Source organism: Sphaerodactylus townsendi, linkage group LG03, assembly GCF_021028975.2.
Source record: "Sphaerodactylus townsendi isolate TG3544 linkage group LG03, MPM_Stown_v2.3, whole genome shotgun sequence".
Lineage (NCBI taxonomy): Eukaryota > Metazoa > Chordata > Lepidosauria > Squamata > Sphaerodactylidae > Sphaerodactylus > Sphaerodactylus townsendi.
In genome coordinates, this window is record NC_059427.1 from 39,658,057 (window position 1) to 39,730,145 (window position 72,089).

Below are 72,089 nucleotides of genomic sequence, written 5' to 3' on the forward strand. Positions count from 1 at the left end.
GAGAGAGAATAAAGTTTAACAATTTTTATCTAGGGATAATAGGGATACACAAGCACACAATAAAAACAGCAGAACACAAACAGGATATATACAGTTGTGAGAAGATAGATCTGGAATAGATAAGGAATAAATGGTGAGGGGCAATAAAAGTTATACTTGCCTGATCTTGGAGCATAATGGTCCAATAACAGACCTGAGTGACCTGTGTTCTGGAAGAAACAGTGCTGTGGAACAGTATCACAGACAGAGAGTTGTCCAGAGATACTGAACATTGTCTATTGGGAGAGTCAGCTTCTTACAAGGAAAAATATAGGCTTATGCAGAGTGATCATGAATCTCCCTAGACAAAGGAATTTCCTGCCCTTCTTGGGAAACACAAGAGACAAACATCAACCTCAATGGCTGGGTTGTTGGTCTAATGGGTTGCGACATTAGCCTGATGTCTCCAGGTTCGGGAGTGTCTCCAAGGAGGAAGTTAACTGAAGAAATCACAGCATTACAGAAATTACAGAAATTAAAACAATGACAGTGCAAAGTAAGGTGGACATTCAAGGTATTAGTCAGAGGAAGAAACATAAGTTAGTACAAAACTGGGCAGGTAAGGACATTAATACATTTATTGTCTTCATTAGGATGTATGGTCCAAATCTGGAGATGAAATCTCTCTCCAGGACAAGGTCTTTTGTATAGATGTAATCCTGTCAGGAAGGCTCTGAGAGAACATTATGCAAGTTGCTTTGGAGGGAGACACACACTGAGGCAATGCCCAAAGCAGTCTCTGCTATTTTAGCGCTGCACTGCTAGGCACCCCAAGGGTTACCTAGGGTGGTAGAGTTGACACTGTATGGAAAAGCCCTTCGGGGGTAGGGCAGTTTATCAAATCGAATAAATAAATAAATAAATAAATAAATAAATAAATAATAAAAATGGTCCCTTGGTCCACCATAGGCCAGGCAGTTCCGAGGCTCACCACACAGGATGGTTCTGTTGCTAGATATAAACCAGCCCCTGTAGGCACAGTTCAGTTATCACAAATACCTATCTAGAGCTCTTCATTTTGCCAGCCGAAAACTTAATGTTCGCATCTAGGGGGAGCTAATATTACAAAATTAGTATCTGTTAAGTAAATAGTCAAATACACAATATAGGCATACTTCCCAAAATGATCAGTAAAATCAAAGATAGCAAGATTTAGATTTATTTTAGACTGTTTTTCAAGAGAAAGATACCTGATTACCATCATATTTGTGTCCTAGCCTTAACTATTCATGTATACTGAATACTGATAATTATATTTCTTATAAGACTTACCTCTTTGTTCAGGTTGTGGGGGCAAACACTTCAGAGTTCAGATCATAGAAATTCATAGAAAGCAGTTATGGTAGCATAATGTACAGTGGAGCAACATGTTCTCATTCCAGAACAATGAAAGTGGTGGGAAATGTAGTTTACCTTAAGCTGAATAACAAGTGACTAACTGGCTTCAAAGCTATACTGCTTTGTTAAAATTGCTGCTAAAGAGGAATTTCACAGACACACCACAATCAAGTGAGTCATTATCATCCATAATTTAGGTAACATATCTTTTTTTACGTCCTCTTGTGCTTTTGACTCTTACATTTCTGATTCATAGAACAGCTCTACAAAGTAGATTATACTCTGCAAGAGGAAAAAAAAGTATGGTTTTCTCAAGGCCACCCAGCGAAGATCAACCTGAAGTTGGATTTCTGACTTTCCAGGCCAGTGGAAAATGAAGATGTAACACAAGGCTTGAGGGTGAGTATTTAAAACTGTTGTTGGATGCGCCTCTGGGAGTTTGCATTTTTTCTCTCAACTAAACACTCATCAACCCTGTCTACTAACCAACTTTGTCCCCATAATTTATTCCCTCAATTGAATTTTTTTTGCGGGGGGAGCAGAGTAACATGTGAAGACACGCTACACACAGGATTTTTTTTGGGGGGGGGGCTCTGCTGGACACTATATACCAGAAGTTAATGTAGCTTATTCATTTGTTCATGACACTGTATCATAAAGGAACCCTTCAAGTTGCAGGAGGAGACAAAGACAATTGCTAGACCCTGAGATCTGGCACATACACAGTGTTCTGTTGAGCATACTGAGGTTTGCATTAGATATCTGAAGACTGTCCCATTCTATAATTTCAGAACATATCCTTTATTTTAATGAATGAATTCACTTTGTTGACATAAGAAAAAATATTTTCCACCTTCTATTTACCAGTGTGCAGCTGGGGGCTCTAAAAACGCACAAGTGCATCTTTTGTTGCCAGCAAGCTGTTTCTTCTCTACATCTTATTGTCCAAGCAGGCATGCAATTAATCCTATTATGGACTAATGGATTTACATTGGATTACATTAAAATGTTTAGTAAATGGAAGGACTTAAAACAGTGCCTTTCTTTTGGCACAAGTGTACTCTTCACTGCCATTTTCTACTTCCCTCCTTTGTGAATACAAATTACTTCTTTTGTGAAAAAATGCATCTATTTGTCTTAGTTGGCCCACCTTCCTTTTTGGAGGAAGAGAACAAAGAAAACATGGAAAGTCTAAAACTTCATCACCGTTCAGTTGGGATTTTATTTATTGATGCATTTATTTTTAACCTACCCTGCTCCCAAAGCAATTAACAGTATTAAAAAAAGAGATTTAAATGCAATATTTTAAAGGCATCAGCTACTAAAAGAATGAAAATAGTCACCAATTCATCCTTAGCTAAATTGACTTGCCAGAATGAAATGGCTTTATATCGTTTGCAGGAAGACTCTTGGGCTGGGCCTTTGTTGGACCAATGGAGGAAAGGAAGTCCAGAGTGAGTTTCAGGACTCTGACAGTGCCTATCTGCAAGACACCATTGTGTGAGTATGATACAAGAAGCCATTATCAGATTCTGATGACAATGGACTGCTGAGATGGGATACTGGGTATAAATAAACTGGGAATAAATAGACACGTATAAATAAGTTGCTGCCCTAAGCCTCAAGGAAAGCTGGAGCTAGCTGCAGAGGTATGCTAGGGGTGGGACCACCCCAGAGTATGACTGGGATGGGAGACAGCCTAGGCAGCAGGCCCAGAGACTGGGGGGAATGGGAAGGACCCACCACTGGCTGGGAAAAACCAGGAGCATTGGCCTAGGAAGCAGAAGTTGGGCACTTAAGCTTCCTGAGGTCTCCTTCAGGAGAAGGAAGGAGCAGTCATGGGGGCATGGCTTAAGGGTGATTGGCAGAAAGGTGGGGCTGGTGAGGGGAAATGACAAACGTCATTGGGCCTGGAAGGCTGGGGGTAGGGAAGGGCATGCTGACAGGGGACTGGAGGTGCTGAGACAGGGCTAAGGCTCCACTGAAAGGGAGAAGCCTCAGTGAAAGGGAGAAGCCCACACCTGAGGCCAAAGGAAAGACCCAACAACTGCCCCTGGGGGTGAGCTGTCAGGGGGCGACATCAGGAGGTTGGAACAATTCATCCAAACCACGTTAGAAGGCTAGAGTTGATAGATTAGGAAAATGTGTGGCATCAAGTATATATATATATATAGTAGGAACTATGAGAAAAATGTAAAAAAGATTTTGGTAAAATTAATGAAGTTACTGACACATATTTTGCCTTTCATGAAGTAACATTGCTTTTTGATTTTTGAAAGCCCAAGTGTAAAAGTGATGATGAGAATGAGAATGTAGGATGCCCTATTGGGGCAATAGGAGTGATTATTCTGTGGTATACATTTTTTAAAAAGAAAAGAAAAAAGAAAAGAGCATTTACATTTTCATATACACATCATGATAAGGTTATTTAAATATTAAATGAAGCTAACCTGTATCAGAATATCACCTCATTTAGGTGAATGTCAAACAAACCTAATAGTCTATTGTGAACTGTGCCGTTATAGAAACAGGAACCAAATGAAATCATTATTATTCCTGTCATAAATCTAATATGCTGGTTAGCGACCCAGATTTTGAGAGCAAAGGGGGCATTTAATACCTGGCAAGAGCTCTCAGCTGTATGGGGGGAAATGGTAAGAGAACATTTAATCTATCTGGGGGGGGGGTGACAGCTCTCTCTCTTTTTCTCACTCTCATGTTCCTTTCTTGTCTAACATACAGAAAACCAAGTAAAGAAGTAATTTTAAAATGGGCAGGGTCTCTGTGTATGAGTGCTTACAAGCTTTGACAGTGAATTTGTGCACGTGTGCTAATTTGTGTGAGTTCTTGCCATGAATGCTGTGGAAAAGCCGCGTATTTCACAGTTAATGCCAGCAAAGAGACACGGAATGCTTAGCGGATAAAAGACTTGTAGTCCCAGCTGGGAAAAGAGTTCCATTATCTCCCAGCTGCATAGACATTCTGCACGGTTTGGGTTTGCCTGGATGTGCAACGTGGCTTGCTGAGAGCATGTAACTGTTCGGCAGATAGCTGTAAAGATCCTGAGACGTTTGGGCTGTTACAGTTTGTAAGTACAAAATTGGTCTGTCTGTTGCAGTGTGAATAACACTGGGGCAATAGCTGCATTTCTTTTTGTATCTCCCCCCATCCTGGTAGCGATTTGGATTAGCATAAGGCAGACACAGAAAAATGGAACTTTGCTATCCCTCAATGGATGCTTTATCTTTAAAAATTGCCAGAACTCGTTGTTTGCAAAGGAATATGTGTATGCATTGAATTTGGGATCACATGAGATCAAAATATTGCAAGAAACTGTGCTGTTAACCAGACATTAATACAAGCATATTTCTGAATACTTTACAGCAACATTTTCTAAAATGTGTGGTGCAATTAATGGGTAATACAGAGGCTGACTGTGCTAATTTTAGCCCTTTACATGGTTTGATGCTGCTGGTTAAAAAGGGAAAGGGACTCATCACTGCTTTCAAATGTTTCCTTCTTTGCAAAACAACAACTCTTGCCAGCTTATTTCAATGGTTGTGAGAGAGGAGTTTCTCTCGTAAGAGAATAAAGAACAGATTACCTGTTTGAAAAAAACAACTAGAGAAATGTTGCAATGGTGTTTTGCACTTGAGTGTTTTACCTGCAGATCATTCTATTTGTGTTTCAATCCTTTTGTTTCTATGACATCTAGCCAACTGCAAAGACTGTTGTATGATATGAAAGTTTGAAAGCATATAGTGCAAGAAACTTGCTCTGAAGCAGGATGATACTAAAAGTTGCATGTGTTCTATGATCAAATAACATAATACGAGTAATGGGTTGTTTTTTAAGGTCTTGCACTGCTTCAGACATTTGTTGCCATCTATGAAGAAGTACGCCTGCTGACAGTGGCTTACAACACAAATTAAAAATTTAAAAAATTGAAATATTGAAAACATTTCAACAAGCCACTAAAACACAAGAGGCTATTAAAGCAATCTAGGGCACAGCAGCATAATATACACACTGGGCACCCTACATGATGGAAATAGAATGATCCAAAGGCCAGAAAAAACCATAATTCTTTTTAAAAGGGGTTTTTAAAGTTAAAACCATAGGTAAAAAGGAGAGTTTTAGCCTGGGGCCTAAAGGAAAGGTAGGCTCCAGGGGAGCCTGACTGGAAAGGTAGACTCCAGGTGAGGAGAGGGCATTCTAAATACAAGTCCTGCCTTACAAACTTATTAGAGTTCTTTGAGGGTGTAAACAGGCACGAGGATAAGGGGGAACCAGTGGACATTGTCTACTTGGATTTCCAAAAGGCTTTTGACAAAGTTCCTCACCAGAGACTAATTGAGAAAACTCAGCAATCAAGGAATAAGAGGGGAAGTCCTCCTATGGATTAAAAACTAGTTGAGAAACAGGAAGCAAAGGGTGGGAAGTTCTCACAATGGAGAGATGTGGGGAGTGGTGTCCCCCAAGGATCCATTTTGGGACCAGTGCTCTTTAACCAATTCATAAATGACCTGAAGTAGGGGTGGGTAGCGTGTTGGCCAAGTTTGCAGATGATACCAAATTATGTAGGATATGGAAAATGTAATGATATGGAAAAATGTAGTAGTGATATGTAGTGATATGGAAAAATGTATTTCTTGAGTGTGAAGGTCACAGTTGCTTATAACTATGGAAAATGAGACAGAGAGAAAAGAGGAACTAAAGGAAGAAAAGAACAGGGAACTAGGCCTGTGGTAGCCAGACACACAAGATATTGACGCATGTTTGTGTCACATATAGAATTAGCTGATTTCCTAATTAAAGTATTCTATGCTCGCTTAGCTAATACCTGCATGTGGAAAGCCCCTAATGTATCAAGGGGATATGTGTTAAAAGCTGATTGGTCAGATTGTGAACCTCGTGTCCACTTGAGGGGTGGGCAAGAAGGCAGAGCAGGGACCTTAAAATTGAGCTGTGCTGTGCCACAGACTTTAGAGAGCTGCACCCACCAAGGTGCCCTCTCTCCAGGTCTGCAGTCATGACTACAATAAACTGCTTACTGCTGACCGCCTTGTTCGTGAGTATTTTTGGGCAGAACCACAGTGAGAATCACAACGAGCTCCAAGCGGATCTTTATAAATTATGTGAGTGGGCTAAGAAATGGCAAATGCATTTCAATGTAGCAAAATGTAAAGTGATGCACATAGGGGCAAAAAATCCAAACTTCACATACACGCTACAGGGGTCAGTGTTATCAGTCACAGACCAGGAAAGGGATTTGTCAAGTATATCTTGCTTATATAGATGCAGCTTGAGTAAACAAAGCTGAGATTAAACCAATTAGAGTTTCAGCATGGCAACATTTGTAATGAGAAGTTATTTATTTATTTATTTCCCACTCTGCCCCTAAAGGGGGCGGCTTACAATGGCACAAAGCCTAAAATCACACATACATTTGTAAAAACTAACAATAAATTAAAACAAATCATAAAAACATTTAAAACAATCCAACGTAAAAACCCAAATGGCAAGACATATTATTTTTCCCATGGGAGGCTCAGGGAAGATATCATAATTGGGAAACACCTGGCTGGCTTGATAAAAGCTTGGTGGAACAATTCCATTTTATAGGTCCTGTGGAATTAGGTCAGGCTCTGCAGGGACCTGATGATACTTGGCATCATATTCCACCAGGCTAGGGCCAGGGATAGCCAGATATCCCTCGGGCCTGGGACCACCAGTAGATTCCCCTCCATTGAGCGGAGAGGTCTCTGAGGGTGATACTAGGAGATGTGGTCCTGCAAGTATGTGGGTCCAAGGCCAATTATGGCCTTACAGGTTAACACCAGAACTTTGAAGATGATCCTGTACTCAATGGGTAGCCAGTGTAGATACTCCAGGACCAGTATTATATGGTCTCTGCTGGCTGTTCCTGTAAGCAGTCTCATGGCTACATTTTAATTTCTGGATCAGTGACAAAGGTAGGTCAGCATAGAGTGAGTTGCAATAATCTAGCCTGGAGGTGACTGTTGCATGGACGACTGCAGCAAGGTCAGACTGGGAGAGGTTGGGGGCCAACTGCCTAACCTGGTGAAGGTGGACAAATGCAGTCTGAGCTGTTCTTGTTACCTGATCCTCCAACGAAAGGGTAGACTCCAAGGTCATGCCAAGACTCTTCATTGGTGAAGCCAGATGTAGGGCCTCACCATCCAATACTGGAAGTTCGCTGCCTCCTCCCCCAACCCAGCCACAGGATCTCCATCTTTGCTGGATTAAGTTTCAGTCTGCTTGTTTTCAAACAGTCAGCCAAAGCTTCTAAACAGTGCTGGAGAGCATCAGGAATGGAGTCCAGCTGATCCTCCATTGTAAGGGTGACTTGGTGTCATCAGCGTATTGAGGGCACTGTAAACCATTGCTATGTACCAACTGGGCCAAGGGTTGCATGAAGATGTTAAATAGCATCGGGGAAAGGATGGTTCCCTGCAGCACTCCACATCTGCTGCTTGGATACTTGCTTGGATACACCCCTCGGTCATTACCTGCAGTCCCCAGCCCTGGAGGAAAGAGGTCATCCAGCACAAAACTGTCCCTCTAACTCCAGTGTCGGCCAGGTGGTGCACCCTTAGTTCATGGTCTACTACGTCAAATGCTGCAGTAAAATACAATAAATCCAGAGCAGTCCCACCTTGATCCAATTGAAGCTTGAGTTCATCCACAATGGCAAGTAGCACAGTCTTTGTCCCATGACCAGGATGGAAACTGGACTGGTAGGGATCCAACACCTATGCATAATTCAGGAAAATCTGTAGCTGCTCCACCTTATATATTACTTTTACATTTTTTCTTCCTTTTTTGTGCCAGTTGTGCATATGTTGATCAGATAGATTGTTCTTTTAATTGTGAGGACCACAGAATTCTAAGAAACAAGTTCTATAAGGGGCTGTCCCAACACTGACTCATAACTTAATAAGGTTGACATTGTTCATAATAATAAGTTACCTGTGGGTCTGTCTTTCAGAAATCTTTAAAAATTTTGCATGGTTCAGAATATGGTGCCAGTTCTACAAATCAGCATACCATTGTTTTCATACTGTTGATTTTTCGAATTGTAAGCTACTTCAAGCAGAAAACTTTTCAATGTGTAAAATTCCTTTTTCCTCCCCTATTCCATGCTTTTCTGTATTATCACTATGAATCTCCTTGTGGGGGGGGGGGACCAAAACATTACAGTTGCACCAGTTAGAGAAAAAGGCAGGTGTTTAATACTGAAAAATATCTGTTCATTTCCCCAATTTGGGGACAACCAGATAGAATGTGCATTAGGTCAACTCACATGCAGAATCTTGACATCTAAAGATTTTTAAATGTAGATTGGCTAATGATTTGAACATGTGTTGAATTATTTATAGCATTGCAATGAACATTTTCATTCATTATAACTTTATGACTGAAATAATCTTCTGTGGGGAAACTGATCATGTGAATCCACCTGATCTGTATATGTGCGTTATTTAGTTTCATAAAAAGTAGAATATAAGAGAAAATTCAAAGTGACTGAGAGATACAGGCAATTTGCAAATTATAGGAAGCTGTATCCAAATATATATGGAGGGAAGAAAAATATGAAACTCAGTTCCTTATAAGCAAAGAAGGCAAGTTACACTTAATGAATACATGGTCTAATTTTGTAATGAATATGCTGAATGAGGTATGGGTCTATGAATAATGCCAGTGAGAAGTGGAACTACTCAAGGGGTAAGATATTAAATAGGCTGGAATTATTTGTTCAGACAGAATTCAGAGGGAACAGTAGCATACGGGCAAAGAAGAGATAATTTAACTGAACACATCAGAGAATGGGGTTTCACTGTTTTATTAATCAGGGGATTACAAACCATAGGCTAGGGAGAAAAAAAGGGGTTTTATTAACAATGCTAATACCCATTTAGTTTATTCAAATATGATTGGGAAAAGCTATGAGGTTTAATACTGAAAATCTGGATTTATAATGAAATGAAATAGTTGGCAATCAATGAAAACAATTTACAACAGACTGTACCCCTTCTGGTGCAGATGAAGAATCAGGAAGAATGCTATTGAATGTTTCGCTATGTTAAAACCTCTCTGCAAATACAAAACCAGCCCGGCAAACAAAGAGAGGAGTAGAATCTTTTCTCCTTGTTGCTCTCTGTTTTAATTCAAAAATAACACTCAGAACTGGAATTCAACATTTGTAGACTGAACTGTTCTACTTAACTGACACCTATTCTCATTCAAGTGTGAACTATGCACAAGATATGACAGTTGAACCATGCAACTACTACTACTACTACTACTACTACTACTTCTTCTTCTTCTTCTTCTTCTTCTTCTTCTTCTTCTTCTTCTTCTTCTTCTTCTTCTTCTTCTTCTTCTTCTTCTTCTTCTTCTTCTTCTTCTTCTTCTTCTTCTTCTTCTTCTTCTTTTTCTTCTTCTTCTTCTTCTTCCTGGTCTGTGACGGATGGAACTTACCCCTGTAGCGTGTATGTGAAGTTTGGGCATATCTAAATGTACATCCCTAGTACAAATGGCTGCTAGTTGTTAAGTTAGATTGGCAAGTTCCTTGAGATATCCAAGGGGTAGATGAGACTTTAAAACCAGCCTCTCCTGTCTGAACATGCTGCTTTAAAATTTTATGTTGTTGTTACATCCCCTGGCTTGCTTTAATGGTTTATTTCAATTGCTTGTTTATTGATAATTAATTAGTGTAATTGCAAGCCAGTTCAAGCAGGACTCTGGAGGAGTCGTCTGAAATCTCCTAAATAATAAGCAAACAAATTGGGTATTCTCTTATTTGGATTTATAGGGTCAAATATTTTCCTCCTCTAACACTGCAATAACTGTGTTTTTCCTACTTAGAAGTAATCAATTCATGTTTCACATTTTGATGACCTACAAACAATTATTATTATTATTATTATTATTATTATTATTATTATTATTATTATTATTATTATTATTATTATTATTATTATTATTATTATTATACACATAACAACACAGCACAAGTGTCTGGAATTCATCTCTGAATATCGAGTCCTTCCCAAGGACCTAGGATATTAGAGGTATTTGCGTAGAATGTGTGCAGTTCCTAGAAGTGCTGCTTTCTGCAGCATGTGGACTGATGTTCTGTCCAAGTTTAGGCTTTCCAGATGTTTTTCAAGATTTCTTGGGATTCCTCCTAGAGCACCGACTACTAGTGGGATTACTGTTGTTCTTTTCTGCCACAATCGTTCAACTTCAATTTGTAGGTCCTTGTATTTTGTGATCTTTTCCAGCTCTTTGTCCTCTACTCCTGTTAGCTGTCAACTGGCACAGCAACATCTATGATCCAAACATGTTTTTTTTCTCTATCACTGTGTAATGTCTGGGGTAAGCAGTTGTGTGCCAGGTGTCTGTCTGTTTGTAATTCTAAAGTCCCAGAGTATTTTTTGCTTCTTCATTTCTCTGTGGTCTCTCTCTCTGGCATTGTGCATCGCACTCAGGTCTTCTGCTACAGGGCAGGCCGTACTGTGACTTTGCAAAGGTTCCAGTGCACCATTGCTGGGCTAGCTTCCATTGTGACATTCAAGATAGTCAGTTTTGGGCATATTATTTTCTTACAACAGCAGATGATGTGCTCCACGGTTTTCATCACCCTCTTTGCAGAGACGGCACTTTGGGTCATTGTAGGACTTTTCGACTTAGTGTCTTTATTGCATTTGTCCCACGTGTGCTTGCTCCTGGGCAGCAAAAAATCAGGCCTCCTCAGTTTCCTTCTTTAGAGTTCCCCCCTTCTGAGCTTCACTCCCATGTTTTCTTGTTGTCAACCTTCCCTTCAATGTTCTTAAAGTAATTCTGCTCCATGGAGTGGCTTGTTTAGCCACTGCTCCTTTCGTGTTTTAAACTGTTGGACTCTATAACTCTTTTGATTCTTTGGCTTTCTCAGCATCTCAGCCTTTGTGGATCCTTCCTTTCAATGCTGGCTCTTGACTTTCTTTGGATGTATTTTTCAGGCCTCTTTTCTCTTCCTCTACTGGATTGCTTGATGTGGAGCAGTCCCTCTTCCTCCTTCTGACCTTGCTAGGTAGAGTCTGGTCTACATCACTTCTTTGGATGCAGTGCTCCGGGATTGGATGGTCATAATTTTCGCTTTGTTTTTCTGGGTCCAAGATATCCAATTCGAAACTTGTGTCCAGTTAATTATGCCAGCAGTGTATGCGTACTACAGGCACCGCCTCCTAAGTATTAATTGGTTCTTTTATTGTATTTCCTCCATTTAACTCTTTGATTTCAAAATTTTTCTTACCCTTCTAAGATATTCCCTTCCTAATTAGCCTTTGACTTCTGTGCATGCCTTGATGTTCCCTCTCTGCTTGCAGTATCCCCAAAGTATTTGTAGCTTCTCATTCACTGGTAAGCTCTTTATTTCTATGTCATTTGGCATATTCACACCTTCGCATGTTGCAAGTTTCACTCCTTTACTGAGTTCCAAAGTTGCACACTTGTCAAGTCCAAAATCCATTGCAATGTCAGTGCTAAAGACTCTCACTGTGTTCAGTAGTGACTCAATCTCTGCTTTTGATTTTCCATAGAGCTTTAGGACATCCATGTATAGAAGGTGTGAAATTTTTGGTGAGTTTCTTGCTGTCTGATATCCTTGACCTGTTTTCTTCAGAATTGTAGAGAGCGGAATCATAGCAATGATGAAGAGTAGTGGGGACAGGGAGTCTCCTTGGAATATTCCCCTTCGGATGTTGATTTCCCCTATTCCTGCTCCCATTATTATTATTATTATTATTATTATTATTATTATTATTATTATTATTATTATTATTATTATTATTATTATTATTATTATTATTATTATTATTATTATTATTATTATTATTATTATTATTATTATTATACTTTTATACCACCCACCCCCGGAGGGCTCTGGGCAGTGTACAACATTTCAATATAGCATAAATAAGCAAAATGAGCCCTCTCAATAAATTAAATACAATATAAGATAAAATAAAATAAGGGCTCTAAGCATTGAATTAAAACCATTTAAAATACAATATACAAAATGAAGTAAAATATACATGTAAAAATATAGCATCCAGTCATCTAAAAAACCCCTCTTAAGAGGGAACGGAAGGCCCAAGATGGAAAAGGGCCACAGATGATAAAAAGGGAGAAAGGGGCACCATCAGCGGCTGGCATCTCCAAAGGCCCAGAGGAACAGCTCGGTCTTAAAGGCCCTGCGGAACTCTCCAAGATCCCGCAGGGCCTGGACAGTTGGAGGAAGAGCGTTCCACCAGGCAGGGGCCAGCTGCATCATTGAGGGGCTGGGGACTACCGGAAGATTGGCCTCTGCCGAACGCAGAGGCCGAACTGGGACATGTGGGGTCAGACAGTCCCGAAGGTACGAGGGTCCCAGGCCGCGTAAGGCCTTAAAGGTTAGAACCAACACCTTGAAGATGATTCGGAACTCAACTGGGAGCCAATGCAGATGACGCAACACTGGCAAAATGTGATCTCTAGCGGCACCACCAGTGAGCAGCCGAGCCACCGCATTTTGGACCAGTTTCAACTTCCGAATCAGACGCAAGGGCAGGCCGTGTAGAGCGAGTTATAATAGTTTAACCTGGAGGTGACCATTGCATGGATCACAGTGGCTAGGTCCGCTTGGGAGAGGTAGGGGGCCAGCCGCCAGGCCTGACGCAGATGGAAAAACGCAGCCCGAGTTACATGGGCCACCTGGGTCTCCATTGAAAGAGACGAATCCAGGTGGACCCCCAGGCTACGAGCGGAGGAGGCCGGTGCCAATTTGGCCCCCTCCCGAGTGGCTGGAAATCCCCAGACTCCCCTTCGCGGCCCAGCCAGAGGATCTCCGTCTTCGATGGATTCTGCTTCAACCTGCTCTGCTGCAACCAACCAGCGACCGCCTCCAAACATTGCTGTAGAACTGCAGGGACAGTGACCGTTCCCCCCTCCATCAGCAGAATGAGCTGAGTGTCATCAGCATATTGATAGCAGATCAGCCCAAATCTCTGTACTGAGCAAGGGGTCGCATATAGATATTAAATAACAGCGGGGATAGCAGTGACCCCTGGGGTACACCACAATAAAGCAGGCACTTCCGGGAGGCTTGGTCCCCATACCACACTTGCTGATTCCGGTTCCAGAGAAATGAGACAATCCACTGAAGGACAGTGCCCCATATCCCGGAAGCGGTTCTGTTGGGTTTGCACAGTCAGAGTGGCCCTGATTTCTTCTGGGCATTTGTCAATTACATTTGGTTCTGTTGGGCATGCAAAAGTGCACCCAACTTTAAGTTTCAACTGCAGAGCATCTCTAGTTTGTTTTTGGCTCTGTGGCCCTGGTTTCTGCTGGGCATTTGTCCATTACATTTGGTTCTGCTGAGCATGCAAAAGTGCACCCAACTGCAAAGCATCTCTAGTTTGTTTTTGGCTCTGTTTGGCTTGGCACATTGGCTTGTAGCTCTAATGAGATTACTGGGATTTACAATGTTCCTGTTGGGCTAGTTGTCTGAAGCCTGATTTCCTTGGGCTAGTCATAGTTCTCTCAGAACTCTCTCAGCCTCACCTACCTTACAAGATATTTATTTTAGGGAGAGGAACAGGCGTTTGTAAGTTGCTTTGAGACTACTTAAAAGTTGAGAAACACAGGGTATAAAAGCCAACCCTCCTCCTCCTCCTCCTTTTTCTTCTTCCCTGGTATCTGTCACCATTCCAATCTGCAACTTGGATGGATGGCATTCCTATTTTGGGCAGGAAAAAAATTACTACTGTTGTTTTTTAAGTGACTACAGTCTATATAAAGGGCAGACTAAGGAAGATGGTCAGAAGCACCGCTAGTTTTATTCATTTTTCATGGCAGCAACTTGTTAGGAAAGATGGAAAACAGCAAAGCTGAAAGAAACAGAAACTCATTCTACCAACCAAGAGAAGTTGTCATTATCCTCAAAGGATGCAGTAAAAACCAAGAGTTTATTAAAGCCCGCCAAGTAATTTTTGGTGGACTGCCAGTCTACTCTTCTATTGAGTTTCATTCACATTGTTCCATGTAAAAATAAAGATTAAAGGCAAACTCCCCCTTTCAGTTATTAATATGTGTTGAGTTCACAGATGCCCTCTCCTTTTTCTGTCCAACATGTCTCCACTGAAAGTCACTTTCTTATTTTTATTTTCTCAAGGAGACAATGATCTAAAAGCACCTGGCAATTAGATATGTCATTTTTAATGTGCCATTGATTTTTGTGAACTTATCTGTCAATGGGGAAAAACAGTTTGCAAGCATTTCAGTGCAGTTATTGTATTTCAAGGTTAGAGGCACTGACTAGTCTGAGTTCACAGATGTGTGTTCCCATTGTCTTGCCACATCCACAGTTGGCTCGCATGTGTACAGCAGCTACAATAAATCAAATGCTACATTTAATACTGACTCTGGTCACAATAGTTCTCATTTTAAAAATTAAGAATTGCTTTGCTGAATTACACAAATGATCCATCTTCACAATGGCCAGGATGTTATTTTAGGCAGTTATAGTTTCAGGGGGGAAAGTGGGGGAGGAGGTTCAGAGCAGCTTGCAGTTTGAGCTGTGCGGCACTAAATATTCCCCCAAAAGTATGTTCTAGTTTAATTTTGATTTTTTAAAACCAACAAATATCAATTAGTTGACCAAGATTTTTTTTAAAAAATTAATGCTTTAAAAGAACTATATAAATTACAATTCTGATATTTTGTGTGCTCCCTTTCACTTGTTTACTTACTTACTTCCTTATTAGCAATAAAAGCTAATTGCTGGGGGGGGATGCAATGGGCTCTAGCAAGCATTTCCCCTCCCCTCCACAATGGTCTCAGCAAGCTGGGTCAAGCACCAAAGATCAGGAGTGCTAAGGAATGGAATGTAGGGAGGTGAACTTGCAGCCAGTGAGTGGGCAGGACACACGTCTTGAGTCCAGCCCACACATTGGCTGTGGGTTCATCATCGTGATGTTCCATCCCTTAGCAAATTATTATTCAGATTTAATTATAAAAGTATTTATACTCTGCCTTTCTAAAGCCGTATTCAAGGTGGCTTACAAAATACAGTATAGCACAACATCATATTATTATAGTAATAATAATTTTTCTCAAGATTAATACTGTACAGGCATCAGGATTTATGTCCAATCCTCTCTGCTCCACAGAGGTTGAGCTTCACCTTTTGTATGGTCAGAGTGCTGCAGATTTATCATCTTGCAGTCTTCGTAGTAATACTGTCCATGTAATTGTTGCAAATAAATAATACCATTCCTGTGCTGGCAATGACAGAGTGAGCCCAAGAGAGAGCACATTATTTAATAATATTTGAGCAAGTTCATGGCAGAGTCAAATCAAGGACTTCTCAGTTCATCATAGTTTATTTTCTTTGCACTCTTGGAGGGGCAGATTCATAACTTTAGGGCTCTTTTGAATCTGCAGCTAGATATTTACTTATTTATTAGTTTCTTTTATACCTCAGCTTTTCCCTCAATAGAAAATCAAAGTGACTTACGTTGTTCTTCTCTCCTCTATTTTATCCTCACAACAGCCCCTTAACATACGTTAGGCTGAGAATGTATGATTGGACCAAAATCACCCAAAAAACATCCTTGGAAGTGTGGCAATTAGGATATAGATCCTCCATTTGGAGTCCCAAGTCTCACACATAGGGAGCAGTATCTTTAACCAATGTTGAATGATTTGCCAACTGCACCCCTTCCTGTTGTAGTAAGATCTGGACAGAGTTTCCTGTGACCTGATTACATGCAGACAAAAGTGTAGCTGGGCCAGAGTGTGCCCGGTGCACACTCTGTGTTTTCTGCTGTGCCCCTCCACCCCCTTCCTTATCTTAGTTCAGCTTGGAAAAGTGGCCTGTTCCCTTCAGGCTGAAAATTGTCTGGTGGGAACTACACTCCCATGAGACCCTGGGTCTCTCAAGGTCTCCTGGGAAGTGTAGTTCCCACCAGGCAGTTTTCAGCCTGAAAAGAACAGACCGCTTCTCCAGCCTGCATTGTTTCACTAAGGTAAGTGGGGGGGGGGTGCCACTGGGGGGGGCGAGAGTGATTTTCCACCCCCTCAGGCACACGGTCAGTGCAATGCACATACCCCCTCCCCCGGCAGCTCCGCCTCTGATTCAGATTGGATTACTGGAACCCATTCAATGTGGAACTGCCTTTATAAACTGTTTTTAACAACAGGTATAAAATACCTAAAAGATGACACTTTAAAATCTCAGTTGGGACTGGCAGTAAATAAAAAATAGATCGGTCAAATGCAGTTCTAAATAATATTATCTTTGGTGTCTTCTGAGGGGAGCAGGCACACTGGCCCTGGGAGGTTGTTCCATTGACTTGGAACCAGTCAAGTTTTTGCATACAGGGCTAGCATGTACAAAGAGAATAATGGAGTGAATGCACTGGTCCTGCCTCCAGCTTGTAACCAAGCATTCTGATCCCACCGCCAGAATATTCACCCAATAGCAACAGGGGAAGGTGCCATTGCTGTGCCACTTCAATGCCTCCAGAGGGCTTTCAAGCAGTGTGGGGAGGCAGTAAAAATGAAAAAACCCAGCCACTTTGAAAGTCTTCCATAGACCTCAATGGACCCTTTTGAGTGATGTAAGTCTGAGGTCCCTAAGTCAGCATTCCTGGCTCAAAAGCCTGGGTGGGAGCTGACATTAGTCAGGAACACTAGTCTGCCCTCAGCTGCACTGATGGTCAAGTTTAGGCCAGTGCAGCTCTTCAGGAGTGTTAGCATGGCCTTCATCTCCTGCCTTATGAAATATTGGATTTTCATATTATTTCTTACACAGTGTGCTATAAGATGCCAGTTTCCATGTTTGTATGGGTGGATAGCAGAGTGTACAAGCTGAAAGCAAGCCTAAGGCAAAACGGTCTGTTTGCAAAGATTAGATCTATGAGTTACTCCAGTGATACAATCTGGAAGCCTCATGACAAGGACATGCATCTTGATTATCCCACCTTGCCAGAGCACTCCGTTAACATAATGGAATCTGTAGAACTCCTGGATACCACACCTTGCCACATCTGTAGAACTCCTGGATACCACACCTTGCCATGGTTGCAGCTATGCAAATAGTACAGGAACATCCTGCCCTGAGATTGTAGTATCTCTTTGTATTTTCTCCCTAACAAAACGATCCCTTCTTGATAACAAACGCCTCAGCCAAATTTGAATACTCTGGGCAGAGACTTTAGGAAGTACCTCTGCATAAACCATTCAAGGTTTCACTGATGTAATCAAGGGCCAATTGGCCCCATTGTCCCGGGAAGTAGAAACCATAGATAGAGCTGCTAATTAGCTCAAACCAGCAAGTCCAGCAAGGAAACCCCAAGCAGTTGCATAGAAACAAAACCTAAGTTTGAATTTCCCACCTTACCTGTGCAAGGGGGGTATAAAAATACTGCACCCCCGAGTCTCAGTGCTCAATACTAGCCTGAACCTCTCTTGGTCATGTGGGTTTGAGACATGATATCATCCTTCACATTGGATCCCTATGCTGGCATAGGAATCCTTGCCTTCTTCAAGAACTTCTCTGCAGAATAAGTCCCCTGCTCCCCCCTACTCTATCATCCAAACCTATCCCTCTCCTCCCTTTTTATATCACTTAGGAACTGTGTGTATGCTTCTCCATATCTTACTTTGTGATTGTTTGCAACCAAAATTTATATAAAAGTATTTTAAACTACAATTTGGTCTCTTGTACATTCTCTGTAGAACGTTTCAAAAGCCAATTCTGGTATAGCTGTTTAAAGGATCCCACCTAGCCTAGTTATTTTCCCCATTGCTACTTTAAAAATATATTCATAGCTGTTAAACGAGGTAACAGGAGGTAGGCATTTATGGTTTAGATGCCAGTCAGCTGTGTGGCACCTGTCCACCTCCCAGTTTGGCCCCTCTCCTGTGGACAAATATGCTGCCATGGACCCCATGCAGTCCATATGCCCATTTTCCCTACCCCATAAGATTGGGATGGTAAACCTTTTTGCTTACAGTCTTCTTTGTGCACTGTGGAGTTGGTCCTTCATCATGAGTTGTGTTCCTCTTGCACTGGGCACTTTTTGCCTCCTTGAATGGCATGGCTCTTGCACAAGCAGAAATGCCAAGCACCAAATGAACCACTCTCAACAGTGAAGGACTACAGCAGACAAATTTTACATTTGGGAAGAAGATGCTGCATCCAACCTGCAGGGGGTTTGATTATTTAAACTTTATTTTGGGAAACTTTTTGTCATCTTCTTATTAGCTGGGTGACTGTGTTGTTCTCACAGTACTTCACAGCCATTTTTAACTCGTCCAATGTAAAAATTGATATCCATTTCATTACTTCCTATTATTTTCTAGGTATAAATGTTGATATTTAGGCTTTTTTCTCATTCATTGTTTATATGGTGGTTATTCTTTTGTTTATCTTGTAATTTAGTGAATGGTTTTGTTATGCACACATCCTTCACTGTGATACTTATGTTGTTTCAAACTTTTTATGTATTCAATTTTTTTTCATTTATATAATTATCCACATCACTATTGCTTGCCTTTCTGTTTAGATTACTTTTTTCACATTTGAAATGTGGGTGTTCCCAGCCTTGAAAGGTTCAGAAAGTCAACTAAAGTCAGCTCTGCTTCTGATAATGCCCCCTTCAATGCCAACATGGGCTCCTGTGCTGGATGAGTGCTGACATCACAACTGCAGTGGCATCTGGGCATCGCACTGCTGTCCAGCTCCCCCTCACTGGCATAAATGTGTGTGCATCAGCATAAATGCACCTTATACTGGCACAAGTGGCATTTACTCTTGTGTTTTGATGCTTCCCTGTTGTTTTTGCCCCAACCCTCTCTAGTGCTGCACTGATATTTTCCTTTAATTGGTTTAGTCATATTTATTATAAAGGATAATGATGATGTACACCGGCATGGTGCAAGTTAAAAGTTGTACTCCCCATTGTTCATATATAAATGTTTCACCATGCATAGTAGTTTCCATACATTGAAATTTAAATCAAGCATTTGTGAGGACAACAAATCTGACTGTAAAGGTGGGCATTGCGCTCAAAACAAATGTGAAGATTTAGACAACCTTTATATATAAAAAATGTGTTCACAGCACATTCTTCTGATGTTGGACTGTGCCCCAATGGAGCAACCAGACAAGACCCATCTACCACCCACTGCCCCCTGCAAACATTGAAGAGCTGTTGTTGCTTCCTAAGCACTCCCTTTCTGTTCTAAATGGAAAAAAATCAATGAAATGCTCTGCTACCAGGTGTCCAATAATGGAAGTGTTCTGCTAAGACTCAGACACCCTCCCTCAGAGCACATTCATTTTCTTACCAGCCTATACAAAAAGTGGCAATGAAAGCACAAGGGAAAGTGAATTGGTAGAAATAACACCAATTACTGATTATTTTGCTGCCCAAATTGGTCCCCGTGTCTGGACAAACATATGAAAAGCATCCTTGAAACATGTAAGTCCAGAACACAAATTCCAGGGTAGGGATCGTTTGAGTCTAGTGAATTACACACCTTGAACAATAAGTCTCCCAAGCAAGAAAGAAGAGGGAGACAGATACTTAATGAGAAAATAACCTTTGTCGACCTAACCAAGATAAAAAAAAAAACAGAAAAAAGAGGAAATGGGAGTAGTACAAGACAGTGGGAACAGAACTTTTTAAATAGCAACTATGTACAACAACTTGCTTTTGGTACTCCAATAAAAATCTGTGTCTGCACAATTGTGTCTGCACTTGGTGTTCAGAATAATTACATTAAGCTAATACCCAATTCTAGTTACTTTTGACCTGTGTTCTTCTGTCATGGATAGTCCAGAGAAACCAATACAGGGAGAAGGAATAGGTGATGGAGCAGTCCAAATGGGGACCAAAATTGCAGAACAATTAATGGGGAAGGGTTTTGGGGATAGGAAAAAGTCCTTAGCCAGGCGAGAATCCTATGGAGGAAGATCAACTGATTGTAAGGAATGATTGGTAGGGAAAGGTGAAGGCAGAAGCCAAGAGACTGGAGAAAGTATAAAAAATCAATAAAGAAGGGAAGTAGAACAGGAGAAAGAAAAGCAATACTATTTCCCATCTTGCAAATCCAGTAATTTCAGAACCAAACATAAAAATGGAAGTTTGGTAAGACAGTTTATGCACCTAGATTTATTTTGGCATGAATACAGGAAGCAGCACTATTAGCTGAAATTAGTGCAGAAGTAGAATCTGCAATGGCTTGGACCAAATTATCTGGCTGCTTATTAATAAAATGCAAATTGCAATAAGCATCTGGCTGCTTATTAATAAAGATTGGTAGAATTAGAATCTGAGACCCCGTGAATGGGTCAGCATCAGAGCTGTCATTGACTAATTCAAAGTTTCTGTTGTGAAGGGGGTATAGGAAGGGGTACCTTGGTGATATTATAGTGAAGGAAGATATATCCAGTTGCAGATAATTAACCTGGTAAGTAGGTAACTCAGATCTCTTGACCATGGCCAGGAGATTGGCTAATGGCCTTTCCTGGGTGCTTGACTGAATTTTCAGAGAGATTCACTTAATGAAGGAGATTCTAAGATGGTAGGTTATTGTTCTGTACACTTAGTTCATTGCTCATGATCAGATTGTGGTGAGTTTTGGGATCAAACTGACCCTGGAGGCTGATCCCAACTAACTCTTAAGAAGTGAAGCTATTTTCTTTTGAAAGTTCTTGATTGAACAACCCTGCTTTGATATTAAAATATGACTTCATCCAAACCTGTGACTGCATAAGACAATTGGATCTTGGGGTGCAAAAAACACCCATGTCTAAGCTGAAGAGATGGAATCAACAATCCTCATCTTGTAGTTTAGCTATGAAGTCACATTTGCCTTCTGTTCACAGTGATACAAACCTATTTTATTTTTTTCCTCCACAGATATGCAATAAAACTAAGGTGGTTGTCTTACATTCACACATGAATTAAAGGTTGTCACCTTATTTTCAAGTATATATGGTAGTACATCTATCTTCTATATTTTGTTCTCTGTTTGCTCTTTCAGAAGATGTAATTCTTGGTTTAGGATAAAAGGTAAATCAATGCATATTTGAACAGTGGATTTAATAGTGGGCTGTAGATTATTGTCCACAATATAATTTGTTAGATAATCTTATCCTCTAGATTCCTTGTTATACAATGTTTCTACGGTTTTTATTATTGAGATACTGAAGTCCCTATTTTCTAAAAGTACCATTTATATGACTAGGGCATAACAAGAAATAACCTTTCCTACATACTATACTGCAAATTAAATTACCCTTTAAATAAGTCATTAATCATGTTCTAAGAGTCTAATGAGACCAAAATATAGAGAAAGGAATATCTTTAAAATGATTCTTGTTCTGTTCCCCAAGCAAACTAAAATCAGGTGCCTCGCATTTGGCCAGAACAGAATGTAAGACCTCCAGACAAATAAGTACCAGTTCAAAAACAGTTGAATAATATTGAAAGTTTAGGTCTCTGACTCCTCCCATGAAGTCTAACTAATAATGAATACTTGCAATGCTGGAAACGATTGGAGATTGAGGAACTTGCAGACATCAACTCTTCCTTAGCTGCTTCTAAGGAAGTCTGTGCTGCTTTGCCGCTTCTGAGATCTCCCGGTGTCTTCTACTTGGACTCTGTTTCACTGCAATTCTGTTGAAACTTGATTACTCAAATACCATGGATCTTTAACACCTAATACATCTGAGATATTGCTGTCTCCCAGACACCTGAAAACTAAACAGACTGTAAAACTGGGTCTGCTAACTACCAAGAATGCTATAATGCTTTGCCAGTAGAGGGCTTCATAAAGGGACAAGGTCTAACTAAGGTTCCTTCCCACAGAATACTGTACAAAAGGCAACCAACCTATTCTAACTAAGGGTACAACTGAGGCTTAAATAAAGAAAATAGTGAGGGTGTCTCTAGGGGCATGACAATTCTGGAAGGGGCAACTTAATACCATGGGGGTTTCATAAAGTTTTACAGATTCTTCTATTTATTTATTTGTTCCATTTATACCCCACTCTACACTGAAGTTCCAGGGCAGCTTACATAATAGGGTTAAAAGCCCCGTTAAAACATTTTTGTGACTCTTGCTTATTTAGTTACAGGGGTTTTTTTTCCTATAAAGCAACAGTTTGGCAAAGAGAAAACACTTTGCATTTCTGCTTTACAATTTTTAGGCCAAATTTCCATTCTATCTCTATGATCCCATAGCTGTTAAAACTTTACTGTGATCAGGTTAAGCTCCATATTCCTGTGAGTTTTGAGTACATTGGCCATCTATTTCATATAGTTACCTCTCATGCATGAATTAACAGTGCTGATGCAGGTTCAGTAGTGCTGTATGAAATAAACCTGTTACCTGCCCAATGCACCTGCTAGGATTTGGGAGTTGTTATTGTTTTTTTGCATTATCAATGTGCTTGGAACCTGACTAAAAGAAAGCATTTTCCCTGAATTGAATTGGCATCACAATAAAAGAATATATTCATATCATTTCAAGACAGGAGTAGCTTTTTTATCTGCGGCCATGAACTAGCACCAACATTCATGTTTGGAATCTGGATTTGTATTCTTCCAATTTGGAATTTAGCAAATTCACAATGGAGTGATTGTATCCTCAAAATAGGTTGCAAAAGCCTCATAGATAATAGTTTGGGTTCTAATATGTTGGGTGTTGTCAGACAGGGACACAAATGATGTTATCATCCTAACCACTTGAGCCAGGCTAGAGTTAACAGTTGCAATCAAGGCTGAATAGCAGCCTTTCTTTGCAACCTTTACCGCAATTTCGTGAGATTTCAAAACTCTTCTATCTTTAGTTATTCTTTTTATCTTTAGCATCAACTTGATCGTATGCTGTCTAAAAATTATTTACTGTAGAATCTGGATTTCTGTACAAAATGATTGAAAGAGAATTTAGGGAGTGTTTGGAATAAGACATATATCCCAAAAGAAAAGAACCTTAAATGTGTGTAGTTAAGCAGTAGGCCGCTTCCTTGACGAGGCGAGCGGCCGGGTCCGGGCGATTTTGGACGCCCGACTTCGATGCCGCTTGGGATCCGCCTCTGCATGGATCGGGTCCCAGAAAGAACTTCAGGAAGACTGGCGCGCTGGGGAGCCGCTCGGGCCCGGTGGATTCTTCACCTGGTCTCCTGGCTCCTTCTGGTGCATCGCCGGGGCCTGGGGATTACGTACTCTTCCTTTGCCCCTGCTAAGCGCCTGCTGCAGCATCGCAGGGCAGGGGGGCATGTCCCCAGGCCTCGGCGACGCGCCGGAGGGCCGGGGACAAGGTAAGTGAAGGGAGGGAGTGGGGGGGAAGTGCCTGGAAGCTGCTGCCATTCGCACGGCAGCGGCTCCCAGCCGGTGTTTCCAGGAAAGTGCGCGCCTAAGCCGCACCTGGAAAACGCCGGCTTCATGGCTGGCCGGGTCAGGCGGCGCATGGGCGATACTGGCTTAGCGAAGCAGCTTCGCTTCTGTGAATGGCTCCCTGGGGACGGCGTTTTTGCCGTCCCCAGGGCGCCATACAATGCCCATGCAGAAAGGGCCGTAGATTCCTAACAAGACACTGTAGAGTAGTTTTTTTAAAACATTACTGCTTTAAGATGTTAATCAGCGGGCATGAGCATAACTGGTACTGGATTAATTCTGTACAGCATTGGACTTCAGCTGAAGAGTCATAGTGGCATGTGACCCTGATTAATACCAGCCTACATTTCCAGATGAATCACTCCATTGACTTGTGCTGAACTTTGATTTGGTATGTTTCTGCACAATTAGTTTCATAATTGCTAAGAACTTTTTAGACAGACAAACAAACAAAACCTTGTTCACCTTAACTGGATCTTCCCAAAAGCTATTTTTGGTAGCTCCGGGTTTCCTGCATGGATGATGAAGAGGCAAGAATGTTAGCACATCATGCAGTAATGCTTTCTGAAGGTATCGTTATGGTCATGGGTGGTCCATAATACTTCATTTCTGAAAAATGCTCTATATTTTAATATTTTACATCACCAGAAAATTTGATGTTGCAATTTTGTTTACATTAACCCAAACAAATTCAAAGATACACACGTTGCACTCTGGCTGGGTCTGCTCTTATATATTGATCTTATATTTAATTGTTCCATTCAACACTTCTATTAATATTTACATTTCCTTCTCAATAAGACATCAGTCTTTCAACTCTTATAATTAAACATTAATAGTCTCTTAGTCCATTCAGTTCTCTATTTAGAAAACAAAGCTTCAGTTTCATATATTCATACAATCAGTAACCAAAACTTCAGTTTCATGTAGCAGTTTCATATATTCATACAATCAGTAACCAAAGCTTCTGCCCCTTCATATATAGTCCATAGAAACGCCTGCAAGCCGCCAGGTAGAACGCTTCTTTTTTCGTAATGCCTTTCCCTCAGTATGTGCCCATATGTTCAAACAACTTCCATCAGTTCTTTGAGGCTCCTAACTGCTACATGAAACTGAAGTTTTGGTTACTGATTGTATGAATATATGAAACTGAAGCTTTGTTTTCTAAATAGAGAACTGAATGGGATCTTTATATCACACGTTTCTAATTATAAGAGTTGAAAGACTGATGTCTTATTGAGAAGGAAATGTAAATATTAATAGAAGTGTTGAATGGAACAATTAAATATAAGATCAATATATAAGAGCAGACCCAGCCAGAGTGCAACGTGTGTATCTTTGAATTTGTTTGGGTTAATGTTGACATTGCACTCTTAAAGATAGTTGGCAATTTTGTTTATTACATGTTTCTCTTTTTCATCCTGGAATATCTTGGAAGATTAAAATGTTGTCCCACTGGTTTCTCTCAGAAACCACTGAGAAAACATTTTAATCTTTGATGGCATTCCATTACTGACCTAAGAATAGCAAGTCACCAACAGAGAAGCATCAAAGAGAGAATACAATGTGAGATTGCAAAAGGGTAAAGGAAGTAGTGTTGTTCTCACCATCCTTAAGGAAACAGTTACAAGTCTGCTGTTAAAGAAAATTTCCTTGAATTCCACTGTTTTAAGAAATTATTGATCAGTCTTCAATCTGTATCTATAAACGCAAAATACCACTGACTGACTGACTGACTGACTGACTGACTGACTGACTGACTCGCCAAAAGAACTCAAAAAAACCAAACCTACAATGTTGAAATTTGGCACACTGGTTCATTATCTATCTATCTATCTATCTATCTATCTATCTATCTATCTATCTATCTATCTATCTATCTATCTATCTATCTATCTATCTATCTATCTATCTATCTATCTATCTATCTATCTATCTATCTATCTATCTATCTATCTATCTATTTATTCAACATATATACCGCCCAACCCCCGAAGGGCTTATGTGGTTTAGGTGCTCACTAAGAAAGGATTTTTCAAAATATTCAGTTTTACTCGAGTTATGACACATTTACTGTTGAACTCTGGCCATCTGCATTACTGTTGAACTCTGGCCAACTGCACGAACATTCTAAAGGTGGCAGTTAAAATCCTGCTTGCCAAGTAAAGGATGCCAATCTAAAGGGGAGTAAAATGATTCGTTTCACAGGAGATTTTAATGAAGGGCACTTTTACGCTCTACTTCCATGTGTTGAATCGACAAGTTCTGCTCTGTTGACACATCTGGTTTGCCTCTGTGAAACTCGACAAATCTTCATCTGATGAACAATCAGCAGCAGCGTGAAAATGGGGATGACAGGTTGTGCCCAGACTTTGCAACACTCTTCCTATGGAAGTCCTGTGTATTCCTTCCTTGATCGCCTTTTGTTGTCAGGTGAAGAGATTTTTATTTTGAACTATCCCAATGGGGTACAGTGGACCACAAGGTAAGTATAATAAGAAAAACTACTATACTCTGGCTATAGGCAAGACAATACCAACAAACATTGAATAAGTGTGCTTTTTTAATATGTGGCAAAAGCAACAAATAAAGTGCAAATGTGATTTTCAAATACCAATCAACGACCATGAGACATCCATTTTTTTCCAAAACAAAATAATACAAATGTCTTGGAAAAGAATAAGATTAATCCTGGTACATATAACTCCCAAACAGGCAAGCCCTTAATTCTTCATAGTGCATGGGCAGAGATAGGTGAGTCATACATTCATCCAGCAAATGTGGACACAGGAAAGTTTAAGGTCTTGACAGGATTTTCAGTTCTCATCTGTTTCGTGGCCAAAAAAGCTGCTTTATCAGTGCCACTCTTTTCAATGGCGCTTGTCCATACTGGGAGTAGACAATTCAAGCCAACATTATTAGCAGCATGTTTAAGTTCCCAATGTGTGTGGAGCTAAGTTTATGCAGTTGTCATCTTGTAAATTACTTGTAAAAGCGATTTAAAAGAGGATGAAAAAAAGCTTTTTTTATACCCCCATTTGTTTTTTACCTCAAGAAGTGTCAAAGCGGCTTACAATCACCTTCTCTTCCTCCCTTCCTCCCTCCACAACAGACAACTTGTGAGATAGGTGGGGCTGAGAGAGTTCTCAGAGAACTGTGACTAGTCCAAGGTCACCTAAAAGGCTTCATGTAGAAGAGGGGGAAATTAATTTTGGTTCTCTAGATTAGAGTCTCTTTCTCCTAACCACTGCACCATGCCAATCCTTCTGAAACTGGGGTCAATGAATCACTGAGATCAAGATAACTAGTGACTATGAGGTAATCAAAATCCATTCTTGCACATAAGGGTGCCATCTTGAGGAGAAATCAAGCTATCTTCTGAGTAACTGCCAAAATAAGATCACCTCTTGACCCAAATTAGCATAGACCCGGATATAAATGAGGTGATCCCTATCCTTTCTCTTAGGCCGTTTCCTCAAGATCGCCTGCTTCTATGGCTCTGGGAACGGTAAAACGTTAGGTCCCCCTGGGAGCTGACAGGCGGCGCTGCTCCTACAGCAGCAGCACCCGACCTGGCGCCCCCCTCCCCAGGGCGGTTAGGTCGCCTCTGAAAACAACCCTTTAGCGGTTGTTTTTCAAGAACAGCGCAGCCTCCAGCCGGGCGCCGGGCAGCGAAAGCAGCACCGCTGGAACACGCTAGCCGTTCATTGTCTTCAGCAATGGCGCCTGTTGCCGAGCCGCTTCTTCGCCGCTGTCCTCCGACCCCTGGAGGTCAGAGGGCAGCGTGGGCGGGGCTTCGACGGCCAGCAGGCCGACAACGGGGACAAGGTGAGTGGGACGGAGAAGGGGGAAGAGACGGCTCCATGCGGAGCCGCCTGCCGTCTGCCGGCCTCTCCGGAGGCCGCCCGCACGCGTGCGTGCGAACGGCCTCTGCCTCCACGCCGGCAAAATTCTTGCCGGCGTGGAGGCACCTGGGGGGCCGTGCAGAAACGGCCTTAAATTTCATGACCCAAATGGCCCACCAGTTTTCAAAAGAAGGAGACCAGGACTCCAAAATTGTATTGCGTTCTCCTCAAACTGGCTTTTCTTTTCAATTTAATTTGAAAATTGGGATCCTACTCAAAGCTACCAAAATGGGCATAATATTCACTTCACCTGCTGAATCTGTCTTTTCTCTCATGCCCGCTCTTATTTCCTTTTTCTCTTTCTCAAGCATTCCACACCACTTATGGGTCCAAGCTTATCAGTCCTCAATTCTCCCTGTCTGTCTTGCTTCACAGGAGCTTTAAAAAAGAAAGAAGGAGAAGAAGAAGCTAAGTCTGCCTTCCTTCTAAGAACTTATACAATTCAATATCCTTACATCTGCCCTCTAATGAACCTATCTCTTGCATAAGGCTCATTTTGGCAGTGTATTGGTACAATTCCCTTCACTAATTCTCACTTCACCCACCACCCCATTTAGCACTTCTCCTGACCTCCATTGTTTCTTCTCCTTCTGCCCCACACACTATAAAACCTCTTTTCTCCCATTGGAACACTGATCCTGCAAAAAAATACATACAAGATTATTTGTACATTTCCATTGAACTGCAACATATCCAGACGTTAGTTTATGGCTGGTAAAGACCTCATTAGTTTGCGCAATGATTTCAGTTTGCTCAATTATTTTGGGCAGAGAGGGCAGAAAACAAGGGATCCCCCACTCCCAGCAGGGGTCTGGCAACTTTAGTTTTAAGGAATGGTTACAGCTTGCATATCAGCTGGAGAATGGACCTTTTGCTCCAATTCATTTAAATTTGAAGTTATTTAAAAGCAGCAATTTGGTAAAAAAAAAAACAGCCTCTGCATTCTTCTGGAAAGATTATCCATAGGAAAAAACAGAAACAAATTTAACTAGAATCCTCCACACATACCCTCAAATCCAAATACTGAACTGATATTTGGAACCTGAAAACTGGGACTACTGGAATTTTTCAGCATATTGATATCTGGATCCAAAGGTGTGCATCCCTAGTGTTATTTATTCCAGCATTGAAATATTTGAAGCTGAAGAAATACAGTTCCATTCTAAGCAGTTCTGCTCAGAATTGGATTGAGGTCTATTCAATTAAGTTTCCTTTTAGTTGGGCTTATATTAAATTTTATAAAGAAAGTACAGAGCATTTCAGACTGAACTCTTCAGAGTAGGTACGTTTAGCTAAGGACACTTAGGGAGCTCATGGTTGAAGAAGTGTGAACCAAAATTTTCTAAGCATAGCATAGCCCATACTCAAACTAACTACTACTACACACCCACACATTTTTTAAAATATGGAAGAGTAAAATTACCCTACCTGTAGTGACTAAAAAGTGTTTTGAGGACGCTATGACTAAGTGATACATAAAGCATCAGCCCACTGAACGAAAATGGCACTGATACTGTGATATCATTTCCTGTAACACAAGCATCCAGTCTTGATGAACTTTGCTTCTGGGGGCGGTGGAAATGTGTGCATTGAGAGAGTTCAAAGATAACTCAGCCAGCAGGCTTCACGTGCAGGAGCAGGGAAACAAAATAAACCTTTTGGGGGTCCATAAAATTGAACCCCCAGAAGCAAAGTTCACCAAGCCTGGATGCTATTACCAGGAGGGCCTCCTGGAGCCACCTTGAAAGTCTAGTGCCTCTATCTTCAAAAATGTGCAGCCTGCTTACACACTCAGAAATTCCCCATTGGCTACAATGGAGCCAAGACACTTCAAAGTAGAGAATCTGGGCAAATTTCCTGAGGTGCCTATCAGGGGAGCAGTTTTAAAGCTAGTGGCACTAAAATTTCAGGGTATCATCCAGAGACTGTCCTTATGATACCACCCACTATTGGTGAAGTTTTGCTCAGGGGGGGCAAAGTTATCGACCCCCAAAGGGGTAGCCCCACATCCTGTTAGCTCCCATTGGAAACCATAGCTCCCTTTTGGGGTCCATAACTTTGCCCCCCCTGAACCAAACTTCACTAAACTTGGATGGTATCATCAAGACAATCTCCAGATGATACTATGAGATTTTGGTGCTGCAAGCTTTAAAAATGCACCCCCTGCAGGCTGAAACGTGAAAAACAAAAAATACCCCCCCAAAGCCTGAATACTTTGCGTTCAGATTCGTTCATATTCAGGCAGGACATATTCCGCCGATTTTTGCCCGAATTTGCCCAGATTCGGGTCGAATCTGGTATTTGTTTTACCTGAATCTCCAAGCCTATTTGTATGCTGAAAGTCCCCAGTTTAATTCCTGGCATCGCCAGCAGCTAGAGTGAAAAATTCTCTGTAAGACCTTGAAGCGCAACTGCCGGTCAGAGCAGACAACACCGACCTTGGCAGACTAATAGTCTGACTCAGTATACGGAAGCTTCATTTGTTCTTATGTTCAGTAATATAACTGTGACCTTGGAAGTTGCACACTATTTGATTTAGGGTACATAAATTTTACTATGTCTTATTACAAGGTTTTCTTTAACCATATCAAATTTTTCAAAGAAAGGGAGCATTTCAGACTGAACTCTTCAGAGCAGGTAAGCTTTTTGGGGTGGGGAATGGTTCTTTTTCCCCATATTGTTGTTGTCAAGGATGAAAATTGCTTCTTGATTTAGCATCCCTATAAAATTGCACAAAATTGTATGTGGCTTGAATGAATCTATAAAACTAGTGTTCTGTTCATCGAGAATAATTGTCGACTCTGAAACATCTCTTTGCTGTTGCTTATGCTGTGTGAGCCCTACAGTCCTTTAGGGAGCCTGTTTTTTTATAGAAAAAGTGGGGAACAATGTTGTGTCAAGGAGTTATTCAATATGGAGTTATATCATTTGTACTTTCTGTGAGGGATCTTAAGTTTAGGGCATAATATGACCTTGACAGCTGTATTTTTTCTTACGTATCTCAGCATTCAAAATTTCATGGATACAGAATTCTACAAAACAAACTTTGAAAAGTATAGTGAATATATAAGATACTTGAAGCTTTTCTGTTGCACTTTAAATGATAAAGAATATATTTAAATGCAAATAGAAGATACACACAAAAGTGCTTTATTCTGAATCATATCTTGGTCCATCAAGGTTAATATTGTCTACACACTGGTAGTAGCTATCCAGAGTCTCAGGTTGAGGTGTTTCACATTACCTATCATCTTTAGCTGGAGATGCTGAGGACTGAACATGGGAAAATCTGCATGCCAAGTTGATGCTAAACCACCGAGCTATGCCCCCTTCCTAAACAATTCATCAGTCCTATATACATATATGGGGAGTGTTGCTGAAGAACTGTCTACCAAATGTTTTGGTGTTGCAAATGAAATCTAACTGATTGATGACTACAAATCTGATCAACTATCAGCCCCATCCAAAGGACCAGAAGTCCAGATGTGGTGCTGCAGCCGGCCCACCCCATAATTCCCAAGGGGGCTTTCCAGTGGCACGGGGAGGCAAAGAATTCAAAAAAGCTTCCCTGCTGCTGGAAAATCCCCATTGGACTTAATGGATTTATACCACTGAAAAGGTCATGTAAGTCCAAAGCCCAAATATCCAGTGTAACGAGGAAACTGCTGGGTGCCTGGCCACACCCCTGGACCACCCTGCTATGCCAGCAGTGGCAGTGGGGGCAAAGGGATGCTAGCTTGGAATTTAGTGCAGTGTCCCACCACCACAGAAGTCTACAGCATCACCCACCAGCAGATCCACCCCTTCACCAGGGCAAGTACCCCTGGAGGGCAAATCCGCTGGTGTGGCACTGCTCCAAATGGTGGATTTTCTCCCCCTTTCTCATGCTATTTGAAATATAATAATCGTCTAAACATTTGGGAAGGTATTTGAAGCATTATCTCTGATTTTAAAAAATAGAGCAACCATCTTTAAACCCTGTTTCTGCATGGAAATGCCACTGAAATGCATGGATGTTTCCACAAGTTATCTATGCTTATCCTTAAATGCATGTAGAGGTCCTGATGAGGCCACTGTTTGCTGTATGAGCAATGCCTGCATCCAGTGTGTATTCAGTCACAAACAATTGAACACATTCCAACAATGACAAGCAGAATTTACATTCAAATACAATTCAAAGACAATCAAAATTGAGGAGTAACCACAAAGATAACAATGACTGAGGAATAACAAATAAGAAGACAGAAATCCAGATTTAGTCCTGTTTTGGAGAATTCTTTTTCAGTATGCCAATAAAAAGTATGCCAAAATTATTTGTTCTGACCTCTTATGATATTCACTTCAATAAGTAACCAAAAATTAAACATAGATATTATTTTAAATTGTTTTGAATACGATAGAAAACCTACGATACAGAACCTTCTTCAATCAAGTTGCTGTCTGAAGTATTTCCTTATATAAAAATGCTCATGAGTTAAAGTTAATACACAATTATACATTTCCTAAGTGAGTTACACAAATTCATTAAATTGGAGTTGTTGTTTTTTTTAAAAAAAAAGTCTCACCTTTCGCAATAGAGACAAAGCAGCCAACAACAGCTGAGGAAGTTAATTCAAACAATTTCAAACTACTAAATCAGGAATGTTGGTGAAGAACAGCAAATCACAATATATTCTATAAACATAATAAAAACACCAGACCATTCATGTTCTTACAGATTCAGAGCTCCCTACATAATCTTCTGCCTGGAGATTTCTAGCAGAAGTCAGCGAAATAAAGCTCTCATTACAGACTGGAAAGTGTAACATGATTATACAGGGGAACTGAGATGTGGTATAAATGATGCAAATGTGGCTGAAGATGGGGGACAGTAAAAAAGGTGGGCTGGTAGGTAGGGCATGGGAGACAGAACAAAGCAGGGAAAGGTGGGAATATACTAGCCCTTGCAAGGAAGGGTTGAAAGAAGCAATGTCTAGTGTGCAAAGGGCCTGAGAAAATCCAGAAGGGGGCAGACAAGTGGTCAGCTGTGTAGGACTGGAAGGTTAGAGACCCTTCATTCCTTTTGGGCCACCTCTTGTCTGTTTTTAGACTAATACTCTTAGGTCTAATTTCCTCTTTCATCTCATAAGTTACTCTCTCCCACTTTTCCTAGCTAGCAAAGTAGCTGCAGGCTATCTTCTATCCTTCCTTCCTGAAATGTAGTTCCCTGATGAACATTTGCCTTTAACTTTTATTCAAAGAGTTTGACTGCTGGTTTCCCTGTCTTTGCCAGTTGCAGCATTTGGGAAATATTCTGGATAACACCAGAGTTATATGATACAGAGACCTTTAAGTTTGGTTGCTCTTTTCAGTGGCTGCCATGTGTTATTTGATCTTCTAGACTGGTCCCTGAAGAGTGTGTTTTGAGAAATTTACTGTAGATATGTATTTACCAGTTTTCAGATCCTGACCAACTACAACTTTGGACTTTTATAATTTTTTTTCTCAACACACAAATAATTTTTTCTCAACACATGTGCTCCAAAAATATCTAGTAAGATACATGAGTGTTATATTTTCCATTTTCCATATGCTTTGTACAGTTGCTGTATAATTAGATACAAAAAGCTGACCAGATGGCTTGCGACAAGTTGTTAAAAGAAAGGTATTAATGCATTCATAATATTAATTAGAGAACCTTTAGAAGTTTCATTATAAAACTATGAATGCAAATGATCAAAAGGAAGATCTGTTCTGTGGTAATACCAGTTGGGTCTTGTCTTTTTTGTGATCCTTTTGAGTGTTCACAATGCATCATATGCAGTATTGGGTTATAGGCGCCTTTATGGCAATACCTTTAAGATAGGTTGGTATTTTATTTTATTTCGTGCACCGGAGATCCATGTGGATACGAAGCAACATGGGGTCGGTTTTGACTGATTGACTGATTGACTGATTGAGTAGAAGGCAATACAAAGCACTCACGGAGGTGCGTGGAAACAGGCCTTTGCTTAAATCGCCTGTTTCTTCGTCTCCATGTAGAGTCGTTCTGCACATGCTCGCACAAACGTGGATCCACAAAGTGGGAAATAAAATTTAAAAATCCTGCCCCAACACAATGCAGCAGCCAATCAGAAAAGCCTCTGAGCGGATCACACGTTCGATCCTCCAACAGGGGGGAGTCCTGCGTTGTTGCTGTTTTGCTGGGAACAAGGATCGTTTGGGGGCCACAAGCTGCAGTGGGGACCATGGAAGCGTGATAAAAAGGTGCCAAATCTTTCCAAACTGGTTTGGATCTACATTCATTTTTTCAGTGGGGAATCGACCACAGATTGGCCAGCCACCTGGAAGTTCTGCTCAGTCATAGGAAACTTCCATACAAAGGTAGGGAATATTTAGAGGAAATACTGCTCACAGCATAGAAAGTCAGAGAGGTGGGCCATATCCAAGCATGGTAGGAAAGGGAAGGAAGAACTCTATCAGTTCTTAAAGTGCGAAAGCAGGAAAAATGCTTCTTCCATAATACAAATGATCTCTCTTGGATTCTTTTCTTAACTGAAAAACTTAACAAGTGCTGTTTGGCCTGACAACAGTGATTTAAAGTCAAAAAGAGTTAAAATGAGTAATTCTGACTTCTTAAAGTAGCTTCAAGCTGTTACAGAAGCCCCAAGATTTAAGCTCCTTTGCTCTCCTTTGCTCTCACATGAGACAAAAATGAGGCAGGTAGACTGCCATCTCCTTGGGCTCCATTGTACAACTTGCCTGCTGCAAGGTTTGCAGCATCCTTAATTTTGAATAGAAACAAAAGACAATTATTGGTCTTTTCTGCATGAGTTGCTTACTGTGAATACTGACACTTGCAAGAGTCTTGACACTTAAAATGTTTTCCATCAAATGCTACTTTTTTACCTTTAATTTTTTCCTTCCATTTGGTTCCAGAAATGTTTTCCCTTCATTTTTCCTCCATTGTTTTCCCACTTTTCCCGCATTTGTTTTTTAAAATCTATTTCTGAGACAGCTTCCCTTGAGTATGCAATTATGTTTATTTTTCCACCCAACTTCCCCTTCAACAATTTCTTCTTCTTCTTCTTCTTCTTCTTCTTCTTCTTCTTCTTCTTCTTCTTCTTCTTCTTCTTCTTCTTCTTCTTCTTCTTCTTCTTCTTCTTCTTCTTCTTCTTCTTCTTCTTCTTCTTCTTCTTCTTCTTCTTCTTCTTCTTCTTCTTCCTCCTCTTCCTCTTCCTCTTCCTCTTCCTCTTCCTCTTCCTCTTCCTCCTCCTCCTCCTCCTCCTCCTCCTCCTCCTCCTCGTACTGCGGCTTCCTTCTAATTTCACAGGAATCCTAGGCCCCTTCTGCACAGGCAGCAATGGGTTCATGGAATTCATTTCTGCTGTGCTCTCGCCATTTGCATGGCAGCTGCAAGAGCCAGCTGGGATTTCTGGGATCCTCGAGGTGGAAGGCAGCATGATTCACCATGAAGCTGAGATTCCCCACATCCGAGAATCCACTCCCCCGAGTATCCACCCCCAAGAATCCACTTCCACCTGAGAATTCCCCCCCCACCTGCATGGGATGGCAGTATGAGAGTATCCCCTCTAATACTGGCTGCCTGGGGAATCCACCATAATGGTGGAGGGAAAGGGGTGGAGATTGAGCACTCTTGCTTGCCGTAGTTCGCACAGGCAAACAGGAAGCAACTAAAACCCAGATTAAGGGGAAAACTCACAGAATTAGCGATTTTCATTAAACCTGGGGTCTGGCCACTAAAATGGGTTAGCAGCATTTTGGGGGTGAGTTCTGTGGGAACTCCCCCCAAAAATGCTTTTAAAAAAGGATTTAAACCCATTTTAATTGACCCATGCAGAATGGGTCCTAGAGAACCTGTGCAAAAGAAAAAAAGGAAGGGTTATTCTGCATCACAGATGTCATCCCATCACCATTAGGAATAATATATTTTCAGCAGTATGGTGTTAAATATGTGCAACTGAAGAGACAAGGAGCAAAGGAGGTATATGGAATGATGTCACAGAAAATGTTTCCAAAACATAAGGTTTGATAACTGGGAAAATCTGTGATAAGTTGTGCATGCAAAGAAGTCCTCAGTGTATTGTTTTGCTGACTTTAACCCTCTAACTTGCCATAGAAAGTGTTGGCCTAGAGAAGAACATTTGGCCTGATACAGCAACACCAATTTTTGTGTGTATTTCAGTAAAGTAGCTTAGTCCCTGAAACAGAAATAAGTTAGTCTCTGAGACAGAAAATCAAATGGCATCATCACTCCAATAATAACTCTACTGACAAATAAATAGCAGATAAATTCAGTGTTTCCCCTAATAAATAACCCAAGGCCTAATAATATACCTGGACAGGACCAAATACACTGTGCAGTTGTATTGCTCTCACTGAAAGCAAGTAATATTTTGAAATCATTTTTTTCTGAAATATGGATGCTAAAAGTTTCCACATACTGAGTGTAGCATGGGAAAGTAGGGGATCTGAAAAAAGTTTAACAGAGAATGGACTTTACCATCGGCATGGTTTCAGCAAGCTAGACTTGCATTCCTTAACCTAGATGTGATACTAAGGGATCTTTTCACAGTTTAAACACTTCCAATGAAATTCTAAGGAGAGTTACTCCATTCTAAACCCATTCATTCCCATGGGCATAGACTGCAATAATTCTGCACAGGACTGAACTGTTTGTCACTTATCCCCCACTTTAGGTTTCTCAGGATGAAGTAGATGTAACTAAAATATAAAAAGATTCCCTTCCAAAAATTATTTTCTTTTATAAAATTTGATTTTTTTTCCTTACAAAGGGAAAACATTCCTTTTTTAAAAAAGTCATCATTGCCCTTTCCTTGCAATTAATGCTTTGTAATGCTTCGTGGTTGATTCTGGACTGTCCCTGCCCAGTTTTAATTTATTTGTGTTGGTCCCATTTCATTTTAGCCCTTTGTTATTTAAATGTCAATAAAGGATTTTTCTATTGTGATTTATGCCTGGTGGAACTGGAATTGAAACTCAGATTTCTACATTACAGGGTACTATGTAATCCACTGAGTAATCTGCCATTTGTAAATGTTAAAGTCATCTTAGCAAGCAAGATATTATATACTCAGGTGTCTGATCATTTGGTTTAAAATTCCACACATGCATATTTTTTTCAACCTCAAAAACTATGCTTATTGAATTAAAATTCACTACTGCTATACGAGAGCCACCCCTTCCAGTGCATGACTAGACTTATTTTTAGCCATGTTTTTCCTTGTTGCATTTCCCTGCAGTTCTCTGGAGAAATCTCAGACTTTGAATTTGTATTAATCTTGGAGTTAAAACTTCCAGGCTGATGTTCGAGTTGTTAATAAGCTGGTGGATTTCCCAGTTCTTGACTGAGAACCAAAACTGACCCCCATCTCAACTCCCGTATGTTGCTGTTAAAAAAAGTTATAAATACGTGTTCCACTTGACTTAATAGTAGCCAATGGGCAAAAACTGGTAGACGGGGTGAAGGCGGTGGGGACCCTAGGAGGAAGTGACCATGTCCTCTTAAAATTTCTTTTGCTGTAGGGAACTAAGGACGTTTATAGCCAGAGGCAGATGTTATATTTTAGTAGGGCAGATTTTAATTGATTCAGAGGCAAGATGAGAGTCATTCCATGGGCAAGAATCCTGAAAAAGAAAGAAGCACGATAAGGGGGGGGATCCAAAAAGAAGAGCTCTTGAGAGTTCAAGCCATCACTGTTCCAACAAGATGGAAACATAGTAGGGGGTCCAAGAAGTCACTGCAAATGAACAAAGAACTCAATGAACAGCTAAGGAACAAAAAGGAAATGTTCAAGAAATGCAGACAGGGTCATACCTCTAAAGAAAAATATCTGGGGGTTGCTTGGTGCTGTAGTTCAGCCGTCAGAGGCCAAAGCTGAAGCAGGGCAGGAATGTTTGCTACAACAAGAAAGGCTTCTTAAGATATGTGAGGAGCAATTTTCAGATTGTTTGGCAATGTTGACAGAGAACAGAGTGAAAGCAGAAAGACCCAATACCTATTTTGCCTCAGGTTTTTCCCTAAAGAAGACAACAGACTTGACTAGAGATGCCAGTAGGCAAGCCTGACATCTCAGCTGCTGGTTGAAATGGACAGAGAGGTTATTCAAAGGTCCCTGGCTGCATTGTATGTGTACAACCCCACCCCCTCCTCCTGGCCAGACAGTATGCACCCGAGAATGTTCAAAAACTTTCTGGAGAGCTTGCAGAGCCATTGTCCATCATCTTTAAGATGTGCTACAAGAGTAGAAGAGTGAGAATGTTATCCCAATATTCAAGAAAATGAGGAAGAATGGTGCAGGAAAGTACAGTTAGTCTGACCTCTGTCCCAGGAAAGTTATTGGAGCATATTTTAAAGGAGTCAGTTTGGGAGCATCTGAAGGAGAATTTGGTGATGTGGTGAAGTCAGCATGGATTTGTTCCTAACAAGTCATGCAATACTAACTGTGTTTCCTTCTTTGATCGAGTGATGAGCTTACTGGATCGAAGGAATGCAGTTGATGTTGTTTACCTGGATTTCAGTAAAGCTTTGGACAGGGTTCCCATGATGTTCTGATGATGTTCTGTGGACTGGACTCTAGCAGTCAGGTGGATATGGAACTATTTCAAGAACCGCACTCAAAGAGTAGTTGTTAATGGCATTTCATCTGAATGGAGGGAAGTGTCAAGTGGGTTCTTGGCCCTTTACTTTTCAGTATTTTGATCAATGATGTGGATGAGTAGCTGGAGGGACTACTCATTAAATTTGCAGATAACACCAAATTAAACACAGCCAGCTTCCTGGTGCACCAGGAAAAAGACATTTTACCTGGCTCAGGTATGGACTTTTGGCAATTTGAAGGTCCGATTACCTGCCCACAACAGGGAGGAACGTCATGTGAAAAATTGGGGGTGATCTGTCCAGCCGTTTCGGCGTTAGGGCATGACTAACAAAGTCACTGTTAGCTTTTTATACATATAGATTGTGACCACTAATGCTGTGTGTAGCAGCTGTATTCAAGTCTCTTTACTGAATAACCTTATTCTAACAACAAAAACATTAATAAAGGTTATTGTTCTGCCCCTTTCACCTCAAATCTCATTTGGAAATAGCTGCATTTCAAAGCCATTGGAGTTCAAATTGTGAGGAGGAGGTTGGGATAGAGATCACACTGATCAAACAACAACACATCATATTATCTCTTTTTAAAACAGTATTTAAGACCCAGAGCCTCACAGTGGCTTCAGTTATGTGAATGAGGTTTTCATGTGCAAGACTGTATAACACCTAAACTGAAGGCAAATCAATCTGAGGCATTTTACAGGATGAGAAAACGAATTTGGTAAAGAACTGTGTTCTACATAGTCCTTCATTAGTATTGACTTTGAAATTTCACGGCAAATGTCAAATTTTCTGCTCTAGTGAAACATCCAAGTAATTATGAAGGAAGAGAAAGAAAAAGAAAACTATCAATAAGAGTGGTGAAGTTTCTCAAAGTGGAATACATTTTTTATATTACAGGAAGGACTTAAAACTGGATATAATCCTTGAGACAAACTGAACATCAGCCTTTCCTTTTTAAAGTTCTTCTGTGGTCCCAGGATTCAGTGTGATAGGAATGCTCTCATCAATGAAAACAATTGAAATACATAAGAGCATCTATGAAGTGAGATGCTAATAGCAACAGTGACATGCATGGAAGAACAAAATAGACTGCAATTCCCTTCTGTGGTGCCCTGTGTTAAAGGTTGAACACAGGTGTTGTGTGCAAGTCACAGAAGTGAAAGGAGAATCACAACACACAAAGAACACAGCAAGTCAGGTACTGTTTCCTTTCTTCCCACATTATTTTGGGGTGATGTTCAATGGAGAAGTGTTTTCATAAATCCAGGGAGAATCAAAGAGAATTCATTTGCAGAGGACACTCAGGCTTCCCCAAACTTGGAGTAAGTGAATGGGAGCCAGTGAGATGGATAATAACCATGGTGTGCTAGTGTAGATGTTTAGCAAACCCACTTGAAATCATGATTTCTGTGTTTTCAAACAAAATGCCTAATCAAATCATAGTAGCAAGCCTAAGTGACAGGACATGGTGAGCTGTGAATCATTCACCAAACAAAACTCTACTGTGGGTGCGAGGGAGCCTTGCCACATCTATAGCATCTGCTGGTGGGCTGAAAGAAAAAAGTGTAGCGACTCAAACATTAACTATGGCAATGATTGAATGTGGGTGAAATTTGTAAGATTATGTTAATAGCATGTCATAGCCCAGAGCGTACCTGCTCTCATTTTGCCTTGTTCCACTGTATTTGTATACCTTTTGAAAAATTTCAGTGCAGTCTATCTGCACTTTTTTATGTTGACACAGAGGCAATTAGTATGATTTAACCCAACATGTGTCCAGATTGGCTTCCACCATTTTATCTGATTTATAAAGTAAAAGCAATGAAAGTAAAAATAAAATGAAAGTAAAATAAAAACTATATGAAAGGATTTTGGAAGGTTATTGAAACACGAGCAATGCTTTTCATCACCTGGTACCATATGCCTCCTGAATAAGAGCTTTTTCTACTATCTGTAAAGGATTCAATGGTGTTGATGTTCAGGACAGCCGCCTGGCCTTGACTGAATTCCATAACCCGGGCGATGGGCCAGCATCTGCGGCGGAGACTCTGGCGGAGACCTTATCTCTGCGAGAGAGATGAGAACTCCGTTCCCATGGGAATCGGGGAGGGATGGGATGGACAGAGTTATAACCTGTGCTTCTGGCCGAGGAGACTCTATTCCTGCCCGTCGTATGCGTGAGCTTCTAGGATGTCTGAATAACCGTTCTTTTAAACCAACCAGCCTTTTATTTCTGCTTCTATGGAATTCCTTACATTGTGGCAGGAATCCTAGTTCATCTATCTTCCCAGTGCAGCGGACCTCTGGTGTCTCGGCATGGAGAGGTTGAATATTCCTGAATCTGTGGAAGGTGCGGTAGCCCCCCAAAGAGGGCTCCGAGCTTTCCTTCTGGATTTGGAGGAACCCCGGAGAACGGGTCTCGCTGGTAACTCTTTCCGTCCTCATTATCAACACGAGTCTTCCCTTACTCCGTTGGGGCCGAGGGACGAGGAAGGCGATCATGTGGACTTGCATGAGTCGTTTGGAAGCTGTTATCTATGGATCGAGCCTGTGGATCGGATATCTGCCCGTTTCGTGTGGATTACAAACCTCAGATGCAACCTGTCACGGAGGAGGCCGGGCCTGACCACCTTTCATGCGGCAACACAGGAGTCCATTGAGGCGATTCCTGGACTCGTATTTTGGTGATCTCCAAGAATCCACCGTGGCATAGCACTGGGCCCGATCCTAAGACCACCGGTGAAACGGGACTATATCGAGGATTGGGAGGGGTATCCGTACCAACTTCGATCGGACCCCCCAGATCCCGGATCAGCAACTGCACCTGAAGCCCGATGGAGCCGCGGTGGACCGCGAAGGTGCTGCATTCTGATGAAAGAGGAATCCAAAGAAAGCCTGCCCCTTCCCATCCGGATCTATTCCCCTCCCGTCCAAAGAGAGCTGGGATGAGGAAGTGGGCCGACTGCGAGATGCCCAGGAAGCATGGGCCCGTGAGAACGCCAGCTATGGGAAGAGGAACGGAGCAGCTGCAGCAAGAGCGTGAAAACCTGCAAAAGACCGGGAACAGCAGCGCAAAGAAATCCAACTTCGGGTGGACGTTGCAAAAGACGCTGCAGCGGCAATATATGCAGAATCTATCAGTCCATGATAAGGTCCTGGAACACTCCAAACTGGACTTAGAGCGTCAGCAGCAGCGTTAAGGCCATGGAAATACGCAAAGTGAACTAACTGCAGCTGTTCAGCGAGACGAACTGGCCAAACTGGAACGGGGAGAAAGCAGCTTTGCATCTCGCACCAGGATGCCTTGACTGTAAGGAGAGAAGACTTAGCCTTGGAAAAGGCTGAAGAAGCAGCAGGACAAGATGCCCCAAGTTGGAGTCGCTGTCACTGGTACAGCCAGCGCCAGAGGGGCGGCGCTGCTGGGTCCTGCTACTCGCGCATCTGCCACCTTCCAAAGACCTGCTCCACCAGAACACCAGCGGCGGCGTTGGTGCCCCCACCTCCACCGATTCCGGCCCTCCCTGCTGCCTCAGCCTGCGCAACCGCCCGTGGCGTGGGAGCACGTGGAAGGAAAAGATATTACAGACCTCCAATACCTGCCCACGTTTGATGGGACCGCTTCCAAACTCCCCTACTTCATCCTACAACTCGATGCCCACATGGAGGACTATGACAATTTGTACCGGTCTGAGCAGCAGCGAAAATACGGGACATCGGTTCCGTCTTGGATGGGCGGCAGCCCGACTGGTTTGTGACTCTTTTTTTGATCTGCAAGGGAGGATACTCCTTACGGTGCCTGCGTTCCTCCAAGCCTTAAGGGCTCGCTTCCAAGATCGGTGCTGAAAATGAAGCCATCCCGCATCCATCAAATCTATTCCAGCAAGGCAACCCGCTCCTTTGTCCGGGTGCCGTTAATTTCGTCGCGGCGGCTGCTCGACTCCCTCCTGAGTGGCCTGGCGCGCCAAATGTGAATACTTCTCAGATACCGTCGGCGGCAAACTTCGTGAAAACGGTGTTCCTTCAGCCGGTTCACCGCACTATTGCTGATTGGATGAATTAGGATCTCCAGTGGCGTCCGTTTGGATTCACGGCTCGTGCGGGGCATACGCTAAAACCATACCGCTCTGACCACCGCTCCGACTTCGCAAGCCAAACTGTAGCCTCTACGCGAAACCACCTCCGGCGCCCGTCGCCGTCTGGGATTGTCTTTACTGCGGAGGACGAGATTCATCTAACTGCCAACTGCCGAAAAAACAGAAGCCAGCAAGCTCGGCCTTATCACGCCAAAACCTGCGCGTCGGGCGCCCCAGACTCGTCTAAAGGCTGATTGCGAAGCGACGAAGCAGCTATTTTGCCTCTCTTCAGCCCCATGGATATGGGATTCGACTCCAGATCACGGTGAGTGAAGGCAGCTCCCATTACGATTCAAGCTGTTCTGGCCAACCCCGCATTAAGCATGCGTCATTATTATAGCCTCAGCCCTTGTAGATTCTGGGTGCTCCCATTGTTTAATGAAACTGGTGGGCGGAGAACTGGACTAGACCGAGTCCCCTGGCTAAGCCATACCGTTCTTAAATGGGCGGCAGCACGCTCGCCAGGGGCGAAGGACCCGACCCAGTTCAAACGCCCGGCGGTCATCGCTTCGCTGACCATTGGGAGAAAAAAATTAGTTTTATTCTGGGCGGTGTCAGAGCACTCCATAGTCAAGGCGTGGTTGTTGCATGAACCAAAATTCATTTGGAAGAAAGGATCTTAGAATTCACTGACCCTCCTGCGGAGAACACATGAATTGGGGAAAAACTCACCTCTAATGACATGCCCCTGGCCGTCAGCGGTGCCAGCTCTAATTGCTTCCGAATCTACCGGCATTCCACCGGCTTACCAAGATTTAGCCAGAGTATTTCAGGAGCAAGAATAGATCAATTGCCACCCATAGAGACACTGACTGCAAAATCATTATTACCCGGCCGGGGGCTCCAACTGCCCAAGGCGGGAATCTACATGAGTCCCAATGAGAGAACCGTTGCGCTTCTTGAACCAGAACTTGCTTTCCATTGAGTTCACTCTGACGAGAGCTACCAAACACACACATGCTGCTCCTGTATTATTTCTTAAAAAAAAGGACGGGTCTTTAAGGCTCTGCCGCGGATTACCCGAGGACTCAATGCGGTTTCCCTGTCAATAAATACCCTTTGCCATTAATCAAGGACCTTTTAGATGCCATTGGGCAAGGGGCGGCATTTTAAGGTTGGACTTAAGAGAAACTACACAGGGTCAGGATTTGCGGAAGGCTATGAACATTTGACTGCATTTAACACGAAATTTGGACAGTATGAATGCCAATAATGCCATTCGGGTTAAGTGGGCCCCGAACTTTATGGCCCTTATCAACGAAGTTCATGATTTATTATACAAGGGAGTAGTGGTGTACTTTAGATGATGTTTTAATTTATTCACAAACCATGGAGGGAGCATGAAGCGTTGGTTTAGGAGTATTAAAACGCTTGCTCAACAACTCCCTCTTTGCCAAACTTTCTAAATGTTGTTTCCCGCAAACCTCTACTCGACTATTTGGGTTTGCGGATCTCTTCGAGGGCTAAAATGGATCACTGCTAAGATTGAAGCAGTCCTCCAATGGCCTGCCCTACCAATCGGAAGGAACTCCAATCTTTCTAGGGTTTTGCTAATTTCTATCATTGACTTTATACCCCAATTAAATACGTGACTCTCCCACTCACAGACCTCTGCACTAAGGGTAAAGACCCACAGGCTGCCAAGCCGGAGCCCCTTCCTGGTCTAAAGAATGTCGGGCAGCCTTTCAACATTTAAAATCAGCTTTTACTACCGAACCTATCCTGCAAAACACCCTGACCCAGATCTTCCTTTTGTGGTTCCACGTGGATACTTTCGGACAAAGCTTGGTGCAGCCATATTTGCAGAGAAATAAAGATGATAGGCTGGTTCAGGTGATGCTTATTTATCAAAGAAATTCTCGGTGCTGAGCTCAACTGGACTGTAGGGATAAAGAGACTGCGGCCATCAAAGTAGCACTTTCCACTTAGCCACTGGCTGGAGGGCTAAACACCCCTTTCAAGTTTGAATTAGGATCACAAGAACTTGGCGCCCTTTCCACCCCTCAAGATGTCATAAAACAACTCCGTTGGGCCGATTTCTTTTCGTTTCTCTTTCAATCCGTCCATTTTTTTCCCTCGGAAAAACCAATAAACTGGCTGCTGATGCGCTCTCGCTGCCGAGAAGTGGAGCTGCCTTACGGGATATCCCGGCACTGTTCCTCTCCTCCCAATTGGGGCTGGCTGTCACTCGATCTCAGACGTCCACTCCTCCTTCTCCACCCATTCCCAGCCTGGTCTCTCCTTTCCTCGAGAACTTCGAGGAGGCGGGCTGCATAAGCCACCAGCGGAGGAAGGTGATAGTCGCCTGGAGGGAATGGTGTTTGGCCGGCGGGGATTGTTGATGCGTGCCTCCCCCCCCTCCATCGCATTAAGCAGGTTCTCGGTAGGCCTGTCATGATGCTCCGGCTTCGGGCTGGACATCTTTAGCTTCCTTAAGACTCTGCATTTGGCCCACCGTCGAATTTTGAGTGGCGCCGCGCCAAGGATGCTTTCAAAGACATTGAGACATATATCAGCAGGTTGCTCTGTTGTTTGTCGCGGAAGCCAAAAATCCGTTCGGGGAAAACCCCATGGTCTTAAGTTGGAAGCTCTTCCACTGGTGGCCTCCGGCCCTGGGAAGTCCATCTCCGTGACTGATTTTATTACGGATTTTTTTTTTTTTTTTTTGAAAGTCAAGGCAACACGGTCTTGTGGGTGGTGGTGGACTCATTTTTCTAAACAAGCCCATTTTTTCATCCCATGTGCTTCCATCCCCTCCGCTTCCTAAGATTGCTGCCTGTTCATTCAGCATATTTATAAGTCTACACTACTGGCCCTCAAGTTAAGGTGGTCTCCGACCTTGAGCCCCAATTCATTTCAAAGTTCTGGAAAGCACCTGGGCTTTTGTTGGGGGCACGCCCGGCAATTGCCGCCTCTACCGATCGCTCTCAAAAGTGACGGTGAGTCGGAGAGAGAGCGAACAAAGAACCCTGGAGCAGTATTTTACGCTTGTTACAACCAACCATCACCAAGACAACTGGTGCGGAGTTAATTCCGGGTTGCAGAATACGCCTATAATAATGCGGTTCATAGCTTGAGTACAAAAAAAAACCCCTTCAAATTAATGGTGTGTCTGGTCGATCAGCTACCCTCCGCTAGTTTGCAGCTACCTAAGCGGAAGCGTTGAATCCCTCCTAGAGTTCCAACAGTGGATTTCATCTCTCTGGTCGAGGGGTGAAACGGTTCAGACCGCCCACAGCAGGCTAAAGACTTCCCAAAACTTCAAGCGGATAAGCACCGCCTGGCTTTCAGTTCCCCGCTTCGTGTAGGCTTCTGGGTATGACTTGGTCTACCAAAACTTATCTCAGAAGGACGCATATACAGGTTTTCAAAACTGGGCAAAAGATTAAGTGGGACCTTTTAAGATTACTTCAAAGGTGATTAATGATGTCACTGCCCAATTGGACTTGCCTAATTCTCCTAAGTAATATCCATCCCTGTCTTTCATTTCCTAGTTTTGCTGGCAAGTAGGCTCCCAAGCTTCCGATGTTTGGCAATTCCGCGATCTCAGCCGGAGAGACCCCGCCAACTTAACTATAATTGATGGCCACAAGCATTAACGTAAATTGACGCCATCCTGGACTCTCGCTTTAATCGCATAACGCTTTGCAATATTTAGTCTCTTGGGTGGGATATTCCTCTGGAATATAATTAATGGGTCTATTCGAGAAAATATTGACGCCTCTAGCCCCCTCATTTCTGCTTTCAATCACCGCGACCTTTCAAGCACAAACCTGGGGGAGAAGTTTTTTTTCTTAAGGGAGGCAAGAGTGTAAGAGGATTCAATGGTGTTGATGTTCAGGACAGCCGCCTGGCCTTGGACTGGAATTCCATAACTCCGGCTGCATGGGCCAGGAATCTCATGCGGCGGGAGACTCTCATGGCGGAGACCTTATCTCTGTGAGAGAGATGAGAACTCCGTTCCCATGGGAATCCGGGAGGGGGGATGGGATGGACAGAGTTATAACCTGTGCTTCTGGCGGGAGACTCTATTCCTGCCACGTCGTGTACGTGAGCTTTCTAGGATGTCTGAATAAACGGTCTTTTACACCAAAAAGCCTTTTATTTCTGCTTCTATGGAATTCCTTACACTATCACTACTTCATTTACTATCCAAATGCAAAACTCTATTTTAATATCCTTATCATTCCATAGTTTCAAGGTATCCGTCTTCTAGATTTTCCCCTAATAGTTTTCTGGTAAGAACAGTAATAGTAATCTTTGAGGATTGCAAAATATCACATATAAGGTCACATGATTAAGCTTATATGATGTCCAATTTCCAGAGAAGATTAAAAAAAATTCTAAGTGCTCATCAGTCACAGATCCTACTTTTTTGGTAAATCGCAGCTACATTTCCCAACTTCTAGCAGCTCTTGGGCTGGCTGCATTGATGGTGGTGGTGGTGGTGGTGGTGGTGGCTATCCTGGGTCTTGCTGCTGCTGGTCAGCAGGTACGTCCAATGCCTGCCTGCCCTCTTGCTCCCATCTTCTCAGGAGCCACAAGCCAAAACAGAGGGCGCACAGCTGGTGACAGCAACAGCATCAGAGGTGGGCAGGCAGCACTGGGAGAAGGAGACGTGAAGGAGAGAGGAGGGCAAATTGGCAAGTGGATGGTGGTGGCAGAGGCCAGTAGGTGGTGCTGGAAGGGAGCCAGCATGAGAGAGCTGCTGCCCCCATGGATCTTACCTTGGGGTGCCTCTGAGCCTGGGGAAGAGGCGGATGGAAAAAGCCTCATCAGAGTGCAGGCAGCTGGCAGCAGTTGAAACAGAGGTGGCTGGCAAGCTGAGTGGCACAGCAACAGCAGGGGCAACAGACTGAGCTGGTGGGAGATGGAGGCTGGCGAGAACACAGGAGGAGGTGGTGGCGGCAAGTAGTACATTGCCCCAGCTTCTCACTCGGAGGAAGGGTGGAGGTGGTGGCTAAATGTGCCTCCACATGAGACAAGCAAATTGCACCCAGAGCTTGGGTGCCCTCACCACTACACCTAAGATACTACATGAAATCTGCTGATTCTGTTTAGGTGCTTTGTTAGGCAAAGTACTAGCTTTCAAATTTTTTACCTGGCTTTGGGTACTGTGGACAGGTTAGGGATTTCATTTGATGCATTATTCACCCTGATGTTCAATGGTTTCTGCTACTATGATTTGATTAGGCATTCTGTACTTGAACTACTGGAAGAGGTCTTCGATTTGCTGTTGAAGGTTATTACTTGGAAATGTCAGCATATATACAATGAGGCCCTTGGAGCAGCTCAAGACTCCATGCTATTCTGATCAAATGCAGGTTGGAAGTGAAGGCATTTTCATCTATCTTAATATCATGGGATTTAGACTAAAAGGAGATTTTCACTTCGTCAGGAGGGAAGGCCTATTGTATTTGAGGCTGAGGGATTCAATAGATTCCAGTTGGCCCTTGGAAGTTTTCCAGAAAGTATGGCAAGCCCTCCTATTGAAATCATAGCCAGTCCATGAGATCTGAAATAGAGGATGGCTTATGCAGGTTACATGATTGTTCACAGGTATTCACAGGAGGGAAGATTTAAGAATATAGAACGTTCTAAAAGGGTTTGTTCTTGTGATCTGGTTACAGTTGAAACACTTGACCATTCTCTGTTTGTATGCCCCTAAATATGCATAAGATAATGCATGAAATATAAGGAATTCCTATTTTCTCTTGCAATGTTCTCTAGTGGCAAAGCGCTGTATGCAAGATACCCAACCTCCTGGAAACAGCTCTGATGTGTGCTCTTCTGCTTGAGACTGTTGCAAATTTTATATGCTGGAAAAAGCTAATTTTAACTCAGTGTTTCTTTTTAATCTTGCTCTTTGACTCTTGGAAATTTTGTCCTGTTTTGTATGCCAATAAAGGCTTGTTGTTGTTGTTATTCACAGGATCTCCCCTTTCATAGGATATTTTCAACTTTTGTTTACTGAGGAGTTGAGGGAGATTGAACAGATACAGGGAGATCTAAACAGTAGGTGCAGGCATACTTAAACTGAATCCAACTGAACACAACCCATTATTGTGCCTACTCAGTGGCAGTAATGTCAGCAATGTGTTGTTACTTCTTTACTCCCAATAAATATGAAGGAAGCCACTCAGCTGAGTAGCTCCAAACAGTGAGGAGCTTGGGTGTCTGGAGTGGGACAAGATGCCCAGCAGAGGACACTCTTTTCCTGGAAAGATCCCATTTTGTAGTTTGCAACCAATTTTGTAATGCTGGGAAGATAATTTCAGGTCCACTGGATCGTTTCAGGCTACTCAGCTTAAGTAAATATTCAGCTCGCTCACAAGCTCAGAATAAAATAAGGGCTCTTGATAATTGAAAAACTCCTTCTTTACATCGGCTCAAAACTTGAAGATTATTTGAGTTATTGTAAGCTAAGCCTCTACAGCCATTAACTTGGTGCATGACTGAATGAGAGAAGTATGTTGTGTTACTGAAAAAAAAATGTAATAGAACAGAATTATCACCTGTAAAACACAATGTACTTAGTCCTGTTTAATCCTTACCCCACAAAATGAATCCCAAACTACTGATTCATGGCCTGCCTTTAGTTCCTTGCTATAGACCATAATATGAATGGAAGCCACATAGGGATTTGAAATAATTGCTTTTCTCTTTAAAATATGGCAAATTTTAAAGTGCAAATCTGAAAACGTCTAGAAGATAATGTCAGATAAAAATAGTAGCTTCTTACATATACTGGTAATGACATATATCAATTACCTCCTGATGAAACGACAGAACTAGGAATACTTGCAGATACTGATACTTATAGTTGGGTGAATTCCCTAAGATAGAATCAGAAAGGCCCTAGCCAGGGGTAGGGAACCTGCGGCTCTCCAGATGTTCAGGAACTACAATTCCCATCAGCCTCTGTCAGCATGGCCAATTGGCCATGCTGGTAGGGGTTGATGGGAATTGTAGTTCCTGAACATCTGGAGAGCCGCAGGTTCCCTACCCCTGCCCTAGGCCATACAAAATTGCTTGTGAAGTGGCTAACTCTCCAAAGAGATTGATAGGCTGGCAGAGCAACTCAGAGAATAACTTCTACCATGCTGTGTTCCCACTACCATTAAATATTTGGTTTTTCCCTCGTTTCTTGGGATAATAGGGTTGTGATAAGATGACAAGTTATGCTTGAATCCCCAGCTCGTATTAGATATGATGCAGCACAATTTCTGGATGTAGTTGTTTGTGTCAGAATAATTCAAAGGGAGAAACCTAATAGTGATCATGCGCTGGTACATTCCCAATGGAGCCAGGCCTAGTGTTGGGACTTAACCAGTGGGTTCAACTACACTTGCGATGCTGGAATTCAGCACAAAGTGGGCCACTGCAACAGGCAGCCTCGTAGACTGGGGCATGAGTGCTCAATTTGCAGCATGCCTGACCTATAGATCATGCCCCAAAGGGAGGTTTAAGAGGTAAGCCTTAAAGGATCAAGAAGATGGGAAAAGGGCAGAAATGTTCTATCCAGGTGGTCAGAGCTGTGTCACATTTTAGCCAGCTATCCCAGGGATTTAGAAGCAAGTTTTCTTCATTATAGTTCTAGTTCAGGGGACCCCAGCATGGTGCCCATGGGTGCCATTGAGCTTGCTGACACCTTTCCTTGTGCCCACCAAGTGTTTTTAGGAGATGGGTGGGGCTAGGTAGACTTTTGCCCAGCAAGGCTTCCGATTAACTATTGGAGATCTGATTGGCTGGGCAGGGTTGTTTTTTTTAACTTGCTTTGGAAAGATTGCTGCCACCACAGCACAGAGATTTGCACTATGTTACTGAAGTTAAGCCGTGGCGATTTCGTGGCTGGCTCTGTCTCATGAGCCAGTGATTTTGTGGCTGACATTTTGTTGCTGCACCCACTGTGCTGTGTCAGAATTCCAAATGTGCCTGCAGGGTCAAAAAGGTGGGGGGCCCATTCTAGAGGAAGCTTTAGGATTCAGTTCTAGGTCCTTATAATGGGCCATAGTTTGAACATAATAGTGGGTCTGGAAGTAATGCTGCAAAAGATCGACAATGGAGTGAATGTGTGCTTAAAAAGCCTGGACTTGACTGTTCACAGATTCACCATCAGGGTGACATTGTCCAGAGAGCAGGACGGCACAATCCAAAAAGGCCTGACATTTCTTCATCCCAGGTGTTATCTACACTGCAGTCAAATGTCTGCTTAAATTGTTTTGCCCATTGCAGATCCCTCTTGTTATAAAGTTATGGCCCTTTATTCCCCACATTATCATACCACATGTGATGCCTGCTCTTTTTTTTCCACACCTGCCTGCAGATTTTGCATTTTTGAAAACTGGATGCGGGTCTCCTTAAGTAGCAAAAAAGTATCAGATTTTGTCAGAGCAGGAGTTCTTTTTCTTTAGTGTGAGCTCTTTGAATTATAATTATGCTTCTAGACAATGTTCTTTTTTCTTATTGTAGGCTGTTTTTAATGTCTGGAATATTGAGAGAAAAATTATTCCAGATGCAAATTAAAGAAGAAATCTTTGTCACCCACAGCTACAGCCAATCAGAACGTCAGAAAAATGGGAATGTTTGTGCATGTGCAGGAATCTATGTAAACTACATAAACTAAACTATGTAACGTAAACAACATAAACTAAACTACATAACATAAACTACATTGATGTGGGAAATGAAAATAATCTGGGGGCTCATGCATAATTCACTGGAGTTCTTCCTCCCGGCCTGAACATGCTGATGGGGCAGCTGTGCAAAGGGAGAAACTGAGATACAAACAACCCGGTATGTTCGATCCTGGTTTTCCCTTGGGATATTATGTCTCTGGGGGAAATGCCTGGGTTTGATTCCCCTCTCCTCCACATGAGCTGCAGACTCTAATTTGGTGAACCATGTTTGTTTCATTGCTCCTAAACACGAAGGCTACTGGGTGACCTTGGGCTAGTCACATTTACCTCAGAACTCTCTCAGCAAGAGGCATATCAGGTGGAAATGGGGCTTGGCGACAACACCTGCTCTGGGCGCCCCACCGACCCTGACCTTGTGCCCATTCCAACCCTCGCCCCCCCATGCTCCGGGGCAGGGTTCAGGGGCAGGGGTGGCTTGGATGGGCACCACAGTGGCAGGCCATCCATCCAAGCTGCCCCCCCTGAGCCACCCCTGGTCTCCCTGCAGGCTGCCTTCTACCCTCTCCAAATCTTACAGGAAGGTGGGGACAGGGCACCACAACAGGCAGCCCAGGGGATGACCTGCTGCCATGGTGCCAGTCTGAGCCATCCCTGCCTCTGAGCCCCACTCAGATGGAGGGAGAATGTTTCAGCTCATGCAGTTCCTTCCCTTCCTGTCAGGTTGCTCCTTTTACCCTCCCCACCGCCCCATCTCTCTTGGTGATCAGTCTAGGGGAAAGTAGCAATCCAACCCTCCTCCTTGTCAGCTTTCAGATGGTGCAGCTTAAATAGCTCCCTACCTCCACTGCAGTCCTTGGCCCCATTTCCAAACCAGCAATACAGGGTAATTTTAAAAGTAGGGTTGCCAGTTCCCTAGTTGGGACAGGGATACCCTCCCTACAGCTTCCCTTTCCTGCCACCTCTTGGATCAGAGATGGGAGAAAACATAAACATGGCTATTAGGCTGACACTCTGACTTCAATCCTCCTTGGAATTACCAGATACTCTACAGCAAAACCTAGAATCCAGTCCTGTTTAGGAATTGCTGAAAACTCTATGGTTCTTGTCCAGAAATCACTGAAAACACCATGGCTTTACCATAGACTTGGAACTACTGGGTTTTAATCCCTTGCGCTGCCAGGGAAGCTTTGTGGATAACCTTGGGCTTGCCACAAATGATCATCTAAACCTACTCTTCCAATGTGGTTTTTGGGAGGATTAAGAGGAGGGGGATAATATAAAAAATGGGTCAAGAAAAATACTGGACTATAGAACAAACGAATAAATGCATGTTTCTTCCTTCCCTCTCAATAACTTCCCTGATATTACAAGTATCATTCTAGGTGCCATAACATATTTTTCAAAACATGTTAAAATGAGGTTTTGGAACCAAGATATGTCCAGAACAATATGCATTTTAATCAGTTGGCCATCTTACAGTGGCTTAGATTTATGTGCCTGGGGAACTGTTGGCTAACAACTATTTGCAAAGAATAAAAAGTTAAAAAAAATCACATTCACGTGTCTAATGATTGATGAGTAGCTTAAAACAGGACTAGAGAGGAGACAACTACTTGTATCTTCCTGCCAAACTGATTGTGTCCATAGTCCTGAGAGATAGCATGGTGTAGTGGCTAAGAGCAGGTGGACCGGGATTGATTCCCCATTCCTCCACATAAGCAGCAGACTCTTATCAGGTGAACTGCATTTGTTTCCCCGCTCCTACACATGAAGCCTGCTGGGGTGATCTTGAGCCAGTCACGGTTCTTCAGAACTCTCTCAGCCCCACTTATCTCACAAGGTATCTGTTCTGAAGAGATGAAGGGAAAGGAGTTTGTAAACTGCCTTGAGACTTCTTATAGGAGAGAAAGGTGGGGTATAAATTCATACTCTTCTTATTTCAAAGAACTGGAAGGGGGGGTTGACAACACCACCCATAAAAATGAATTCGGAGTACAAAGGAAACATTATGTCGGAACAATTACTGTCATGTATATCATAAATAAATTGAAAGAACAAGTTGGGGTGGGGGGTAGAGAAGCAAATACCTAATATAAATCAGAACATTTTAAGTGTTAGGAGATAACTTTACTTTTACTGTGCTTTCCCCATGAACTGCTTAAGCCCCAAGGATAGGTTTCTGTTTATGACAACCACATTCATTATAACTTATTACTAAAGGAGGTTTTTCTGTTTGTCTAAAAATTATTTCCCAACAGAGTAAATATATTGTTCTGTATAAAGTGATTTACTTAGTATTAACAATTTAGTATGTATTTTTATACCAAGTGCATTAGGTGTGTAACAGATTGGGCCTTTGAGAGAACAGGGGAAATGGAAAGAATTTCCAAGACTTCTCTTGCAAAAAATATCTTGATTCTTGCCTGGAAAGAACTTAATCGAGTCATAGCATTGAAAGAGGCCAGAAGGGTCATCAATTCCAACCTCCTACCATGCAAGACCCTACAATCAAAGCACTCTTGACAGATGGCCATCCAGCCTTTGTATAAAAACTTCCAAAGAAGGAGACTCCATCACACTTTGATGTGATGTGTATTCCACTTTTAAACAGCCCTTACCATCAGGAAGTTCTTTCTAATGTTCAGATGGAATCTAATTTCCTGTACTTTGAATCCATTACTCCTTGTCCTCGTCTCTGGAGCAGCAGAAAGCAAGCTTGCTCCATCTTCAACATGACATCCCTTCAAATATTTAAGCATGGCTATCATATTACCCCTTAACTTCATTTATCTCTTCTCTAAATGGGTAGTTAGGAATTAAGATCAGTGGTGTCCTCTATCTTTCCCTTCTGCACTTCATTGTAAGGTAGGAAGTTCAAAACAATCTTTCACACATCTGATTTAAGATGCCACCAATGTTAGGTGAATTAGCAAGCCATAGCTGGTTAAAAATTAGAAATGAGAGAATGTTATTTTTTTATTACTTGATAAATCATCACTTTTAGTTACTTGATTTTTGCTGTTGGATTTATGGATGTATTCATATTGTGCTGCATGTACTCTTAATACACAGTATTTATACACAGAAGAAAAAGAGTTGGTTTTTCTACCTTGCTTTTCTCTACCTTTCAAAATTTTAAAAGTGCCTTACAAACCCCTTCCCTTAATCTCTCCACAACAGACACCTTGTGAGGGAGGTGAGACTGAGAGAATTTGAAGAAATCTGTGACTAGCCCAAGGTCACCCAGCAAGTTTCTTGTGGAAAAATGGAGGAACAAATCCAATTCACCAGATGAGACTTCACTGCTCTTGTGGAGGAGTGAGGAACCAAACCTGGTTCTCCAGATGAGAATTCATCACTCATTTGGAGGAGACTATACACACGATTTTATGCAAAATGGAAAGGCAATGTAGAATGCTGCGTTATGGCTATCAAATAACACATGTACCTTTTTCTTGATCAATGTGGTGCAAAAATGCAGTGAAAATAAAGAATCACAGGTCCAACTCACAAAACACAGAAATTGAAACAGAAAGTAGAGATCAAAGCAACAGAAATAAACAATTAAAAATCATGCCTTGACGTGACATCAAGGCTGCCGCCTCCCCATTTGGTTATGACTCGATACTTAATAAACTTTTCTTTACAAAGTATCCTATTTTACCTTTAAGTGATTGTAACAAAGGGACCCAAATAGCCAGAAGTGTATGTGAACCTCCAGATCATGGGGTGGGGGGGTAACTTCCAGATCCTAACACAAGGGCTATAAGACTGAACACACAGGTGTAAGCTTGGAGTTAATGTTTTGAATGCAGTCGTGGAAAGACAGAGAGAAAAAAACAGCAACTTTAAATTAAACTATATTTGAACTTTATTGAACACGGATAAGCTGAATGAAAAGGCAAGAAACAGGAAGCAAATGTGAGGGGAATATACTAAAATCAGTAAATCACACAAAAGGGTAATAAAGAATCTGCAAGCAGGTTGGATGGATATTGTCCAGTTAAGCTAAATATTTTCCCCCACAACTCATCAAAAACAAAACTGAACACAGTCTGAATTGTAATGAGTGCTGATATCAGAGAGGGAGGGAGAGAGCAAGAGAGGGAAAGAAAGGGAAGAAGGAGGTGGAGGAGATGGAAACATTGTAGTCAAGAGTGAGGAATGGGGCTGAGGTTCCTCCAACTGGCACTTGGAGGGAGATGGGATGGAGGGTGAAGGAGACTATATTCGGGGAGAAAGAATGGAAAGATGGTGCAGACGGGTAAAGAAAGAGTTTGATGGAAAAGAAAGACAATTTCAGAAATTGCCTGAATCTGTAATATGAATGTGGTCCTGGAGTGCTGGCATAATCCAGGCACAATAAAACCTTATTATGTCAGAATAGTGGAGTAACAACCTGGGAACTGGACCTAAAATTCTATTTCAGGAGAGCTACTTAAATTATGAAGTTTTGCTCCCTTTGAAAACTGAATTTTTAAAAGCTACTGGCACCAAAATTTCAGAGTCTCATGCAGAGAGTGTCCTGATGATACCACCTGAGTTTGGTAAAGTTTGGTTCAGGGGGGGCAAAGTTATGGACCCTCAAAGGGGTAGCCCCCACCTTCTGTTAGCTCCCATTGGAAACAATGGGGGATGGGGCACCCACTTTGGGGGTCCATAACTTTGGACCCTCTAAACCAAATTTCACCAAACTTAGTTGAAATCGTCAGGAGAGTCTCCAGATAATACCTTGAAACCCATCCAGGTCAGGGTCATACACAATTCAGATACAATGTATATAATTCTCAATGTGGCCCCATCTGTGGATACTTAAATTCAAAGACTGGATACATCAACAGACAAGACAGATCTTTCTACAGCCCTGAGAAGGGACCCATTTTTGCAGAGCAATCATCATCATCATGGGGTGGGGGTGGGGGTAACACTTCCAAACCATAGCAGGATCTTCTGTCTCTTTAAGAAACTGATTACCTCAGTGGCCATAGCTACGCAACCCCAACAGTATTGCTAGCCTTCAATCCTTGGTTTCTTTTAGGAAAAATCAGGTGACTCAGGCCCATGCCAAGGTTGTTTTAGCTTTTGAGGGAAGACTTACTAGGGTTAAGGCCAGCAGCAACCACTAGGCAACTTGCAACCATGTGACTTGCTTGATTCACCTAGGCCCAGGTAAGTGCTACTGTTCAACAGTAGGCACTCTATGAAAGCCTGTGTAGTGAAGTGGTTACAGTTTCAGACATGTATCTGGAAGACCCAGGTTCAAATTCTCATTACTCTGTGGAAACTTGGTAGGCAACTTTGGGCCAGTAATACATTTTCATCCTATCTTACTCCACATAGTTGTGAGGTAAAGTGAACGGGAGGAGATGATTTAAGCTGGGTCCCAATTTCAGATAAAGGTGGGATATAAATAAAGCAAATATGAATATAGTTGAAGAAGAATATAGCTGAATATAGCTATGAAAATAGCTGAAGAAGGGAGATCAAAGCTAAGTTGTTGGGAAGAAGTAAGCATGAAAAGGTGAGAATAAAGAGGATGCTGGGAGAAGAAAAAGAGGAAATACTGTGCTGGAGTGGACATGGGGAAAATCAGGTCGCTTGTGCAAGTCTTTGCAGGTTCCCTACCCTGCACCTTGGCCTGGCTTTGCGGCCAGAACCACAAGACAGTGCTAGCAGTGAGAACTGCACAAATTGGTATGACCCAGCACCTGAATCCACACAGTGTTTTCCCAGGGAGAAGTTGCCAAGGGGAGCAGTGAAGAGAAAGCTGAAGACAAATGGCTGATAAATGTAGGTTGGCAGGAAGGAGATCAAGGAGCAAGAAAAGGGGACAGGCTATAGGGGTTTTTAGGGAAAGAAAAGGTTAAATAGTAAGCAAAGGGAAAATGAGATTCCCCTCACAAGTCTTTGTAGCTCCCTACTTGTAATTCATAGTTATGATGAACAATTGGCATTCAATAATGAGTACATTTTATGGGAAACATTTGATACAAAAAAAATCACAAGAATATAAACGTGGGGTCACAAAGAAGAGTAGGAATTTTCCGGTCAAAAAAGCAGTGATTAGAGATATGATTTTTTTTTCTTTTAAAGGAGCAACACTGGGTTGCTCAGTCTTCTCAGTCTTGAAATCAGTTGGCAACACACTGTGTATACTTCATAGTGAGATAATTCTATCTACCGATGTTCAGGACCAATGTGAGATGTAATGATAGGTGACCCAATTTTGTTTTCTTCAAGTGGAAGGAAACAATTAGCAACATTAAACAACTTGATATAAATAAAAACTCTCCCTCCTTGCTATGTGATTATGCAATGATTTGTAAAGCAGAAAAAAAGGTTTAACAACATCGATAAATCTTTCCAGAGACAGTAAGGCTGTCTCTGCCTTTCCTTTCTACTATAAGAAGCATTTGCAATTCACCCTGTTATGGGTATCAGTAAAGTTCAAACTGCACAGAGACTGCCTCAGGGATGAAAAGTTTGAAAAGAAAAATACCAGCAGAATACAATTGGTATTCATGTGGAAACTCACATTAGCTGCCTGCAAATCAGGTGCTCAGGAGAGAATAGAGAGATCATATACAGCGGTGTGCCATATCCCTGGCTGGGACTTTTGCTAGTTACTGTAATGTCAAGCAGTTGAAAAATAGGCAAAAAAGAGGCAGGAATCAAAACTTAAACACAAAAGGGATGTAGCCGTTAGTAGCAGCAAGTGAGGCTCAAACATCAAATTAAAGCCCACACCTTCTGTATCCTATATTGAAACCTATCTTGTACCATTTGTTTTGACTTCCTTATTCACCCAATGCATAACTTTTGATGGCTCCACAACCTCATATCATTTGTTTTCTTTTTGTAGACTACCCAAGTTTAGGACTAATCACAAATGTTCAAAATTGTAGTCTTAACCAACTCCTGCCCCCCCCTTTTGCCACCACACACACTTATTTTAAAACTTGTATTGGACAGGGTGGTAAACAAACATCTAAGTGGATGAAAATTGGTTTCAAAAACCTTTAATATCAGGAATGTTGAGCTTTCATTCTTATATGCTACCCCAAACTTCCCCTCCAAAAATCCATTCTAGAAACTACTGATATTCATTAACCACAGCAGCATTTTTTAAAAAACCACCTGGCCAATCATGCCTTACTTGACAAAAGCCCTATCTGGCCCAATCCACTTCCTACAAATGCTTGGCAGGCACCAGAAAAGGTGTTGGTAGACACCATGGCTCCCATGGATGCCACACTGAACTAGTTTATTTAAATGGCTGATCTGTCATAATTTATTAAAACATGCTAACAGATTTTAAGGGGCAGGCTGTGCTACTCATCACCTACAGGAGCAAAGAGGTAACTGGGTCCAGGCTTTGGCAATGCTGCTCAGCACCGGGAGCACTCCATCACAATTCACTCATTACCAAATACTTGATGGGCTGTTCAAGAGATGACCCTACATAATTTCTGATGCCTCAGTACTTTGCCGATCCTCCCTACCTATAATGAGCAGTTCACCCCATCCCTGCCAACCAAGGTAGTTAGCTTAGCTGAACACCACCTGGCCCCTAGACTACAACATCTCATAAGCACTGACAAAAGTCAGTGTGGCAGATGTTGCAACACTCAGGCAAGAGGTTGGCACTATCATCCCTACACAGATGAGGCTTTATTGCCTTTTCCAATACCAGCTGGCCTGATAGCCCATCTCCAATTTGCTGGCATAATTCCTTAATCGTCTTTAAATCCCTAAGCACTCTTTTAATCAAGACTATGGCTCTTTTAGATGGCTCTTTTGTGATAAAGAAATTTATTTGTAATATTTCTATGTTGTCTCTTCAGAGTCCAGCTCAAAGTATAAAAACACAAGCCCACCACTTTGTAACCAACTGCAGAGGGTGACCTCTGGGGCTGAAGAGGTGCTGTCTGCAGCTCTGGAGTACTGAGGCCCTTTCTGCAGGGGTCAATAAACCTGGGATAACCACAATAAAAACCCCAGTGTGTGTGGGAAATTCGCATGGTTCTTGCCCCTAACGCAAGTCTGCCCTGTGTTATTTTCCCCAAAACAAGGTATTCAAGAATCACACTATCCACGATTCTTTTTAAAAATCCCGGGTTGCAGATGCTTCTGAGTAAATGGCTGGCAAGGAGGTGTTTTTTTTCCACCGTGCATTTGTTTTTTAACATTTCGCAGTGCCCATCTGCATAGCCACACAGGAACAAAGGGTCATGACGTCAGACAGCATGGCTGTGGGTGTTCACTCGTGCATGCCTGGCAGCTAAGTTCAGTTGTTCTACTTTCTCAGATTCTACATAGGTGGAAATGGATCCCAGGAAGTAGATGAGCCAGAATCAAAATGTACCTCAGCTTCTGTGTGTCTACAAGAGTCATGCTGCCATTTTAGTTCCTCCCCTTTTCTCCTTTCCTCTCACAGATGACTCAGCTGAGTAATCAGATTTTCTTTTAGCAGCCAGATGAAAGAAATGAAAAGACAATCTCACACCAGTAGCCCCAGACCAACATTTTGCAATCAAAGAGCCACTAGACCAGGGACAGCCAGTGTGGTGTAGTCATTAAGAGTGCTGGACTATAGACAGGAAGACTCAGGTTCAAATCCCCACTTGTACCATATAAGCTTGCTGGGTGACAATGACACTTTCTGAACAAATCCACTAAATCATTTCTAAAATGTTTTCAATCCTCCCCCTTTTACAATGATGTATGTCTACACTCACCCCCTCGAAATGGTTCCTGGCCACAATTATATAATCCCACCCCTTTTTTTTTAGTTCTGTGTTGAATTGATGCTTCAATGCTTTACAGAAAATGGTGCCAAGGAGGAAATTCAGAGAAATTGAGTCAATAGACCGCACAGCAACTGAAGACATTTTCAAAACATTTCAGCCAGAGAATTGTTTTAAAAGGGGATTCATTTAAAGCATTTAAAGGCTGGAAATAAAACATTTGGAAGTAAAAACAGTTCAGAACTCCATGAAGGAAACATGTTATCTCCTGTCTCAAAACATTTTAAAAGGTTTGCATGGAAAAAGCCACTCTGTCAGCCCAACCTACCTCACTGGCTTGTTGTGAGGATAAAACAGAGCAGAGGAGAACTATGTAAACCATTTTTAGATCCACATTAGGGAGAACATTGCACTTCATAAGTGAATTCAGTAATGTGGAGCTTAGTTCAGTTATTGAAGCATGAAACCTTATTATACGGCTGTATTAATTCTGATGTCAAATGGAAATTGTTCTCCATAGGAAAAACAAAAACAAAGCCCTCAACCTATTTTTTCCAGATGAGGAAAGATGGCCGGGGGAGGGTGGTATACAAGCATAATAAGTAAGTAAGTAAGTAAGTAAGTAAGTAAGTAAGTAAGTAAGTAAGTAAAATAAAAATTGGTACAGTCTTAAAAAAGGTTAGAAGCAGAGGTGGGATCCAACCAGTTCTCAGCACTTCTCTAGAAGTGGTTACTAATTTTTTCCGAGTGCCGAGAAGGGGTTACTAAAGCAACCTCCCTGCCCAATAGGGACTGGAGGTGAGTGTGTGCGGCAGTGCCACTGTTTGAATCCCATCACCATCGGAACCTGTTATTAAAATTTTTGGATCCCACCACTGGTTAAAAGTGTGGGGCCAGATCCGCGTCTCTGGTCCTACACAGCTAGATTAGTTTCAAGAAAAACTAAGTTAGAAATAAAAGCAAGACATCTGATATTAGAAAAACAAACAGACAGTTTACTTAGCAGAATATAGCAAGTTACAGAATGTGAACACTCCCCAGTGCCCTCGAGTGATAGACCCAGAATTCAGAACGTTACAGAATACAGATAAGTTACAGAAGGTGACCTCTCCCTAAGGAGAGGCACGCCCCAATACAATGTTTAGAATGTTACAGGAGATTGCCCTCTCCTGGGTGGCTCTCGAAGGAGGCACGGCCAGTAGAGGAAGACCTTAGTGTTTTTGTAGATGCAAAGACGTCACATAATCCTTCCCCTTACTCTACGTATTATGATCCATATACCTTAAGAATCTAATTGGATAGAATCTGTCTCCTGGTCACGAATAAAGACAACCTCTTATTCTACGTCACATGCTGCATGCTGTTAGCTTATGCCCTCTAAGCATATACAAAGGACTGCCATAAAAACTAGCCTCTCCTCCAAGAAAAACCCGTTCTCTGAGTTTGGCTCTCAGAGAGAGATGCCTTAGGCAATGCAGGCTTAAGCTATGCAGCATTCTGACATTCTTCTGGATCATAAAACTCTCTTCAATTCCCCAGCATGAAATGTTAAAACATGATTCTAACACTTATACAATTATTCTAAGACAATAGAATTATAGTGAAATACTAATACATGTGAATATCTCATTTATCATTTGTGTTCATTTAACTATATAGAAAAACACTTGTTCCTATTTAATTAATCACATTGGTTTAGCTAGTTCTAACAAAGTCATATAAAATGCATCTTGTCTTCTGTCACGTAGGCCCTCAGTGCCAGGATCCTAAAGATGTTATTTTGCTGGCCTGCATATTCACTGAGAAACCTGGCTTCTGACCTGTTGCTAAAATGCAAGCTTTTGCTGGTCATTTACACAGAAGCTCCATTTTGATTCATTGCAATCTCTGGTTCTATAACTTAATCCTCCTTGATTAAACAATTTTATACACATTCCGATCCGTTCCCACAGAAGGAATATGATTGTACTAGTAATTGTACAGCTCCCCCTACCCCAAGTTAAGGCAAATCACAATTCATGCCTCACTATTTTTATTTGCAGCATTGCACTTAGCTAAATAATTAGTCCTCACTAAACTGCTAATAATTGTTAAACCTGACCTCAGGTCCCAAGCTGGCCTTTCAATAGCTTTTCTTTAAACTTGCTTTCTTGATGTATTGAAATGAACCAAGAGTGACCCTGTGGTGATAAACCAAGTCAGCCTGGTTTAAAAGAGAGCAAAATCAAACTCCCCATGTGCATCATATACCTAATTTGTCAGTAGGCAATCCAGAATAGTTTATAATTTGATAGGTCTGCTTGATCAAGTACTTCCTGGCTGCAGCTTTTCCTGAGTTATTCCCCAAAGTAAATTATTAGTTTGCTCTTTGGGAGTAAAGGCCAAGTTGATATTTTCCTTGATTTAATTCATCATATGGTAGCTAAAATGTCACAGAAAATTAGAGCAAACTGTTTTATAAACCCTTGGGTTTCTTTCTAAAAAAATAATTCATCCAAAACAATTTATCTATATCAAGCTGCATTACATATATTTAAAGAGGCTCTGGCCTACCTCTTGTATAACATGTCAAAGCTTTTCAATGTGATGAAGTCCTGAAATTTGGCCTATGCAGAATTCAAGACACTGAAAAATCAGAAAAATATGAAAACAAGGTATTTGCTTACTTCCCCCTAAAACTATGAGAAATCAGAGTGTATCTCCAGACAGCTGATTTCAGGCATACTAAGTATGAGATACACGTTGGTTAGTAGAAATTTTTTTAAAAATAGGATATTTTTATGTCAGTCCAAAATACTTTGTGTCTTATATTTTCTAACCAATGCAAGCCATCACTCTTGCACAAAGCAAGCCAAATGAAGGGATGTGGGAAGCTCTTGTCAAATGGGGGACTTCCCACATAGATACTTTTCCCCCTGAATGCTTCATTTACTTAGCTGTTTGAAATGTTTGCAAGTGTGCATGTTTGCCCGTGCAAACTAGATGTGGGGCTTTGGGGTTGTTATGAATATGCCACTGGTATTTTAAGTCATTTAAAATGTTATGAGGGCTTAATCCTGATCAGGCCAACACTGGGGTTTTCATTTCCCCCACTCCTTTTAAAGTAACAGAAGCCAAAAGCATCATGGAAGTGGTCAATGATTAGGCAACTGGGAGGAACAACAGTACCTCAGAACACCACACTGCAGAGCCGATGAGAACTGGTTTCTCACTGCATTTTTAAATCACTTTAAAATGGTGGAAGAGTCTTAGCGACAGCCATGTAGATACTGTCATGTCCAGTTTGGCCCTTAGAAGTGCACATTCGGGGCACCTGTGTTCAGTAATGTATTTCAGGATTTGCAAGTGACATTCTGTTTAATATTATTGTTATATTTTGGAAGGTGTCGATTGCTGTAAAGTAAGTACAGGTGATACAACAAATATAGACGATTTCAGTTCAGCACTGTTTACCCAATACTAAAGTTCTGGAGAATAACCTATAAACTTTGACCTATGGTTTTAATTCCTTCTGTTTTGTAGTTGTATTGGAAATTATTTTCCTGAGAATTTTCTCCATGCTTAGGGTACAGTTGGGTCACAGTGCCTGATTAGAAATCCAGCCTTGTCACTGATGAAGACAGAAGCTAAAACATCTATAAAATACTTCTAAACCTATATCTGTTTGATAGCAACTTGCTTGCATATAACTTTTTAAATAATAGATAGCATTATACTAACATCATCAGAAGGTAACATTTTAAGTTATTGGGGTTGAACATATGTTGCTGATTCCATTTGTATATATTCAATTCCAGTTGTTCCATGAGCTTAGACTAGTTTGCATTCTACTCCTTCCGAATTTACACAGGAGACTTTCTTACATTACTTCCAAAGTCGGTCGATATACAGTTTACTACTGCTTTCGGCTCTTTGAATTCAGTTACAACATTTTTTTTCTCCTCTGTTACCAATATGCACATGGGTGTTTTATCAATGGGTACAAATGCTTATGTGCATCATTAAAACACTGCGCAAACATAATCTTGTTATTAGATTTGTCCATGGGAGTTTTTTTCATTGGTTTTGGGGTTTTGTTATTAATTCCAATAGGAACTGTTTTGCTATTGACTAGTTTCATGTGGTTCCACGTTGTTATTGTTGCTTTGCTTACATAATTCTATTTCATTATATAGTTGGCACGGTAGGTGCTGGTACAATGTTATCATTCCATTGTGTGGATTTTAACTGTTATTTATTTTGACTGCTGTTAGTCACTCGAAGTCTGCGAGGGGAGGGTACAAATCTAATAATAAATATCAATATATAAATAAATAAAACATTTTTGGCCATCTTGCTACCCGATCAGGGTCCCTAAGTGGTGCATATCAGAACATGAAACTATTAAAACAATTAAAAACATGTAAAATGATAAATAATTCAGTGAACGCAAATAACAAGTAATACAAGAAGTGGGTCAATAACCATTACTGAGGGAATGTCAGATTTTAAAAAAACCCAAAGTCTTCACTTGTTTGCTGAAGACAACGTTGTCTTTGGTTTCAAGGTGCAGATGTTTCCTGACTTCTTGGATCTACATCTTCAAGGTCTTCCATCTAAACTGGACAAACTCAGGGGAATCGTAGCATTCCCCTAGGACATGAAGTGTCAAACTTCAGATAGAATTAAGGAGCCAATGAACATGATAACATTAAAATTAACATTAAAGGTTTATAAAAGAATTGATAGGAAAGATACTAAATATTCCGTAACATGGACAGCAGAATGCAGTGAGGGAATTTGACACTGCAGTCACTTACCTTGAAGGACAGTAGTAAGACAAAGAGATGGACTATGAAGGCAAGGGCATGTGATAGCACAAGAAAGGCAAGGCATCTGTGTAGTCTGGGAGATAGGTTTACTTAAACAGGAATAATGTTTAGAGGGGGAAGGCAAGCAGGGGAAATAGACTGCAATGTGGCACAGCGGGGAAGGCATTAGGGGGATGGCAGAAGGCAAACATTTTTAGGATTGAATACCTGACACATAAATATAACCCTAGTAAGAAGAGGAGAAGAAGAAGAAGAGTTTGGATCTATATCCCCCCTTTCTCTCCTGTAAGAGACTACGTGGACAGTGCTATCCTGTCCACGTAGTAGCTACAGCTTGCAGCCAACCAAGAAATCCCTGAGCTTCTCTTTACTTCCCCTAATAAACGTAGCTTATGCTTTCATTAGGAAAATTTTGGCTATCTTGAAACCAGTTGAGTCCAAGGGAGGCAATATTATTTATTTTATTTATAGTCCACCTTTCTCACTGGGATTCAAGGTAGATTACACAGAGGGAGTCAATACAATACAATAAACAAGATAGGACATTCAGTAAACAATGAAATAGGATTTGGGTCATACATCCAGTCAAACATTTATGAAACCAAATGAGGCAAGTGTTAATGTGACACATTTGATGATGCAAAATTACACAAGAGCCAACCCACATCAAACTATACAAACCATAGCCCCCAATAATTTATCCAAGTCACTTTAAGAAGTCTTTTGTTACAGTGCTATCCTGTCCACATAGAAAAGCCTTCTTGAATAATTGTTTTCCACAGTTTGTGGAAAGACAGGAACATTAGAGCCTTCTTTACCACCTCAGGCAGGCCATTCCATGAGGCAGGGCCACAATGGGAAAGTATATGTACAGAAGTTATTGGCTTTACCCATTTGCCCATAGCACCTGCAGAAGGCCTTGCTCAGATGAATAAAACTGTTGTAGGAGAGCACAAGGTGAGAAATGGTTGTGCAGATATGAGGGTCCAAGGTCATGAAGGGCTTTGCATGTGATAACCAACATTTGAAACTGAGCCCAGTAACTGATGGGCTCTGTAACTATAGAAGAAATATGCATGCTCCATTCAGCTCCTGATATTAGCCAAGTCACAGCATCCTGCATCACTGGAGCTTCCAAATTAATTTTGATGGGAGATCAGTGTATAGTGCATCACAATAATCTAGTCTCTACATCATCATGGTGTGGATCCAAGTGGCCAGATCAGCCAGATCAAGGTAAGGGGTCAGTTTTCAAGCTAGACTGAGCTGGAAAAAATAATAATGTTGGGTCCAGTATAACTCCAAAGTTCTCAACTGAGTTGGCAAAGGTCAGCTGAACCCCATCAACAGTTGGGATCATAATGTCTTTCACATCTGTCTTTCTAAGGTTTAGTTCCAATTTGTTCACTCAGCCATTTTACCACAGTCACCAATCAGCGGTTTAGGACTTCTACTGAAGTACCTGAAGATTTGGATAAAGATATATTGTTACGCTAGCTCAACAGTAAGAAAACGTTTTAAAATGGCAGTGGGGAATAACTCAGCTTGGCAATGAGAGGTAGGTTAGCGGGGGGATCTTTAGAACAACTATACCAGAAAATGGCTTGAAACGTTCTACAGAGAATGCTAGGAGACCAAAATGAAATTAAATATTTTTATATATTTTTTGGTAAAAACATTCATACAGGGAGATTTGGAGAAGCTTAAACACAGTTACTACAAGATATAAGCAGGAAGGAAAAATAGGTCTTGATGAAATATTAGGAGGGGACTTATATGTTACCTAGGTTCAGATGAGAAGTTCTTGAAGAAGGCAAGGATTCATATGACCAGCATGTGAATCCAAGTGAAGGACAATATATCATGACTCAAAACCAACTGGACACAAGAGAGGTTCAGGCTAGTAAAGAGCTGGAACAAACCAGTGAGCTCACTAGGAGCTAGCTAGCTAGCCAGCTAGCACAAGAGCTAGAGCTGTAGAGAGAATGCGAGCAAGCACACCAGCCTGAGAGCAAGCACCAGCCTGCGAGCCTGCAAGCCTGCAAGCATGGAACTTGGGGTGCACTGTACTTTTATACCCCTTAGCACAGTCTGGGGCAGGAGCAAGGAGCTCTCTTCCTGGAGTTCCTGGTTTTCCATGCTGGGATCGCTGGGTTGAGCTGATTAATAGCTCACCTATCGTTTTCTAAATGTCGGGACAGTAGGACCAATTGTTTTGTGATTGAATCAGGGATAGCCTTAAATGGTTTGGGCAGAGTTCTTTTAAGAGTCTCTGTCCAGGTGCAACATGCAGATTTGGCTGAGGCGTGAATCAGTCAGGGAAGGAGGTGGTTGCTAAAGGCAGTAAGATGCAAACTCTGGTGGCAGGATGCTTCCTGGATCCTTTGTGTTGTAGAGACCTGGGCAGGGAGTGGTAATCAAGATATGTCCATAAGGCTTCCAGTCTCTGCTGATTGGATTAACACTTTCAATGATTTAATTTTGCTGACAGGCCTTTTTGCACTCTTGGCCTGTTTCTGGTTTGGACACTCTGCTCCAGTGGCTGCTGATATTTGCCAGTATATATTGTATGAACAAGAAAAATCATATTGAATCCATTATTTAATAAAGTGGGGTAAAAAGGGTAGGGCAACAATATTTATCTCTTTGTCATCTGCATATTGATGACAGCCAACCCCCAAGCTATAAATGATTTGACCTAAGGGCTTTATATGAAGATTGAAGAGCATGGGGTTTGCACCCAGGATAGGTTCTACACTAATACAATTCTTTGAGTCTGGTCCATGAGGAATGATTTGACCAGTCCAATAAACAACCCCTGATGCCTACTTCTGCCTCCAGGTGCCTCAACAAGATGACATGGTCTACAGCAGATAAATCCAGCAGAAGTGACAGCGAGACCTGACCTTTGTTTGCATTTTGACAGAGGTCATCAACTAAAGCCAGCAGATCCATCTTCATCCAATAGCCCAGTCTGAAATGAGATTGAAAAGGAACTAGAGCAGATGAGCTATCCAGGAATACCTGGAACTGGTCTGCTGCTGCTCTCTCAATCCTTTTGCCCAGCAAAGACAGATTAGAAACAGCTGATAATTGGCTACATCATTTTTCTGTAGGGACTTTTTTCAAAAAAATTAGTTGTCAGATAAACACCTCAATGAGTGGTCAAATTTACATTCTCAATCTCTCTTCTTATTTTTGCAGGCTATTAAATAGTGCCAAGAAGATCTGCATGGATCCTCTAATGTTTAGCTGGGAAGAATTTTTTGGCCTTGGAAAGTGGAGATGATGTTGCTATGGAAACTTGTATTTCTGCTACCTCTCATAAGCTGTTTTGCAGGTAAAGTGTTCCATTATCACTATTTTGATTGATAAATATACGGCCTCATCTTTCATTTCTTAAAGGAAATGCTCATTCAGTGCTCTACCACACAGACGACTTGGCTAAACCCCTTGTCATTAAGATGTCAGTTGCAATTAGAGCAGCTACAGATTTTAGTCAGCCTCTGCTGACTTTCATTAATGGAACTGTGAGCTAAGCCAGTTGTATAAAAGCCACCATTCCCAGGTTGATTTGAGCCATCCCTGCCATAGCCTCAGCTTCTCCTGTGGGTCGTTGTTAGAAGTGAAAACTATTACATTGGGATTGATTTGTTTAAAATATTTATATCCCACATGCTCAGTTCATAGGTTTCCAGAAAGAGCTATATCCTGTAATGAGGAATAATCATTCAGCAGATGGTGGGAAACTGTGAAAATGTTCATGACAAACTATAACCAACTGGATATTTATTTTAATTCATGACAGTCATATTCACCCTTTCTCATTAGAAAACGGGGTCTGCGTTTAATGTATCTGGCTGGTGACTTCTGTTCACGTGTATTAATTGCCATATCCAGAGACCAGACAACATCTTTCTCCCATTAGATTGAGCACCAGCATTCTTAATGGTTCATCCTTTTCTGGAGCTCTGGCATGACCAGTTTGTAACTATTGGTCTATGTCTCAATAAATATTTTCCTGACATTCACAAATTCATGAACATGTGGCATTTGCGCCTCTTATGCCCTCCCATTATCTCAGTGTGGCACATCATAATCTGCTTTTCTGTTCTAATATGCTATATATTACACACGGTGACATTTTAATCCCAGCTGTAGTCTGACTCGCGGACGGATGGTTATGCATAATTTGCATATGGTAACAAAACATTATTCTCACATTCTGAATACAGAAACTTAGGGTTATCCACTACAATTGATAGAGAGGATTTTTTAAAAAATACGCATAAGAATGAACTTTGCACTTTACAAAATAAGGAACAAGAATACAGTGTTTCAAGGACACTATCATAAAAGTCCTATAAAAGCTTAATACATAGGGGATAGATTATTGGCTTCTAGCTACAATACTTAGAATCTAATGTACCATTTCCAAGGGAATAGACTTTCTGATTGAGTAGGGATTTCAATGTAGGCCTCCAAAGTACAATCCTCTAAGCGCTACACTCCTTTGATTCTGAAGAATAATACTGAGAATAAAGAATGTGCATAATGTAATTTGGCCAAGAAGAATCAATCTATGGAATGAATGGAATTCATAAGACTTTGTAATATGGTTGAATCTGGTCTATACTACACCACATGTAATTCCGCGAGGCAATTATTACCTTCTTGGGTTCTGCACAAATACAAGGAAGTTGAGCATGTGACCTATCAGCTTTGGGAGAAGGTTTTTCACACTGCAGTCCTTCGTAGAGTTACACTAGGCCAAAATATATGATACATTATCCTGTTTGCTCAATGACTGGATTGCACAAACCCAATTTGTTTTTGTTGCAGCCATATATCAGCTGCAGGAAATTCATTTTAAAGATTAGAGGGAACCTTTTTTGGCTTGAACTGATGCTTGGCGAGGGTAGGGGGGATCCTGCCTGTCCCCAGGCAATTTTCAGACATTGAAATGGCCCTGCAGAGGGTTATTTACATAATTTTGGAGCCGCACACAGAGTATTCTAAGCATGTGCTGCTCCAGTTTTATGTAAATAACTCCAAGGAAGGGGCACTGTAGTAACATTTTCTCCTTGCAAAATCGTTTGTATGATACTTCACCCCAATGTCTGGCTGGGGTAGGGCAGGATATAAATGTAAATAAAGTTTTCCTTTTTGTGGAGCCTAGGTGCAGGAATTTGTCTGACTTGTGCATCTAACTAATGTGTTGAACTTGGTATATTTGAAAAGTTGTTTTTATCTTAGTCATATTTTCATGATGCAATTATGCTAATTATAGCAATCACAAGAGAGCCTTAAATTAATCATATGATTCATGACTCAGCAGCTGCATGTTCTGTAAATAATGGAACCGAAGATAATGCAAAGTGCAGGCTGGTAGAATAGTTTAAGATAAAAACTAAAGCTAAACTGGGTTGTATCTTTCACACTGCATTTGAGGCTGAACTGAAAATGGCTTTCAACTGACTAAACTAACTGAAGTAGGTAAAGAGCATAATTCTTACTCTACTATTATGTTGACTTAATGGGCAACCCACAATCTAATATTAAGCAGAGTTACATCCTTAACTGAATTCAGAAGGACTCATCATGGGCACTGTCAGACTTTCAACAGTTAACACACATTCTTTCACTATGTTGTTGAAGGCTTTTGAGAACAGAACCAACTGGCTGTTGTGTGGCTTTTCCTTCTGGTATTGCATTACTGGAAAACTAGAATGTGTATGTGCTGCATTGCAATGAATTATTAGAGTAAATAATGTGGCAGAGTTGCAAGTGAGTTGTTTTGTAGAACTGTACTGGATAGAAAATGAAGTTACAATAAATATAAGAACAGCAAGCTCTGTCTATAAAAGTGATCAGTCTGGATGATCTGTGCAGTCTATCTGTGCCTGGTGTTTGTTTCTCCTCTTTTGCTGGAAGAAGGGAGAGATCTTTCCAGAAGCACATGTGATTCCAGGCATGTGACTTCAGCAGTTAACCCTTGCTTGACTGAATGAAGCAGGCACTTGTAAAATTCTAACCCCCTTCTCAAGTGTCAGCTTCTGAAGTCAACTAAACACAATTTCTGACAGAGATTCTCAAATTTCATCTTGGTAAGCAGTTTTGTCAGTATGTCCACTATCATTTTCTTGTGCAAAGGGTCTAACGCTTCTTTTACTGTCATCACCCATTTTTCTTTTTCATGGGAAAGGCAACTTCATCATTTCATCCCAGCTTTTGGATTCATTGTGGCTTTGCACATTTGGTGGTAGGTGTGTCTCTTTGGTACCACTCCCTTTGTGCTTCTTTCTGACCTCCTTGCAGGTACTACAGTCCCTCTTTCTGTTGGTTTAGCTCCATTTTCTCCCACTTCTGGGTTGAATCCCCACTACCGTATTAGCCAGGTTTCAGAACACAAACTAACCAGGTTTGAGGGACGACCTCCCCATTGCTTGCGTGACAGATTCCGTTTCTGGCGCTCGTTCTACCCGTTAATCCGTGTTCCGGCAGGACCTGGTTGCAAGTGGCATAGATCCCATTAACACGGTTCAGAGCTGATCCGAGGGGAGGGATGAGGGTTGAAACCCTGACTCATTTCCCACCCTGGAGTGTGACGCGGAATTTGGGCAACCAATCAGCACTGAGATGCGTGCACAGCCTTTCCTTGGTTTCATTTCCGCTTTTGCGATCGGCCAGCAGAAGGGGATGCAAACGTTAAACAGTCAAATATGTAAATTTGAATTGTTAATGGTTTACACAGGTAACGATTAACTGTTTGCACAGTTAAACAGTTAAACGTTAAACTTTTACATGCTGGTTTTTTGATCACGCTGCTACAATGTATGTTTCCGCAGTGGGAAAAGGTCCCGCCCCATCAAGGCACGCCAGTCAATCAGGGGAGACCAGCGAAGTGAGCTCGCCTGGTAGTGGGGATTGCTAAGAGTTCTGCAACCGGGTGTGTCTGCTGTGTGCTCTCTGCGGTGGGGAGGGAGAAACTCCAATGAAGAGGACACGGTTTCACCACAAACAGGTTTGGATCTGTGCGCAAATTTCAAGTGGGGATTCGACCCTGGTTGGGAAGTCTCTTGTTGGAATGCAGTATAGGTAGACAATGCTGTTATCCACTCTGTAAATGTTACTTCTTCAGCATCATGTCTGCTTTTTTGTGTGGAATCATCTTGTTTTGGAGAGCAGGTAGAATGGGACTGCTTGCCAGGGGATATTGTTTTGGATTTGTTCTGCACTCACATTTGCTGAAACAGTTATCACTGGTTTACAGGCACTGACTGATGCTTCTTCATCTGACATCTTGCTTCTTTAGGAACTTCCTTTATATATGCAACTCACTTTGCATCAGAGGCATTTTCCCCACCAACAAAATATCCTGGGATAGACCCAG

At 41.7% G+C, this 72,089-nt stretch overlaps 1 long non-coding RNA gene across 2 annotated transcripts; it reads left to right on the forward strand.

The window, feature by feature from the left end:
* The first annotated feature begins 4,365 nt into the window (after positions 1–4,365).
* On the forward strand, positions 4,366–59,087 carry LOC125430297. 2 transcript variants are annotated; one of them, XR_007244123.1, is made up of 3 exons: positions 4,366–4,465; positions 39,264–39,564; positions 58,983–59,087. It is a non-coding gene; the product is annotated as an uncharacterized LOC125430297 (long non-coding RNA). The 2 variants fall into 2 exon arrangements; XR_007244124.1 differs by lacking the exon at positions 58,983–59,087 and adding an exon at positions 50,972–51,049.
* Positions 59,088–72,089: the final 13,002 nt, after the last annotated feature.